This window comes from Spermophilus citellus (genome assembly GCF_964194105.1).
Source record: "Spermophilus citellus genome assembly, chromosome: 18".
NCBI lineage: Eukaryota > Metazoa > Chordata > Mammalia > Rodentia > Sciuridae > Spermophilus > Spermophilus citellus.
This window is the reverse complement of record NC_138200.1, coordinates 17,960,539-18,016,585: the sequence shown is the minus strand read 5'-3', so window position 1 is coordinate 18,016,585 and position 56,047 is coordinate 17,960,539. Positions and strand designations below refer to the sequence as shown.

The window sequence follows — 56,047 nt, the reverse complement described above, 5'->3', positions numbered from 1 at the left end:
AGTCCTTAGCCACTGGCAGAGACTGGAGCAGTTCAATGGCAATGATTTTTAAACAGAGGCATAAGGAAAGGCAGAGTCAGCTGAGAAACACTCCTTTCACCCAGAATCTCCTTGCCTTGTGCAGTTAGCTGTGGATTACTCCAAGGTAGATGTCCAATTGCTCATAGGCTTCCTGGTCCCTGAGTCCTTAACACCATCAACACAGAGACATTCCTTGGTGGGAGAGTCAAAGGCCCTTAGAAAGAAGTGCCAGGAGCTGGGACCCTGAGATCCTCCTATTCAGGTCAGGTGGCAGCACATAGTAATAACAAGTTCTGGACTCAGACCTGGATTCTGAGCCAATCTCTGCCACTTATCTGTCATGTGACACTGAGCATCCAATGGGACCATTCTGATTTTCCATGCCATCCCTGTAAAATAAAGATCATCAAACCTACTTCCTAAGATTATTGTTCATTCATTTCTTCCTCCAATCTATTGACATAAATTTATTGAGTTCTTACCGTGTTCCAGCTCTTTCAGGAGCTGGGGACATAATGGGGAAACAACAATTCCTGACTTCATGGCGCTGTGAGTTTAGCAGGCTAAAGAAAATATTAATTCTTAGTGATAGAAACAAGTGAAAAAATATAAAAATGACAAGTTTTTTTTTTTTTAAAGTAGATCGTATCAGTCAGAATGTGCTCAGTTATGTCGTGGTAACAAATATCCCCCAATGTCTTAGTGGTTTGCAATAACAAAAGTTTCTTTCTCACTTATGTGCTGTGTCTATTGTGGCTTAGTTGGAGCTCTGCTCCCTGTCTCTTCAGTTCCTCAGTCTAGGCTGACAGAAATACCTCCATCTCAAGCTTTCTGAGTTCTTCACAGACAGAAAGAGAATCCTGGAGGATTTTACTCTGGCAATTAAATGTGGTAATAGCTTCTGTCCATCGCTCATTGACTGGAACTAGTTGCATGGCCCTCTGCACAGTAAGTCCAGAAAGAATCCTTCTCTCCAAAGCTTTGAAGGTGGAGATCCAGGAGATTCCCAGAGCTGCACTGATGGTTCAGAAAGTGTGTATGGTGGGAAGGTTTCCATGATGGTGCAGGAGCTGAGCCCGGAGGATGAGAACTAACTGAGAGGAGGGAAAGGGAGGGTTTTCTCGATGGAGGGCACAGAACAACAAGGAGGTAATGTGTAGGAGCAGCTTAGAGGAGCCAGTCTGACTGGAGCCAGAAGGGAATGGTGGCAGAGAGGTGGTAGGGAAAAGGGAGGAATGAGCAGCTAACTGCCCATCTGTACATGTCCTGTAGACCACAAGGAGAGGTGGTTCTGACTCAAGGAGCAATGAATGGCCATTACCAGGGTTTTAGGCAAATGTAGGGTCTTCTTAGATTTGCTTAAGAATTCAGGGAGAACATGGCCAGACACCCACATAAAGGCCAAGAGGGTGTGTCTGGAGCTATATGGAACCTCTGAAATTCTCTAATAGGACTGCAGATTCAAAGCTGTATTTTTACCTAAATATAAGTGAAGAGGTAGATCCCAGTGATCCTCTTATCTGAGCAAAGAAGCAGTGAGTATATATGAGGTTAGAAATTCAGAGAAGTTGCCAGGTGTGGTGGTACATGCCTAAATCCCAGCAACTTGGAAGGCTGAAGCAAGAGGATTGCAAGTTGGAGGCCAGCCTCAGCAACTCAGAGAGATGCTCAACAACTTACTGGGGACTTACCTCAAAATAAAAAGGACTGGGATGTGGCTCAATGATAAAGTGCCTCTGGGTTCAATTCCCAACCAATATCAAAAAAAAAAAAAAAAAAGAAAGAAAAGAAAAAAAAGAAAAGGAATCCAGAGAAACCCATTGATTATTATTATTTTGGCCAGAAAATACTATTTTGGACAGTAAGTAAATTTTTTTTTGGACAGGAAATTTTTAAGAGAAGTAAATTTAAATATTAACCTCAGGTAAATAAATTATTAGTGTGTACAAGGAGTCAGAATTACAGATGCTTTTTGGGGCTAGGTCTGTGGCTCAGTGGTGGAGTGCTTGCCTCGTTTATGTGAGGCACTGGGTTCGATGATCCTCAGCACCACGTTAAAAAAAAAAAAAAAATATATATATATATATATATATATATATATATAAAGTTATTGTGTGCAGCTACAACTAAGATTTTTTTAAAAAGAAGAATTACAGATGCTTTTTGGCAGTTCAAAGTTTCTTTCAGAGGACACAGCCTCAATTTCTGAAAGCTGACCTGTGGCATTAATTGGTCACATGCCCAACAACTTGCCTTCTCTTCCTAAAGGGATCTAAAGGGATCCTAAAGTGATTAAATTTCCTGGCTTTCTTTGCAAATAAATGGGGAATCATATGACTGAGTTCTAGCCAATGTGATATAGAGGAAACACTTGACCCTTCTAGGCCTAGTGGTATCCTTGATACCTGATTTTCTGTACTGTCTGCTCATTCTGTAGTGATCTGGGAAACCAACACTTTAGATGAAAGCCTGCATCCCTGAGTCACCTAACTCAACTGGAAGAAAGTCATTGAAGCTGCATCTGATTATAATGTGAGCAGGAAACAGACCTTTGTGTTGATTCTGGAGCCTACTTATTAATGCGGCAGAACTTATCCTATACTGACTAACCCAGAATCGTGCAAACTTCTTTAATACAGTAACATCCGCCAGGACAATTTCATGATGTGAAAAATGTCTGTATTCAGGTTGCCTTGTGGAGTTGTGCAAGTCAAGCACTGTGCAAAGTATCCAGCCAAGGGACGAGTAGGAATCCAGTCCATGCTCTATTCACCAAGCCAATAAGTACCCTCATATAGGGCTGTGTCCATGTGGAAAGAGCCTTTATAAAATTTACACTAAGAAAATACATAGGCTGTTGGCAGCCTTGCCTGCATTTCTGCGACTTCAAAAGAAAAAAGGGATATTTTCCCCTTCTCATCCCCTCCTCAGCAGGTCAGAGGAGCTAGATAGCAAGGCCATGTACAGTAGCCCCACCTTATCCATGGGAGATGTATTCCACAGCCCCACTGGTGCCTGGATCATGGATAACACTGAACCCTATAGATACCTTCTTTCCCCTATACGTCAGTACCTATGATTAATTTACAAATTATGCATAATAAAAGATTAACAATAACTCATAATAAAATAGAACCTTTATTATTATACTGTAATAAAAGTTATTTATTGATAATACATTTATTAATCACTTGTGGGATTTTCTATTTAATATTCACAGGTCACAATTGACCACAGGTAACTGAGAACATGAGTGACTGATACCATAGAAAGTAACACAGCACAAGGAGGACTACTCTCCCAGAATGACATTTATTAGCAATTTTTTTTTCAAAAAAGTAAGCCTGAGAAATTTTTTTTAAAAAAATGACGATACAGAAGGGAAAGGGCAGAATGGATGGTTAAAAATGGAATAGCCGGGCTCAGTGGCATGCACCTCAAGTCCCAGCTACTTGGGGGGTTGAGGTGGGAGGACTGTTTGAGCCCAGCATTTTGAGACCAGCCTCGAAACAAAGTAAGACCCAGCTCAGAAAACAAAGAATGGAGTGTGGGGCACACTGTGTCTTATGCTGTGCTCTGCAGTGAGGCAGAGGGTGGCCAGGGCAGGCCTGACCACTTGGTGGTGACTGTTTCTCATGGTCTTATTGGTCACCTGCAAAGTGGCTGCTACTTCTCATCCCACCCTGTCAGAATCACCACTTTAAATGGACATTCAATCATGTCCCTCCACTGCTCAAAACTCTCCCGGGGCTCCCATCTCATTTCTAATAAAGACCTGCTGGGCATGATGGCGCACACCTTCAATCCCCGTGGCTTGGTAGGCTGAGGCAGGAGGATTGCAAGTTTGAGACCAGCCACATAAATTTAGCAAAGCCCTAAGCAACTTAGCTAGATCTTGTCACAAAATAAAAAATACAAAGGGCTGAGGATGTGATATGACTGAGTAATTAATTACTCCTGGGTTCAATCCCTGGTACCAAAAGAAACCCTGACTCTGGCCCACAAGGTCCTACAGGATCTGGCCCCTGGATATTTCCTGGATATCCTTCTCCATCATGGCTGCCTGCATATCCTAGTCAGCTTCATTGGAGCAGCAAACATGCCCCCCACCCCCAACCTGATATATACTATCTCTACAGAGTTCCCAGGCTGCAGCTTCTTGCCACATGGGCTTCCTCAACATAGCTGCTATGTTAGTCAGTTTTGTGTTACTATAACAAAATACCTGAAACAATCATCTTTTAGGGAGGAAAGGTTTACTCTGTCTCAGTTTCAGAAGCTTCATCCCATGATCGGTTAATCCAGTTGCTTTGGGGCCTGTGGGGAGGCAGCACCTCATGGTGGGAACACGTGGTGAAGAAAGCTGCCCATTTCATGGTGTCGGGAGAACAGAAGAGAGAGACAAGGAGGGGCAGGGTCCCAATATCCCATTCAAGGCCATGCCCCAAAGACCTAACTTTCTCCCATTAGGCTCCACCTTCCAAAGGTTCTACCACCCCCAATAGAGCCACAGGCTGGGGACAAAGTCTTTAACACATGGGCCTTTGGGAAACACTTATCCAAACCACAGCAGCTGCTTATGTCATCAAAGCAGCAAGACTCTGTGCTCCCGGCTGCTGAGGCAGGTCTTCTAGGACCCAACTTCCTCAGGAATGGCCGTCTAACACCGTCAGCACATGCTGTGGTCAGAAGCAGGGTCACAGATCTGGTCCACACAAGGGGCAGAGGATGCACAAAGATGTGGGTACCTGGAGGTGGAAAGTCACGGTCACCTCAGGGGCTGCCCGTCACAGTACAGCGCTGACGGCCTCGGCTGTGGGTCACGAGACCTTCAGTGCTGTGTAGACCAGTGTGGGCACAGGCTGCTGGTTGGCGCCTGCTCTTCCCCTTCCGGCTGCTGCCCAGTGGGGGCTACTGTAGGTACAGGACATGGGCTGGGGGTTTCCTAGGAGCCAGCAAGGAGCCAATATTTCCTTTCAGTGTCCCCTTCCCAAACTCACTGCGTGACCTCAGCAGGTGGCTGCGCCTCCCGCACCTGGATGTTCTCAGCTGCAGGGCTCTAGTGGCAGCAGCCTCGTGGGTGGCTGTGGGGACATGATGTTGATGAAGGGTGCAAGTTTTAACCACGCCTCCTGAGGGCCAAAAAGGTTGATTCTCATCATCATCGTATCCTTGGCCTCTGCCTCCCAGGGAGTCCCGTGAATGCTCAGGGGCCTTCCCCTCGTCCTGCAGGAACCTGAGAGTCTCTGGGTACCAGGCCTAGCATTCTGGTGCCTGGTGGGGGGTGCTCTGCCCTGTCCTCCAGGACCCCAGGGCTGCCCTGGGAGAGTCTCAGGTCTGTCCTGTCATTGCTCCACAGTGAGGTTTAGAACCATGAATTTTTTTTTAAATATTTATTTAGTTAGTTAGTTAGTTCTCGGCGGACACAACATCTTTGTTGGTATGTGGTGCTGAGGATTGAACCCGGGCCGCACGCATGCCAGGCGAGCGCGCTACCGCTTGAGCCACATCCCCAGCCCTAGAGCCATGAATTTTTAAAAGGCGTCCTGTTTCCCCTCTCGCTCGGCACCCTGCTCGACAGTGTGAGCGTTTCTGGGCTCAGCCAGGCCTGGTGGCTCCCATGCAGAGCCAGGCCTGGCACCTTGACCCATTGGTGGTCCTGAGGGGGCTTCCTCCACTGCAAAAGCCCGGCAACATGAAGGGTGTTCATGTCCTCCACTTTGCACCCTGGGCCCAGACTTGGGGCACGGTGGCTTGAAGGCTGGGACAATGAACAAGCAGGAGGGGCCGGGGCAGGCCGGGAGGACCTGGAGACGGCCCATTTGCACGCACCGTGTTGTCCTTGGTGAGTGGATTGAGAGGAGGCCGCGACTGACCACACCTGAGACTCCCCCAAGACCAGCCGGGTGCCATCCCTCACACTGCAGCAGGGCAGGGCCTGCTGTTGCCCGGGGCTGTTGTGGCCCACAGGGCATCTCAGCGGGGGACGGGGGTGGGCACGGGGTGGGACAGCGAAGGCCATAAAGGAACAGAAAGCCGGGTCCCCTTGGGCAAGCAGGCTCGCTTTATTTCACCAGCAGGACGGAGTTCTTCCTCTTGTCCCAGGCAGGACGGAAGACCCTGAAGAGTAGCCCGGCCAGGGCCAGGACAAAGACCATGAGCAGCATCAGCTTCAGCCCCTTGAGGACAGAGTTGGCCTCCTTGGGCGGGACCAGGACCTTGCCCACCTTCCACTGCTGTTCCTCCTCCTTGTTCTGCTCCTCCAAGGCCTCGGGACCCATCACGGGGCTGAACTGGGCCATGAACTCCTGGTGGACGTAGCACTTGTACGTGGCCGGCTGGAAGATCTGCAGCTGCCTGCCGCCGGTGGAGGTGTCCAGGACGGTGTTCATGTCCTGGCTGACCAGTTGGCCCCGCCAAGTCAGGGGGATGCCGTTGACTTCCCACATGATGGGCCTGCGGGGAGGACAAGGTCAGTGCCACGCCCCGAGAGGAAAGGCGCTGCCTCTACAGGGAGGTGGCTGGGCGGTGAACAGGGGAGGGCGGGGCTGTCTTGGGAGCCCCAGAGCGCCACCCCTTCCTGGCTGGGTGACCTGAGCCACAGCCTCCTTCCTCCTCTAACCATGGAAACACAATCAAGCATCACACCTTTCATGGAGTTATTTGGAGACATCAGCAAGACCACTCCCTAACTGGTCCCCTGTGTCCCCTCACCTACCTGACTTCACCTCCTCCCCTCCCCCGAGTCATCTGCCCATCCCACAACATGCCCAGGGCGTCCAAAGAACAGACGGTGTCCCAGATGTCCCTCAGACATGCTGGGTGCCCTCTGCCTCAGGACCTCTGGCCCAGCTGTTCCCTCTGCCTGGAACGCTGTTCCTTGCTCGATCCACATGGTTCCTTTGCCTCCTTTTGGTCTTGGATGCAATGGCATTGTCTCAGAGAGGCCTTCCCTGACCCATTTCCAATTTCCATGTCCTCCTCTCCCTTTGACTCTTAACATCATCTAAAATATTGTGTTTTATTTCTTCTGAAATAAAAACACAGTGGTTGCTGCCAGAGGGCGAGGGCGTGGGTATGTCTGCTCAGTACCGGGTCCCAGGCCCTGAGGGCCGTGCTTGGCACATCAGGGAACAGGCCCCCAGCAAGGCTGGTGCAGCTGTGGTGGAAAGACAGAGTAGACCAGGCGACAATATCCCAGTCTCCTCATGAGGTCAAGACCCAGCGGTGAGCCCTGGACTGTCACTGGCCCTCTTAAACATCACAATGACATCCTGGGGCTGGGGTCAGCCAGGCCTCAGATGCTGACCACTCCTTCCCCCACCAGATTGATACCCTCCCCAGGATATCAATTGCCGAGATAATTAGGTAAAAACGAGGTCATGCTGGGGTAGGGTGGAGTCCTCCTGGAAGAGGAGGCTGGACAGGGAGGTCAGACCTACAGGAAGAAGGCCGAGCGGCAACGACGGCCAGATGCAAGGACTGGAGCAACACGGGGACAAGCGTCAGGATCTCTGGCTACCACCAACCGCCGGGAAGAGGCAGGGAAGGACTGAGGAGGAGCCCGGCCCCACAGACACCTGGGCTCAGACTCCCAGCCTCTGGGAGGGCGTGAGAATAAACATCTGTTGTCGTAAGCCACCCAGTTCAGGGTACTTTGTGCATCACGAATGTGACCCCAGCCTACGGATGAGGAAACTGAGGCTCCGAGGGAAGCCCTGGGCCCAAAGTCACCAAAGTCTGGAAAATGGCAGAATTGGGTTGGGAACTCAAGGTCGGCGGAATCCAGAGCCCAAGATCAAAATCTCACCAGAAAGGCCGTCCCCTCCGTCCACTCGGTGCCTTAGAAACAAGGGCCTGTGGTGGTCTCTCTGTGCCGTCCCTCCCTTCTTATCTCATTCCCTGGGCCTGGGACCTGGGAACTCCTCAGGTGACACGGAGTAGGTCTCCCAGAGAGGGAGAGGGCTCCGCACTCCGTTCCTGCCTTCGTGAACTGGGCCGGTCTCAGGAAAGAGGCCGTGGCTTTTATACTTAGAGGAGGAGAGAGGGGGACAACAGGGTCCCAGAGCGAGGGGGAGGAATGGAAGTCACAAGTGGACCATACAAGAGGACCCAGTGCAGGTGCTGAGGCCAGATCCCACAGAGCTCGTGTCTGCCCAGGCCCGAGATGCAGATCAGGCTCCACCTGACCGTGGCCCCGGGCCATCAGGAGCTGCCCGCCCTGGGTGTCTGCAGAGGGTAGGAGGACCCCCAAGGCCAATCCTCATTAAAAAATGACCTCCTTGGTGTCCCCACCTCCTGAGGCAGGAGGGTGGAGTGGGAGAGGACATTGTCCCGGGGTGGCCACCGATGCTGCCACCCGATGATGGGGGAGGGGTGGGAAGCGGGGATGGGAAGAGGAGGAGGCGCGCAGATTTCCCAGGGTCTCAGGGCAGGAAGGCCAGGACATGAGAGTAAGCTCTGGGAAACGGGCACTGGAGGACAACTGGGGGCCACTGTCCTGTCCTCTAGGGCCTTGCTGGCCCTTCTAGATGGCTCAGGGCCTCTCAGAAGCAACCCACCCCCATGCCCAGGTTCTTGGGCAGCCCATTGCTCTGCCAGGGCTCCTCCCAGCCCACTCTGGCCACCTGGGCTGTGTCCCCTGGGCTCAAGCCTGAGGACCCCTGAGCTGGCCAGGCCGGCCTGCACAGAACCCCTCCCTCCCTGCACAGAGGAACCACAAAGACTGCCCGGCTGGAGGAGCCCGGCTGGAGGAGCCCGGCTGGGGGCCAGGACAGAGCTGGTGACCAGGTCCTATCACCTGTAGATGGATCCCAAGGAGCAGGTGAGCCACAGAGCTTCCGACTCCTTGCTGAAACTGAAACTGTCAAAGACCGTGTACTCATGGCGGTAGGAGCGTTGAGGGTCGCAGGGCACGAAACAGGTCTCCACCTGCATCTCGGGCCGCAAGCGGTTGGACTTCAACTTGGCCTGTCCCAGAAAGATCCCACAGGGGACGGGCTCCTCCTGGGGCTCCTGGATGTAGCAGTAGCCCAAGCGCTTGCGCTCCCCGGGCACGTCGCAGCGGTTACAGTCCTGCCAGGGCTCCCAGTGCGTGAAGACCCTCTCCTGACGACCCAGTTCCAGGGACGCGTTGTGCAGGGGATCTTGGTCCAGGCTTTTGTGTGTGATGTGCAGGGAGCTGACATCCTGAAAATCAATCTCGTACTGTGTCTCTTGGGTGCCATTCTGGTTCCAGCAGCTGTAGAGGCCGGTCTGGGAGGGCAGTGGGTCTCTAATGAGAAGGTGACCTACGGGCGTCGTGACCATATTGGAAACACTGGTGTTGGTGGTGGTCCAGCCACTCCTGGTCTGCAGGAAAAAGTAGTACCAGTGTGCCCCAGCAGAGCTGCATTGCAGGAGTACGTCGTTGCCGGACAGCAGGGCCTTCTGGCATTGCTTGCCATGGGGACAGCTGACAAATTTGTAGATCCCCCGCACCGGGACAGCAAAGCTGAGCAGCAGCCACAGGGTACTCAGCATGGTGGACTGAGGCTGTGGCAGCGGGCTGAGCCCCACTCTGGTCATTGTGAGGTCACTCACAAACTCAGACCTCAGCCCTGAGCAGCAAGATGAATGGCAATCTACCGCAGGGGGCTGTGAGGTCACCATCCCCTTTTGATTTGTGTCCAGTTGACAACCCCATTTAATTTCTGTTCTCAATCTTCTGTTTTGCTGAGTCAGGAAGAAACTTAATTGATCTCTTCAGGGTTTTCCCTACCACCTACCTCCTCTTGGCTCTCCCAAGAGGTGAATTTACATTGCCAGGGATGGTCAAGAATTTTAGAGTGTCACACGCGAACACTCAACACATTTTTCCTGAATAGGTACTAAGTTCCAATTACGCTTCTTAGCACTTGGGACCCAGCAGTGAACAGATCCTACCTGATTAATGTTCTGAATTCCAACACTTCTCCCACCAACCCTATCTCTCTAGACATGCTGCCCCCCTTCAGTTTCTAAACATGTTATTTAATCCGAGGGGCTCCTGCCTCAGGACCTTTGCACATACTAGCTCCTGCCTCTTTCCCCAGATAGCTGCATAATTCAATTCATATTAAACAAACATTTTTATAAGTTGTTCCCTTTTCAAATCTTTTCCTCAACTCCTTTTCAGACCTGAAAATTAAAATTATTGTGTGGGCTTGATTTTCTGCCATTCACTCATCTTACAGATGTTCACTAAATGTCTATGGTGTGCCAGCCACTACTCACTCTAACCATAGCAGTGAGCAGGTTAGACAGAGCCTCTCCCTTTCTTAAGCTCATATTCTAGTGGAAAAAAAGATAGGCAATAAACACAATGTCACATATAATTAATTCCACTACTCATTGCAGTTATGAAATGTAGTTGCCAACAAAACTGAATAAGGGAATATTAAATAATCGCTCCAAAGAGAAATATGGGTTAAGTTCCTCTGAGCCCCTGGTCATGACATTTTTGTCAACCAATCAATATGTGTAACCTTGTTTTTGTGTGCATTTTTGTTTAAAGGCAATAATCACTTAATACATATTGTCGATTTGTTGACATTGAACTCTGGTAGCACTAAGACTCCTGAGCAAAGTTTATCAAACGTGTGTGTTTTTTTTTCTTTTTCCCTTTTTTTGGTACTGAGAATTGAACCCAGAGTTGTTCTACCATTACGTTAGATCCCCACCCATTTTTATTTTTTTTAATTTTGAGACAAGGTCTTGTTAAGTTGCCCAGGCTGGCCCCAACCACGTGAGCCTCCTGTCTCAGCCTCAGAGTTGCTGGGATTACAGATGTGCACCACCATGCCTGGGACACATGTTTTCTTAAACACACGTATCACAGCCTTCTTGCACTTAGGAACACTAGACTACACTCCGGCACTCTGTTGGGGAGCCACTTCGAACAGCAAAATTACCAGAAAAGCACAAAATGGTGAAAATCATGGACTAAATAGATCACCAAAAGGTTGCTTCTGAACAGCACACAAACTGGAATGAGAAGGGCGAGTGTCACCTTGTTTGACCTTGGGCTGGGTATATTAAATGCTTTGTGTGACTCAGAGTTCTCGCCACCCTGCACATGACTGCAGATGACCATGGACACACTATGCGCATGGATTTCAAAGTTACAAATAAAATCCGGTGAATAGGAGGCAAATTTGCAAATACACAATCTGCAAATAACGAGAACTGACTATAACCATGACTGCTCAAAAAGAAAGCTGGCAGGGAAAGGAATAGGAATTGAAAGAATAGTGTGCGGGAGAGCTGTTTTAAGCAGAATAGCCAGGCACTTTCTGAGGATGTGAGGTTTCCCAAACAACTGGATGGAATAAGACAAGGAGCCTCGTGGCTTCCTGGTGAGTGTATCCAAAGAGCATGGGAACCAGAGTGGACAAGGGAGAAGTGGACAAGGGAGGAGTGGACAAGGGAGAGGTGGTGAGGTCAGGGGTTCATCTAGGTCTTTGCTAAGGTCTCTTCTTGTCTCCTTATGGTTTCCAGTCACACCCCTGCCCCCTGCAGGGCCACGACTACAAGCAATAGTTGAAGAGATATGAACTAAAAACATTCCAAAAGTTGACGAAAGGCATTAAACCACAAATCCAAGATCTTTGACTCTCACACAGGATGAACTTAAATGAAACATACCTAGGTACACTGTAGTAAAAGCACTGCTGAAAAACAAAGAGAAAAATCTTTTAAATACCAGAGGAGAAAAAGATGATTATTTTCAAAGCAACAAATATAAGATTTTGATTGAGTTTTAAATAGAATAACCGAAGCTAAAAACGATGGAATGATTCATCGAGTCACTAAAAGAAGTGCCAACCTAGAATTCTATGCCACAGTAATGATATTCTTCAAAGATGGAGGCAGAGTAAATATTTTTCAGGTGAAAGCTGAGAAAAGTCAACACAACAGAGCACATGTGAGTTAATACTCAAGAGGATTCTCCAGGCAACAGAAAAATGATCCCAAATGGAAGCAAAGTAACGCAAGAATGAAAATCACCAGAAGAGCAAAGAAGTAGATAAAGGGAGTGATTTTTTTAAATGAGTTAACTTCTTTTTGTAGCTTTATTTTATTCATTTATTTTTTATGTGGTGCTGAGGATCAAACCCAGGGCCTCACACATGCTAGGCAAGCGCTCCACCTCTGGGCCACAACCCCAGCCCAAAATGGAGTGTTTTTAAAACAATTTCTTGCCAAGTGTGGTGGTGCACGCCTGTAATCCCAGCAGCTAAGGAGGCTGAGGCAGGAGGATCTTGAGTTCAAAGCCAGCCTCAGCAAATTAGCAAGGCCCCAAGCAACTCAGTGAGACCCCGTCTCTAAGTAAAATACGAAAAAAAAAAAAAAAAAAGGCTGGGGACGTGGCTCTGTGGTTAAGTGCCCCTGAGTTCAATCCCTGGTACCAAAAAAAAAAAAAAAAAAAAAAAAAATGTTGTAGAATTTAAAACATGTAAAATAAAAAAATAGAATGAGAGCACCACACAGAAGGGGAAAAGAGTTATAAAGTTTCTGGGAAAAGGTACAAGTGCAAGTTTATATTTTATTTTAATGAGTTTGGATGAGTGCTATAATTTCTAGAGTAAATAATAAGATAAGGCATGTCTGATAAGCTAAAAGAGGAGGAAATGAATAATAATAACAAATATTTTTCATATCTAAAGAAAAGGGAAAAAAGAATAGACAAAAACAAGCAGAAAACAAATAGGAGATGGTAGATTCAAACCCAAGCCTGTCTGTAATTACATTAACTGCAAATGACTGAATATTCCAACTCAAAGCAAAGATTTCCATAGTTAATAGCAAAACAAGTCTAAATATACACTGCTTAAAATAGATTTCTTTTAAAAAATTTTCTTGGTGGTGCTGCAGATAGACCTCAGGGCCTTACACAAAACAGGCAACTGAGCCACATCCCCAACTCTGGGTTTATTTTAAATAAAGGAATGTGGAAGAGTTGAAAGTGAAAACATGGTGAAATATCACGTGAAAACTAACCCCCAAACCCCTAGATAAATCAATAACAGAAAGTAAACAAGGGAACCTACAGTATTAATAGTCAATGAGAAATTTTATAAAATGGTCCATCCAATAGGTAGCTATTAACAATCCTAAGTTTGTAAGACTAGAAATATATAAAGCAAAACCATGACAGTTTAAGTGAAGAATTAGACAAATCCGCAATCACAGTTGGAAATTTTAACATACATTTCTCAGTAACTGAGAGAACATGCTAATAAAAATTCAGTAGAGATGCAGAAGACTTGAGCCACATGATAAACAAATGACCTAATTCATGCATATGGAAAACTGCACTCAGCAACTGCACAACATACATTCTTTTCATATGCATGCAAAACATGTGCCTAAGAAAACCATATTCTAGGCCATAAAGTAAGTCTCGATAAATGTTTAAAATTGGATCATATTTTTTGTCTGTGGAATTAAATTGGACCTAAATAACAAAAAAGAAAACAAGAACTTCTACAGATATCTACAAATTATGCAATATAATGTCTGAATAACCAGTGGGCCGAGAGAAATCATAACTGAAGATAGAAAGTAATTTTTTTAAAATATTTTTTTTAAAGAGTGAGGGAGAGAGAGAGAGAGAATTTTAATATTTATTCTTTAGTTATCGGCAGACACAACATCTTTGTTTGTATGTGGTGCTGAGGATCGAACCCGGGCCGCACGCATGCCAGGCGAGCGCGCTACCACTTGAGCCACATCCCCAGCCCAGAAAGTAATTTTTAACTGACTAATGATAAAAATATAACCTGTCAAAACTTTTGGGATGCAGGGAAGTTGTGCCTAAGTGAAATTTATGGCCTAAATACAAGTTTAATGGAAAAGGATGAAAAGTAGTAATCTCAGGAAGCACCTTAGGTAAAGAACAATGTTTAACCCAACAAACACAGAAAAGGAAATAATAAACCAGAAACCAAAGAAATAGAAAATGAAAGCACCATAAAGGAAAACAAACAAAGCACATTTGGTTCTTTGAAAAGATGGATGAGGTTTTTAAAGCCCTAGAACAAGACTGATCGAGAAAAAAGGGAAAAGGCGTATCTCAGTGATGAAAAGAGAGTTACTACACACCCTATGGATATAAAAAATAATGACAAAATATAATAACTTTTAGCCAAAACTTATGAAAATTTAGACTAAATGGGTAAATTCATGAAAAAAAAAATCAACAACTTAGCATAAGGAAAAAAAATGAATAGACCTATATTTGCAATGAAAGAGACCAAATCTACACTTAAAAGCCTGTGCACAGAAGCTCCTCTAAGCCCAGGAAGCCTTACCAGTGAGTTCATCTGAATACTTCTGAGACATTAAGACATGATATCACCTGAGCATGGTGGTGGTGCACACCTGGATTTCCAGCTACTCAAGAGGCTAAGGCAGGAAGATTGCAAGTTTGGGGTCAGCTTCCACAATTTAATGAGCTCCTGTTTCAAAATAAAAACTAAAAAGAGTAGGTTTGTACCCCAAGTGGGAGAGCACCCCTGGGTTCAACTCCTAGTACCAGAAAAAAAATGACATTAATATTATAAAACATTTCCAAAAATAGAAAAAGATGGAATGCTTAGGACTTCTATGAGGCCCACGTCACCTTGATACCAAAACCAAAGGACATCACAAGAAAAGAAATCTTTAGGAAAATCTCTTTCATGAACACAGACACAATATCCTAAAAAAATAGCAAATATTAATTTTATCCAATGATAAAAATAAAAGCAAAAAAGAAAAAGAAAGAAAGAAAGAAGAACATCATGACCAAATTGGATTTATCCCTGTAAGGAAAGTTTGAGTTTACATGTGAACAACAATTCCTTGAACAGCAATCAATGAATTCACCACATTGACATAATAAAGAAAAACATTATCATTATTATCTCAAGTAGATGCAGAAAATGCATTTGATAAGATTCAACAACCATCTATGGCTCAAAACTCCGGGCAAACTAGGAATAGAGGCAAATTTTTGTTAATTTAATAAAGTGTTTCTATGAAAACCCAGAGAAAACTGTATTCCATACAAAAATATTAAGAATAAGATAAGTACATCCACTATAGACTTCTCCATGTGATATTTTACTAAAAGCAAGTGAATTTAACAAAATACAAGGTCATATACAAATATCAACTATAATGTAAATACAAGTAATATAGAACTAGAAGATGAAATTTTCAGAATATAATTTGATAGTATGAAAAACTAGGAATAAACATAATAAAATATATGTCAGTCATCTACATTAATAATTGCAGATTTTTGAGATATATTAAATGGGATTATTTACCATATTCAAGGATGGGAAGATAATATTTAATATTGTAAAACAATGATTTCCCCCAAATTTATTTAGGTTCAAAACAGTCCCATTTTTTTTTTAAATAGGATTGGGGGGGGATGAAAACTACATACTGATTCCAAAATTTTTATACCAAGGACCAAGAGTAACCAAGAGAATCTTGCAGAACAATATTGGAAAATGTTCACTGGCTAATATCATGACTTATTAAAAAAGTACAATCATTAAGATAATTGAACAGATGGCCTTGGTACAACGATGGACAAATCATGCTCATCAGGGTCAAGTCAGGAGACAGAAGCCATTCAAGTGTCTATGTGGGCAAGAGCAAGGGCCCGAGTGTGTTGGTCTCTAGGTTTTATATTTGAATGGCAGGTGCCCGTGTGGGCAAAGATGAGGTATTTTTAAACTGTCACACTGTGCCAAGATCACTCGCCCAGGGCCCAGCTCAGAGGCAGCATTTGGGAATTCTTGCCCAGTGAACATCTGAGTCAGCCATTGGGCAGACCCCTTCCTGCCCGGACTGACCCTGAAAGCTTATGGGCTGGAAGAAAAAAGCCTGGTTTTCTACAGGAGGGCAAACCCAGTGGGCACAGGAAACAAAGCTTGGGCGAGGGCCTAAGGTAGGGCTGCCGTCCTGGTCCTGTCACCTGTAGATGGAAGCCAAAGGGCAGGTGAGCCACATGTGGTTGGTCAACTTGCCCAGCTGGTAAATGTCATAGACGAAGAATGGCTGTTTGATTTCCTTGCTGGGGTCACAGGGAACAAGGCATCTTTCCACCTGCATCTCGGGCCGCAAGCGACTGTATGGCACCTTCTCATCCCTCAGGTAGAGCCAGCAGGGCATGGGTTTTTCCAGGGGCTCCTCAACATAGCAGTACCCCAGGCGCTTGCGTTCGCCTGGCTCCCCACAGCGGTTACAGTCCTGCCAGGGCTCCCAGTGGGTGAAAATAAGTACCTGGCCACCTAGGTTCAGAGTTTCATTCTGCAGGGGCTTTTGGCCCAGGTCTTTGTGTGTGATATGCAGGGTGGTGGCATCCTGGAAATCAATCTCATATTCTACTAGGAGGGTGTTGGCACTGTCCTCACAGCGAAAGAGGCCTGCCTGCCAGGGCTGAGGCTTGGTCAATTGCAGGCTGCCCCCAGGCAGTTTCTTTATATTAGGCCACGAGTGAAGCAAGAAGAGATTCTCCCCAAGAATGGAAGAAAAATACCAGAGTGCCTCCTTATGGTCACAATGCAGGACAATATCATTGCCTGAGAGTAGTGCCTGCTGGCACAGACTCTTGTAGGAGCATCTGATTAACGTCTGGGCCCACAGAATGGGGAAAGAAAGACCAAGCAGACACAGGGAGGCCCACATGGTGGACCAGCTACAGGCAGAGTCTGGGTGCCACACTGGGCCTAGTGAGGTCACCCACAGAACTCAGGCATAATGCTTGGGCAGCGGAATGAACCTGGGCTCAAGGGGCTCCCGGAGTGCCATGTCATGTCCGCTCATGCCATCCAGGGGCTGACTAAAGGATGTAGCGTCAAAAACTCAGATGTCCCCAGGAGCTGTAGAGGAAATGAAATGAGTGAGCCTAAGTCAGAAATGAGTGGACTAAAAAGGCAAATGATTCAATATACAATGATAAAATGGGAGAAAAGGCCTTCATGTCCACCAAGATGGAGAAGGAGGGGGGCACACAGAAATCACTGTTCTGTACCATTCCTAAACCCAGGGAGAAGACCTTCTAAGGGCCTCCAGATCATAGATGGGGAGGATTTCTTATTAGCCTCCAACTAGCTCCCTGATAGAGTCAGACACTTCTGAACCATGTTCTCTGAGGTTCATACCTCTATCCTCCAGGGACAGATCTCCCTCCCCATCATCCTCCTTGGATATGTCTGAAGTAGCGTTGGAAGACATGCCTCCTTGAGACATCATCCGTTTCTCAGTCTACTTTCTGTTCCCCAAAGTTTGATACCTAAGGATTCTTACAAACCTCTAAGCAACTCCCCCCTCTCTCTTTCCTTCTTCTCCCTCTCCCCCCCCTCCCTCTTATTTCTAGGTATCTTAACGCGTTTCAGACTTCATCAGAGCCATATCCTTCATCTCTGTTTCTATGAGGTATTTGTCCACCTGGAAGGATTTCCTGATAGTATCTTAATTTATTCCCAGATTTGGAACTCAGGGGCACTCGACCACTGAGCCACATCTACAGCCCTTATTTATTTATTTTAAGTTGTTCATAGACTTTTATTTTATGCATATGTGGTGCTGAGGATCAAACCAAGTGCCTCACACATGTGAGGCAAGTGTACCACTGAGCCACAACCCCAGACCCCCAGCCCTGTTTTGTATCTTATTTAGAGACAGGGTCTCACTGAGTTGCTTAGCGCCTCTCTGTTGCTAAGACTGGCTTTGAACTTCAGATCCTCCTGCTTCAGCCTCCCAAGCCACAGGGATTACAGGCTTGTGCCACCACACCTGGATATTCCCAGATTTTAACAATGGTTAGTGATGATTCAACCATAATCTTTTATTCTTGCCAAAAGCTGAGTTCTAATTGGACTTTCAAAGGATTTCTCAATTTTCAGCCACCTTTGGCCAATATCCACTCCTAATATCCTGTATTCCAACTGCTTCCCCTAAAGCTGCAAGTTCATTAAATACATTACCTGTATTACCAAGTATCTCAGGCAACAGTCTCTGGGTCCTAATAATTTCCCTTGAACCCAAAATGTCTAAGTCAATGCCATCTATTTTTAGTTCTGAGTACAGTAGCCCCCTACTCCTGGCACTCATTTTGGTATCAATGAAGAGAGGCTATTTGCTACTATAATAAACTTCCCCCAAATCTGAGTGACTTTCAAATAGCAAAGGTTGGCTTCTCAGTTATGTTCCATGTCCACTGTGGACAATGGTTCCAGCTCCAAGCTTCACCTCTCTATGCCACACACATTCACTTACTACCCAAATAATTACTGATGACCCACCTTGCACCAGGTACCAAGGATCCAGCTTAAGTCCCTGACCTCCTGATGCTTACAGTCTAGTGGGGATGTATTCGTCGGGTTAGGTTAGATTATCCTATGTAACAAAAGAATTCTGGAATCTTCGTGGCCTAACACAATTCTTTTTTCACACTCCATGTCCCAGTGTTGGTGAGTGGAGCACTCTATTCCACAAGGTCCCTAAAGATACCACTGGGAACACCACTAGTTACTATGGCAGAAGAAGGGAGCAAACTGAGTCACATACTGGCAATTAACTGCTTTGGCCTGGGAGGCGTCCACCTTAGTTTTGTCAACAGGCCACTAACTAGAATTAACCACCTAGTCCCACCTGACCACGGAGGGGCTGAGAAATGTAGGAATGCACATGGGATAGTTGTTGAGTGATGCTGTCTTTACATTGAGAGAAGATTAGATGACAAATAAAGAATGACTAACAAAACATCAGATGATAGTAAATGCAGGAAAACAGAAAGTGGGGACAGAGAAATTAGAGATAGAGCCTGTTAAGGTATGTATGCACCCCCCCACCCCAAATGCATATGTCGACGCCCTAACTCACACTCTCACAGAATGTGACTATATTTGGAAATAGGATATAAGCAAAAATAACCAACAAGGTTTCAGCACCATTATGAAAACACAAAGAACCAGGATGGAAGCAGACCTCAAGCGGATCAGCAAGCTTTCTTTTATTTTGCAGCAGGCACGCTGGGGGCGGGGGGAGGGGTGTCATTTTCTGTGTAGGAAAATAGCCACCGGTTACAGAAGGAGTCTGAATTTTACAGTTTACAATGAGGATGGTTGAATTATTGGAAACTGAGGCAGAATGTCGATTTGGGAAGGTCAGTGAAAAAGTTGTAAAAAGCCCCAAACTCATTGTCACTGGGAAAAGCTCAGAACTCGGTGTTCCCTGCTTCTCTTCTTCCTCTGGACCCACTGTTACCCAGAGCTTGGCTATTTGCTCTTCCCCTTCCAGGACTCGTTGGCAACGGGACAGGGTGAAAGTCCAGGGCCCAGTGTTTCAGTGCCACCCTCCCTGCAGGTCCCACTGTGGTTGGGAAGGGGTGAATGTTTGCTGGTGGTGGAGATGGGAGGACAACAGGGGAGGGATCAAAGTCTGCTTTCTTTCCCTTGGGGCCCATTGTTACTGGGAAAGGACTTACTGGGAGAGGATTCATGGTTGCCTTCCTGGTCCCTCTTCCTCGGGGTCAGACAGTTTGGGGGAGTTGTCATTTCCCTGTCCTGGGGGTGGTCATATCCTTCAGAGGGAATTTAAAAATGCAATTGAACTAAAATAAGATTGCTAGGGTGGGCTCTAGTCCAATGCGATTGACATCCTTATAAGAGGAAAAAAATTAGGACACAGAGAACACAGATAGAGGAAGACTATGTGAAGACGGAGTAAAAAGCCAGAGAGAATCCTCAGAATGAGACCAAACCTTCCAACATCTTGATCTTGGTCTTTTAGCTTCCAGCACTGTGAAGACATAAATTTCTGTTGTTTAAGTCACCTGGCCTATGGTGTTTAATCCCTCAAAAACTAGTAGAGAGACTATTGTAAAGGGGGTAGGGAGAGAAGGTCTCTCTAAAGAAGTGATATTTGAGCAGTTCTCCATAAAATTAGCCATGAATATTCCAGGGGAAGGAAGTCTGGATTAATCACACAGCACATGCAAAGTCCTTCAGGTGGGCACAGGTTTGACATGGGTCAGTATCCTAAGACTCGATGAAGCACACCTGTAAACAAAGTTGGGTTTATTTGACTCACTGCAGGGAGGGAAGACACCATGGGAAATGATACAGTGTCTCAGAAAGATGAGCTAGAGGAGACGTGGAATGTGAACTCTGTTATGTGACTTTTGAGAAAAGTCTGAAGATGCGAGGAGTTGCTGGGATGGGGAGCTGCCAGGAAGTATGACTAATTCTATCTTCTTCAGGAGATAAGAAAAATGGAGCACAGCTTAACTTAAAATGGGTGAAGAAGCAGTCGTCACACATCATCTGGGATGGGGGATTTTTGATATCTTGTGGTTTGGACAATGTTCCTGCTTTGTCTGTGTTCAGACATGATAAAGACCATTATGGCCAGTCTTAGCAACTCAGCAGGGTTCTGAACAAATTGAGCAACTTAAGGAGACCCTGTCTCAAAATAAAAAATTAAAAATTAAAAGGGCTGGCGATGTGGCTCAGTGGTTAAGCACTCCTGGGTTCAATCCCTGGTATCAAAAAGAGGAGGAGGAGGAGGAGGAGGAGGAGGGGGGGGGAGGGGGAGGGGGAGGGGGAAGAGGAGGAGGAGGAGGGGGAAGAGGAGGAGGAGGAGGAGGAGGAGGAGGAGGAGAAGAAAGGAATTCTAAAATCAAAAAAACTTATTCTCTAACAATCAGGAGAAATTAAGACATCCTCACATCCACAAAAGCTGAAGGAATCTAGTACCACTAGACTTGTCCTATTTAAAAATGCTAACAGGATGTTACTGTTTATCATCCAAAAGATAATAAGCAGTAACCTGAAGCCATATGAAGAAGTAAAGATCTCTCGGAAAGTAAATACATGTGCAGTTATAAAAACGAATTTTATTCTAATTTTGGTCTGTGATTTCAGTTTTTATTGCTTACATGATATAAAAGAAAATGTATAAAATAATTATTAACCTTTGTTATCAGAAAAACTCAGGCCACTCCAAGTCCTCTGAGAAAGAGCCACCGGAAGGCTTTGAGCGGAGGCAGGTGATCGACTTAAGTTTTACAGGAACTTGCCTGGGTCCCGAACCCACCAGCCTTCTGCAACCTCCAGTAGTTGTGGGGGAAGCGCCTGAGTCGTGTTTCCCAGGATGCGCTCCCCACTTGACGCCACGGGGAGGCAGCAGAGTCGCGCCTAGCGCTGCCCCGGTGGCTGGCAGAGCAGCACCCCGCCCGGGCGCAGGTGGCCAGTCCCAAGGAATTCCTGGGCGGAAACGGGTCCCCGGCCTCGCGCTCTGCTCGGCCCCTTTAAGAGCCCGAGTTTCCGGAGGTCTGACCTAGGGCGAGGGATGCCCGGGGGCTGAACCACCGGTGGAAGGTAGGGGGGAGGCGGGAAAAACTTCCCAAGTGGAATTCTAACTTTTTCAAGGGTTGAGTCCCATCGGGCGTCCCTAGAGGGTCCGAGCTCCCCTTCTGGGGACTTCATTTGATTCTTGAGGTCATCTAACTGGGAGGTGTATGAAGCCCGCAGCGCCTCCCCGCACCGGGGCGGGCCGAACCCCACTGGCTGGAAACCCGGGCGCTGCCGGCGCGCGTCTCCCGGGCGGGATCCGCTGAGGCTCGCCCCTCCCCGCAGGGCGCACCTAGGCGGGTCCATCGCCGGCCCAGGAGAGGGGTGTGCGCAGGCAGGGAACAGGTGCGCGGCAGGGCCCGCCCCTCCTAACAGGTGGCTCTCTCCGACCAGGTCTCTGTTCTCGTGGACCTCGTCCGCTCGGCTTGCTGGGGGCAGGACAGGGCTGCACGAGGCCCGCAGTCTGCGGGCGCCCTCCTGGCGGGCCGGTCACTTGGTTTCGGCCCTGGGGGCAGAGCGCACCTGGGTCAGCCCACTTCCGGGGAGGGAGGCCGAGGAGCCCCTCCCCGCCGCCCACCCTGAACCCGGCCGGGGCTCCCACCCTGTGTACCTGGGCCGATCCATTCCCAGGGGCGCGCCGGGGGTGGAGCGGCTCGGAGACGCGCCGTGGGTCTACCCAGTTTCTCCCCGAAAGCTGAAGGCGTGCGCTTCATCCACGTTATTTTTGTTGGTCGAACTCCTAGAGCGCGGCGGGAGAGACTTGGAATAGAGACAAGGAGCGGAAGTGGAAAGGGGAGGAGCGCGCACCCCTCCCGGCCTCGGTGCTCGCCGCGCCCCCTACCCTCCCGGTACTTGGGAGGGGACGCGCGGGGCCGACGCGCCCAGACGGCCGCGATGGCGCGGGTGGCCTGTCGGCATTCCTGGGCGCCCTGCACCCACCGGGCCGCGGTGGGCTTCTTGTGGCTCTTTTTCGGTACCTGGTGCACAGGTAAGGGACGTGGGGCCTCAGGTGCTGGAGAACCGCGGGAGGGCACCACACAGAGGGGGGTGGATTCAGTTCTCCGCGGCCCGGGAGGTGGGAGGACAAGGGCGAGGCCGGGGGGTGGGTGCGAAGGCGCAAAAGCTCAGGACCTCCAGATCCGCCGGGTTGGGGGAGACCTCTGCTGTGCCCGAGTGAGGGAATTCCCCACCCTCTCACCGAGCGCTCCCCACGCCCTGGTCAGAGACAGCAGGAAGTGAAACTCCCGGGATCGTGTGCCCTGGAGCGGCTGGGAGACGGGGACCCTTTGTGGGGTAGCGATGAAGGACCGCTCGATCACGGGAAAGGCTGAAATAGGGTCTTGGGTTTCCCTGGAGAAGGGTTGGGGTAACGGGGAAATGTTAGATTGAGGAGTGAATCAGACGTTTCCTAAAAGAAGGGATCAAGAAGTAGTGCCCAGGTTTCGAGTGGGCGTGGGATGGGGACTTCCCACCACCCCCGGCCCCACCCACCTCGCGCGGGTTCCCTGGTATCTGTGCGTAAGAGACTGGCAAGATGGACTTATGGACCCGAAACCATCTTCCGCAGGCCAGTCCTGAACGGGATTAGTTGTTCGCCCTGGTGGGGGACAGGGGGCTTTGTCTTTCAGCAAGCATATTTAAGTGTGTGTTTGGGATGACTTTGGGTAGGGTCAGGTGGGATGTTGACAGAAATGTTGTGGGGGCTTTAGCCACTCCAGAGAACGCAGGTCAAACTTTTCCAAAATTCACAAAACCCCGGTAACTTGGAATCCTTGGGAAAGTTCTTCTTGAGCTGAGGTTTTGAGCCCTGGCGCGCCTTGCGGTGGCTATTTGGTCTTGCCCCTACAGGCCACAGAGGGAATGGGCAAGGGAACAGAGGGTAGACTGGGGTGATTCAGAGGCCACAGTCTGGAAGGATGGACAGAACATTCCAGTAAAATGGCCATTGACCTCATATCTGCCACTTTTCAACCCCAAGGGTCTATAAAATGGGCATGACTGTCAGAGCTACCTCACCAGGCCTGGGAATTAAAGAACAATATGTGCCAGGTGCTCTGGACAGCCACACACTTGTGGCAGATGATGTTGGTGGCAAGTGATATGACTCATTCCTGTTGAAGTTCTTTCCTGAGCTTACAATGATCCCTACTGACTCTCCTCTTGCCCTCAGCCCCTGCTAGTGGCATCCAGGTGACTGTGTCTGACCCATACCACGTAGTGATACTGTTCCAGCCTGTGACCCTGCCCTGCACCTATCAGATGAGCTCGACCCTCCCAGAGCCCATCGTAATCTGGAAGTACAAGTCCTTTTGCCGGGACCGCATTGCTGATGCCTTCTCCCCAGCCAGTGTGGACAACCAGATCAATGCCCAGTTGGCAGCAGGCAATCCCGGCTACAATCCCTACGTGGAGTGCCAGGACAGTGTGCGCACAGTCAGGGTTGTGGCCACCAAGCAGGGCAATGCTGTGACCCTGGGAGACTACTACCAAGGCCGGAGGATCACCATCACAGGAAGTATGTGGGGCCAGGGGGCTGGGAGGTTGGCTTGGGTGGGTGGTGGGGCAGGGTTCCTGGTGCCCAGCCTGGAGTCCTCACCTGGAAGCTGGCAATAGAACCTGAAAGGACCCACAAAGGGAGGAATCCTTCCATCCATCTATTCCTTATCTCTACAACACAGATTTAGTGAGCACCTGCTGTATAGCAGGTGCTGTTCTAGGCTCTGGGAACACGGCAGTAAACAAAACCATCCAATCATTTCCCTCATTGGCTCATATTGCATCAAGGGAAAAAAAACACAACATACACTGTCAAATGCTTGCACAGTAAAAAAATGCCGTAGTGAAGAGAGAGGCAGGGGTGTGTTCTATAATAGGACCAATAATACCAGCAATAAGAAGTAAAATTTAAAGAAGTAACCATTGTAAAGGGCCTGCTATGTGCAAGGCTCTAATCCAGGTTTCCATGGACTAACTCATTTACAGAAATTGAATGAATTGAGTCTATTATTGTCATTTTACGAGGCCCAGAAAGAAAAAGTAACTTCCACAGCTGATCACTGAGCTGCTAAGAGCTGAGTTCCCACTCAGCCACTTTGGGCCAAGTCTCTAAGCTCCTAAGCTCTGGGCAGGGATTCAGCAGGGGGCCTCACAGAGGAGGTGAGGGGAGTAAACGACACTGGCAGGCAACTTAATGGAGAAAGCCTGTGCCTTCCCAGGCACGGCACATGCATTCTCCCATTGAGTGGTCTCTAGTGCAGTTCACACTCAGGACCGAGGTGCAGATGGGTTAAGGAACCTGTTCAGGTGCACAGGTAGTAAAGAGCTGGTGCTGGGATTCCAATCAGGCAGCCCTGAGGGCCCTTGTTCTTAGCCACATTGCTGCCTCCTGACAGCCAGTGCCTGTTGGGATTAGTGAGGGGGAAGGTCGTTCGCGCATTCAGTATTTATCAAGCATCTCCTACATGCCAGGTGCTGTTGTGCGTACTGGGGGTGGAGTGGGGTTCAGAATGGCCAAGGTCCCTTCCCTGTGACCTTGGGAGAGAACATTCTAGTGGGGTGAGACTGGTAACAAATAAACAGATTAAGAAAGAGCAAGGGAATTTCAGATTGTGCCAAGTGCCACGAGAACACAGCAGCGGGGGACGTGCTGTAGGGAACGGCTTGGAGGTGCCTGCCTTACAGCCTGTTCCAGTGAGATTTGAGGAGGTGCTGGGACCAGGCCCTAAAGAATCCAGAAGGCAGAGAGGAAGGGCCGAGCAGCAGTGAGCCAGGGATGAAGACTCGTGCACATAACTGTGTGTCCTCAATCCTAGGCATGGGACAGAATAGGAACGAGAGAAGGGTGGATCCCTTTGCAGACCCCAAGTGACCAGGCCGTGGAACACTCTCCTTCTCCCACTGTGTCAGACACAGGTGATAGGCAGGGTTCCAGGGACTGAGCCCGGTGTTTCAGGGGAGGGACAGGCTTGCTCTGAATTTGCATGGCAGGTCAGCCCTAAGCATCCTGCCATTTTTGAGGTTGGAGGGCTTCTTGAGGGTTCACTCTATATGGACACCCTCTCCAACCCGGGGGCCTCTCCAGCATGGATCAGACATACATGTCTAGCCCCTATCAGGACAAACCAAATACCGAGCCTGCCCTCGAGGGCCAGCTGGAACCACATCTCCTCTGCTGTGCACAGGAATGGCCTCAGCTCCATCAGGGGGAGGGGGAGGGGAGACCCTTTGGGCTCCAGAGGCCTCAAAGGCCTGGGCCTTCCAGACTCCCTAACCCTGAGCCAGTGTTTGATATGGGCCATGACATGTCATATGTCTGTCCTTTGAGGAAATCCAGTAGCCATGAGACCTTTCTCCACTTCAGCTTTGAGGACAGGGAGAAATGGACTTCTGTGGTGCTCCTTGGGTCACCAGCCTTCTTGGTTTTTAAGGCAAAAGCAGTTCTGGGCAAACCAGAAGGTGCCTCTCCACTTGGAGTGGATCTGCTTCTCTTCCAGTCTTCCCTGCTCTGGGCAATGTGGGGTGCTAGTGTTGGAGGCCCTGTTCTACCTCTTCAAGCTGCTTGGGGCCATGTGAGTCCCCTCTCAGCCCCACTAGAGCAGAGACCTTGGACTTCTGAAATCATGAGGGCCACCTCTGTGGTAGGTAGTTAAAGAACCTGAGGCCAGAGTCATAGAGGAGATCCAGCTTCTGTCCCCACTAGAGACCAGAATCTTTTCTTTGCACCTAGAATAATTAAGACAGTGCCCAGCCCCTGTGATCTCAGGGCCAGCCCTTGACCAGGAACAGGGTGCGCCTGCAGGAAGGAAGTGGGCCCAGGCCTGCCTTAGGATCAACCAGAAGAGGCCGGAAAGTCCTATTTGCTTGAGTTTTGAAACATGCAGGCCAAACAAAACACACCGAGACCCACAGGTCCGGTCCTGGAGACCCCAGGTTTCAACTTCTGGTCTATATAATTGTTTGCCGTGGTGGGGGGTTCCTGTCCGCCTCTTTGGCTTTGGGCTGGGCCCAGCTCTTGAGCAGTGTTGTTGGAGGGATGTGGTCAGGATCTCATTAGCAACTCTGCCTTAGGCTCATGGGGGACAGGAACAGGGTAGAGATGATCCAGCCAGGAGAGCCCCCATAGCTTCATGGCCACATTCTTCCCAGCCAAGCACCTCCCCTTGGCCTGACCTAATGCTCCCCTTCATGGTGGCTCTTTGAGAGCATTAACTGTGGGTGCCCTAGTCCACAGCACTACCACCTGCTGATGTACCTCAGAGATACAGGTGGAAAACGGTGGGCCCAGAGGTCACTGCAGAGGAGTCTGGTGTGTTTAGGAGAGTCTAATTCAGAGTTTTTGAGGATTCGATGAAAGGCTGGATCTATATAAAGAAACTCAGCACATAGTCAAAGCTCTATAAAGAATGGCCATGTGCTCCGGAGGTCACCTCTGGCCTTCCCTGGTTTCCTTATTCAAAACTGCACACCCCACCTGCATGCCTGGAACTTTCTCTCTGCCTTCCCTGGCTCATTTGCTCCAAACTCTTTATCACTACAGAATATGCAATATGGTGAAGTTTTGTTTTGTTTTGTTTTTAATTTGTCTCTCTTTCTCAGTTAGAATCTAAGCTCCATAAGGGCAAGTTCTCCATATAAGTGATTCTTATTCTTGCAGACATCAAAGTATTTTTGTTTTTATGGCAAGCAAACTGAGAGGAACTTTAAAAATATTTCAAATCACAATGATAAACTCATTATTAAAATAACATATCTTTTTAAATATTTTTATTTATCAATGGACCTTTATTACATGTGGTACTAAGAATCAAACCCAGTGCCTCGTGCATGCTAGGGAAGCACTCTGCCACTGAGCCACCCTCCAGTCCCCAAATAACATATCTTTATGACAAAGTAACTACATTTTCCAAAAGCAAGTCTTTTATAATGAGAAGAGTGGCGTTTTCTATTTTTGCAAGTCTTGTTGAATAGAAGAAGCTGGATCCTCAACCCTGCTTCAGTCTATTGTGATATTGCTCAAATGTCACCTACACTCTGAAAAGGCCACAGCCCACTCATAAGAAATGAAAGGGAGGGGAGCAAGTAATGTCCAAGTATTATGAAAATAACTTTGACCTCACTGATCCCCTAAAAAGGTCTTGAGGAACCAGGAACCATGGTGCACAGATCATTTTGAGAACCATTGTTTGGTAGTATACCAGGTGCCTCAAATAGTGCCTGAAAAACAAGATGCATTCAGTGGTTATTTGTTAAATGTTGAATGGATGAATCAAGTTCTATTTGACTATAGCCATGTGCCCAGAATACTGGAACAGGCAGCGGAAACCAAGGAAGGTCAGCATGAGGAGAGAAGGGGGACATTTCTGCACCTTGGCCAGCCCCTGTGTCTGGCCAGCAGTGACCAAGACAGACTTGGTTCTGTGTGCAGTGCACATTCTTGCAGGGGCAGAGGTGGGCAGGCAGCACCTGGGTGATGGAGGTCAGCAGTTGGGCAGGAGAGCCATGGAGGTTGGGATGGCCAGGGAAGAACACTCCTCCCTGTTGAGACTTGAGTAATGGGAAGGAACCAGCCTGAGAGGGTCTGCAGGGACAGGTGTGGGAGGTGGACCAGTAGAGGGCAAGCTGAGGCAGCTCTGAGCCCAGCATGTTGGGGACAACATGGAGGCCAGCCTGTGCAGAGCCCAGTGAGCAAAGGAGATGGCATGGATGAGGTTGGCATGGAAGCCACTGGCCAGAACATGCTGAGGACACATGGTGGTCCAGGGAGGCTTTTGGAAGGATGTGGACAGTGTTGAAAGGCAGGTCTTTCTGAGGACGTGAGGCCTACCTTCTGAGGAAGAGGCTCCAGTTCTGTTCTTCCCTCAGCACTTAATGGCTGTTGTCTCACTAGGTGCTGGGTGCTGAGGATTGGGGCACCCACAGTTACTGCTCTTGGCACTATCGTGGAGAAAGACATTGGGTCCACGGGGCCAGGTGATAGGCAAGGCAATGGGAGCCAGAGTGGCTGGAAAGAAAGTGGCCCTGAACTGGGGCTGTCCTGGCTGGATTACCTGACTCTAGCCTGTTCCTGTCCCCCATGGGCCCGAGGCAGAGTTGCCAAGCTGGTGCCACCCTGTTCCACACTGGTGTTGGCTGAAGGGATTTAACTAATGAGAGCCTGAGGAGTCCAGAGGAAACCGGATGTGCTGAAAGACTTTCATTAGTGGCATAATTAATAGGCTCCTGGCCTGAGGCTGCTTCAGACTGAGCTTCCCCAAGCCTTGGGCCTGGCCTAGAATGCGGGGACAGGCGGGGAGGTTGTGGGGGTGGACAGGGAACTGGGAGAGTCGGGGAGGGTGTGGGGGTGGACAGGGAACTGGGAGAGTCGGCTCTGTCTCCCACACAGCACCCTGCTCTTCCTCCTGCCTGGGCATCTCCTATCTCGAATCTGGCCTAGTTAGCTCTGCCTCCTCCCTCTGGACCCATCCCCCAGTTTGCACCAGGCCTCAGGCTGTTTGTGTTAGGAGATCACACCTCGATTTGGAGAGGTCCTAGGGAGGATGGTTCTGAGCTGAAAAGCACTGACCCTGCCGTGAACCTGACCCTGCTCTGCCATCAATGAGCTGTGCCACTTCCGGTGGATCAGGTCATTCTCACACCACCCCAGCTTTTTTTTTTTTTTTTTAATTATTTTTTGTTGTAGTTGGACACAATAACTTTATTTTATTTATTTATTTTGATGTGGTGCTGAGGATCAAGCTCAGCGCCTCACACACGTGCTAGGAAACTATAACCCCAGCCCCCCACCAGGCTTCTTGAAGTGACCCATGTTCCGTATTCAGAACAGTGCACGAGGAGCACCGAGCCCTGCCCCCTTGCTCCCTCCCCGCTGTGCCCATGGGATGGGGGGCTCTGCTCCTGTCAGGGTTAGACATCCCCTCTCATGAGGGGCCCTCACACCATCTCTTCCCGTCTCAGATGCTGACCTCACCTTTGAGCAGACGTCTTGGGGGGACAGTGGTGTGTATTATTGCTCCGTGGTGTCGGCCCAGGATCTCCAGGGGAACAACGAGGCCTATGCAGAGCTCATTGTCCTTGGTGAGTGGGGCTGCTCTCTGAGGTCCTTGGAAGGGGGAGGGGGGAGCAGGCCCTTCTGTCCTGTCCCTTCTGTGTCCTTACTCTGCCCTCCAGCCCACTCACTGGGCTCTTTACCTGCTTTGCTCTCCCCTCATGCCACCGCCAGTCACTTGAGCTTCTCTGTGCCCTGCACCCCAGGAAGGGTCCCTTCCCCTGCAGCCTTCCAAGTCAGCCAGAGCCGAACTAAGAATGGAGAGAACCGGGGGCTCTACCTCTTCCCAGTCTCCCTTTTTGAAAACAGACATGCTCAGATGTGGTTGACAAGGAGGGAGGAGGATGACTGTGTGTGTCGTATGGGGGGGCAGGGGGGGTTCAGGACCTCACCCCAGAACCACAGTCCCAGGATGCTCCCATCCCTTGTGTGAAAGGGCTTAGTTTACAAAGAACCTTCCTCTAATTCTCCTGTGTACTTTAAGTCATCTCTTGGTTACTTTTAATACTTGATACAATGTAATGGGCCAGGAGTTGTTACACTGTATTGCTTAGGCAATGGTAACATAGAAAAAAGTCCTGTCCATGTTCAGTAAGGATTTTTTTTTTTTCCAGTCCTCCCTGGTCAGGGAGGGCCGACAGTGACATAGACAGTGTAATTGAGAGGCTGGACCCACCTGTTCTCTCCTCATAGGGTCCTAGGGCACTTTGGAGTCCCTTGACAGACACAGCATCTTTGTCTTTTGACTGCTAGGAAGTATGCAAGTTTGTATGTAAAATGAGGGTGGCACCAGATGCCAGGGGCATGGTGGGATGTCCACCAGCAGCTCCCACGTGGCTGGGTGGTCTCGGCCATGTGGAGCAGGTGCTGCCATGGGCCGGGTGCTCTGTTAGAAGCAACGCGCAGCACAGTAGCGTGTGCTAGTGTGAGCGGTGCCGTGAGCTGAAGGGTGTCGTCTCCTCACGTGTGTGACAGAGCAGGCACGCCAGGGGGACGTGGGTCAGGATGCTCTTGCACCTGCAATCCCGCCATCCGGGAAGTTCTGGAAACGTACATCGTGGCAGCAGCGATTCTCTGAGTTTAACCCCAGGGCCTGTTCACCCTGGAACATTCTGAGGCCTCAGAGTCATCGTTCTGGGTCTTTGAGGCTATGTCTATAGTTGCTTAGTGTGTTAGAAACTGAAGCTGGCTACTTTTTAAAGCATAAGATACACAAGTGCACAAGCCATAGCTATCAAGGCAATGACGTCATTGTGTCACAGAGGCTCTGGAAAGCCCCACATGAGAGAAGGAGGGCAAAGAAGGCAAGTAATGCCTTGGTGTCCTGAAAAGGGTCTGGGCTTAGAACCAGACTCACATGCTTCTGCACCTCACGGGGGTGTGTGATGCCACGTGGGAACCCCACGAGAGCTCTGTGGTGAGGGACCGCGTGTGTGGGCTCCCACCATGTGCTGCTCGCAGGACACAGGCCCCCATGGCACCTGAGGGAAGGCACCAACTGGGTCAGGAAACATGCACATGTCCTGGTGGGTCACAGGACCAGGATCCCATGTGACTTCTATGGGCCACAGAAGCTTCTGCCTTTGTGGGCCCCTTCCTCCATTTAAACAAAACAAAACACACAAAGACATTCCATTTTCATATAATTAGTATTATACATTTTTTTTCTCCAGATTAAAAAAAAAAAAAAAGCATGTTTCTGGGTCCTAGGGTGCTGGGCCTGTTCTGCTTGACACCACGGGATCCTTGCTGTTGCCTGTTGGAACCCTTGGATGGGAAAGATAGAGTGACCAGACTAAGGTCAAACCTTCGGGACCCGTGGCGTGTGTTGGAACCTGCTGGGGCTGACAGCAAGTGGATTATGTGAAGGTGGCCTTCACACCACCAGCACCCACATGTGAGCAGGGGTGGAGGGCAGGCACCACACGCCAAGTCTCTTCTAGGCCACCAGCCTCGCCCCCGCCTGCTTGCTGCAGGACACACCTTCTACTGAGCAGCCTGGAATGGGGCACTTTTTAGGGACAGGACTGCCTGGGCTGGCTCTGGCCAGCATAATCTCCTGTTCTCTTTTGTCCCTCCAGGCAGGACCTCAGGGGTGACTGAACTCTTACCTGATTTTCAGGCGGGGCCCATGGAAGGTATGGGGTGGAGTCCTCAGTGGGGCTTCTCTCTGTCATTCTCCTCCCCCCTAATCACTCTCGCTGTGAACCCCACTAACTCTGTTTGACCTTGTGGCATCTAGTGGCCTGGCTCTGGGCTTGGAGGTGGGCTGGGCTGGCTGAGGAGGGACCTGGGGGTGTAGGCAGGGGCTCCTGTGACTGGCGCCAGCTGTGTTCTTCAGGGGTTGGGTCTGGGCTATGGCTCTCTCCCCTCCTAGAGGCTACACTCCATCTTGCTTTGGCCAGGTTACTCTTGTTTTCTGCCTTGTCCATTTGAAGCCCGAGGGATCCCTAATTTGGGGATTGGCCCTGGTTGTAGAGGGTTCGGCATCCCTCTGTACTGTGTCCCCAACTCTGGCACAGAAAATCCAATGAGGGCTGCAGGTCCCCGGGCCCAGGTTGGCTCTGTGCTGCCCCTGCAGAGCCTCTCTGCCCCTGTTGGTTTTTCCCGGCTCAGGGCCTCCTCTGGTCTCCCTGCAGACTGGCTCTTCGTGGTCGTGGTGTGCCTGGCTGCCTTCCTTGTCTTTCTCCTCCTGGGCATTTGCTGGTGTCAGTGCTGCCCACATACCTGCTGCTGTTACGTCAGGTGCCCCTGCTGCCCGGAGAAGTGCTGCTGCCCCGAGGCCCGTAAGTGCTCCTCAAGCCACCTTCATGCAGCCTCCCTGCTGGGCAGGTGCTGCCTACCCAGGACAGCGCCCTAATCTGGAGGTGAGGAGGTCAGCACTAGGGAGACAGGACGCCAAGGAGGACCTGCTGTTTTAGATTATCACTTACTTACTTCAGCTTATATTTTTCATTTATTGAGAGTTTTCGGTTTTTTAATATAATTTATGAACATGGTAAAAAAAAGTCCAACAATATAAGATTATTCACAGGGAAGCAAGGATTGCTTTAAAAACAAAATCTCAAGTGTAAAAGTTAAGAAAACAAGGTTTACCACACCATGTAATTTCAGCACATTTTAAAAAACACATTCACATGAACACTATACATTTTACATGAAGCCTGCGTTTAGGGGCACTCCTGATGTATCAGAGTGGGGTACCTGTGGAAGTTCAGAAATAGAAGTAGGACCAGAGATGAAGTGGGCGGAGGACACAAGCAAAGAGAAAGAAAGTGAGTCTCCCTCCCACCTCTGCCTGTTTCCCTCCTCAGGGCACCAGCTGTTACCAGTTCCTTAGTCCTTCAGGAGGGCGAGTAGATAGACCACTACTTCTGCACACAACCCAACGAGTATTAACGGGAAAACAGGCAGTTACGAGCCTGAGTAGGTGGATGTTTGAGGTTGGCCTGATAATGTCTAATGGGCTGGCCCAGTGCGTGCCTTGCCCTTCTCCTCTGTAAAATGGGGCTCATGGCAGAGCTCACTAGGCAGGGTGAGTCAGGGATGTAGTGAACTCAGTTCACAGCCTTCAGCACGGGGCTGGACCTCTATAGTGTTTGGAGCCTACCAGCTGTTGGACGTGGGTTTAGCCTACATTAGCAATGCCTTCAGGCTAGGGTACAGCTCAGGGCCCCCCATACACTGTGACCTCTGACCTGCACCATTCCCTTCTCTTTGAGCTTGAAGGGAAGACTGGGAAAGTGCCCAGGAAGCTGCAGCTCTGTCCATGCCAGTTGGTACCATGGTGGGCAATCCGGCTCCTCAAAGTCTCGCTTCCATCACTTAGTTGAGAGCTTTGGCTCAGGTGGTGGGTGTTAGTCCATTTTACAGATTCAGAAAAGAACTTTAAAGGGCTGCCACCAAGTTTTCAGTTAGCCCACTGAGGCTGAGGTCAACGTGCACAGGCCTGTCCCCAGGCACACCTCCTCCACCTACCGCCTATCCCTATTACTTCAGCTCTAGCCCCAGCCACAGCCCCCTGCAGATCCATCAGGAAGCAGCTCCCACTGCGAATTATAATACAGCAAATCAGTCACCTGAGCTGATGTAGGGTTTTGTCCTAGGTGGAGCTCGGCACTTATTCTTCTGCTTTGGAACCAAATCAGACTAGTAGGGCGTCTCCCAGGGCCTGTGGAATACCAAGGAGGAAGTGACTTGCCTAGAGCCCAGTGACTTGGCCACAGAGCAGTCATAGGACCCCACCTCCTGCTGTGGGAGGGAGGAAGCAAGGATTTGCCCTTGAGCTGTCAAGCCTAGAGCCAGGCTGGCTGGCCCTCTGGGTGAGAGTGGGCGGGGCCAGGAGTTGGAAACCCTAGAGGAGCTATTTTGCTCCTGGCTGAGGCGGCCCAGTTAACTCCTGGGGCCCTTGTGGCCTGTCTCAGACCAACTTCCTTTCCTTGCCATCTGGCTCTGGAAGATGACCCAGCAGGCATGACAGCAGAGTGGGCATGGGATATCTCCCGGGCAACTCCCTGTTCCAGAGTAGGGACTCTGCCACCCAAAGGGAAACTTGGTTTCAGCCCGTGGGATAGTGTAGGCCCAAGAGGTGGCTTTGCTCACTGTCGCCTGTAAGCACACAGTGCAGCCAGAGCTTTAGGGAAGGTAGCTGGAGAATTGGAATTTCACATAAATCTTTTGACAAATGTTGGCAAACCACAAGGTCAAACAAAATGTATTGGCCTGCCAGATTGGGGACTGTGGACTGCCAGTGTGCCACACGCCCCCTATTCTGAAAGCTCCATGAAGAATCACAAGAGGTGACAACCTAAGTATAGCTGATGTTCCCTGGCCTCGGGGTACTGTAATAATGCGGTGGGGGAGGCAGGCGCACAGCCCTTAGAACCCCTCACACAGCAGCGTGGCTCCTGGCCGCCTTCTCATGCCAACTGTGCCCTCCCAGTGTATGCAGCTGGCAAAGCAGCCACATCAGGCGTCCCAAGCATCTACGCCCCAAGCACCTATGCCCACCTCTCCCCAACCAAGACTCCACCTCCACCGCCAGCCATGATTCCCATGGGCCCTGTCTACAATGGATACCCTGGAGGGTACGCTGGAGACTTTGACAGGAATAGTTCAGGTGAGGGCTGATCTGAGTTGGGCTGGACTGGGCACTGGACACAAAGGGGGCTGGGAGGAAGAGTGGGTGGGAGGTACTGGGAAGGCAAGGCTGGGGGGGAGCGGGGGGGGGGGCAGCCACTGACCACCAATCTCTTTCAGTTGGCCACAGCTCCCAGGTACCCCTGCTTCGGGACACAGACAGCAACATGACCTCTGGTGAGAACCTGTCATTCCCAAGTTGGATATGCCTGGAGAGGGAAGCTGGATGGGTCAGCATCCATCTTCCCAAATCGATCACCTTCTCCTATCCCTAGAAGTCCGCAGTGGGTACAGGATCCAGGCCAGCCAGCAGGATGACTCCATGAGAGTCCTGTACTACATGGAGAAAGAGCTGGCCAACTTCGACCCCTCTCGACCTGGACCTGGCCCCCCCAATGGTCGTGTAGAACGGGGTGAGGAGACCTGGGGTCTGAGGGCTCCCTGAGGGGGATGGGGAAGCATGGCTCCTTGATACCTGCCCCAAGGAGACTGTAAACACCTTGAGCATAGTTCCTCCTTCCCTATCATGTCCCCTAGGGAATTTTTGAGCCAAGGGGTGACAACTGCTAGCCCTGGCCCCATCCAGCATCAGTGACATTCCCCATTTCCTACAGCTATGAGTGAAGTCACCTCCCTCCATGAAGATGACTGGAGATCCCGGCCTTCCCGGGGTCCTGCCCTCACCCCAATCCGGGATGAGGAGTGGGGTCGCCACTCCCCCCGGAGTCCCAGGAGATGGGAGCAGGAGCCCCCCGCAGAGCGGCCAGGGGGTGGCTGGGGGGGCAGGCGGCCCCGGGCCCACTCCATGGATGCTCTGGATGATCTAACCCGGCCGGGTTCTGCTGAATCTGGGAGGAGGTCTCCCCCAAGTAGTGGGAGGAGAGGACGTGCCTATGCACCCCCACGAAGCCGTAGCCGTGATGACCTCTATGACCCAGATGACTCGAGGGACTTTCCACATTCGCGGGATCCTCACTACGATGACTTCAGATCTAGGGACCGCCCTCAGGGGGACCCCAGATCCCGCCAGCACCGATCCCGAGACTCCCGGGATGAAGGCTCTAGGTCGGGGGACCCGCATTATGATGGGCGTCTACTAGAAGAGGCCTTAAGGAAAAAGGGGCCAGGGGAGAGGAGGAAACATTACAGGGAGGAAGAGGAAGAAGAGGAGGCCTACTACCCTCCACCGCCTCCCCCGTACTCGGAGACGGACTCCCAGGCCTCACGGGAGCGGAGGCTAAAGAAGGTGAGCGAATGGTCCTCCCCGAGGTTAGACCCTGCTCAGGCCCCTCTTCTCAGTCCCTGCCCAATTTACACTCTTCTTTCTCCTTTGCAGAACTTGGCCCTGAGTCGGGAAAGTTTAGTCGTCTGACCTCATGTTTTGTATGTAGTTTTTGTACTTTTTTTTTTTTAATTTGAGGGAGTATTGATGAAGATCTTGTAAATCTAATAAAATTGATAATCATAAAAGTGATGTCTCGAGAAGCATTTGTTCTGCTGCACGAGGTGGGGGACCTGGGCAGCTACTGTGTGTCTGAAAATGCCATGTCCCATTTCTCCGGGAGCTGGAGTCCTGGGTCAGAAGGAAGAGACCCAAGTCAGCCTTCTACCTCTGCCCTGGCCAGGAGTACGTGCCCCACGCCGCCTCCGCCCGGCCCCTGCGTGCGCGCCGCGGCCCCGCCCAGACGTGCGCATGCGCCTCGCGCCTCCGCCTTCTCGCTTAGAAGCCGGGAGCGCGCGCGCGCCCCTCTCCCCTTCCACCCTGTTAGCCGCCCCCCCCCCCCCGACCTACTTTGCTGTCTTCAAACCCTGGCAGCTTCCCTGGCCCCCTGGCGACCACAGTCCCACCTCCGGGTCCCCCGGCGTTCCATCTGGGCCCGCGTTCCATCCAGCGGCGGGCCCCGGGCGGCTGCGGAAGGCTGTGGCGGCGACCTCGCGCCCCGCCGAGACCCGGGCCCGCGCGCGCCCGCCTGCCATCGGAGACAGACAGCGCGCGCGCTCCCCGGGGGCTGCCCTCCCCCCGCGCGCGTCAAGCCCCGGGCTCGCGCCGCCGCCGCCGCCGCCGCCGCGCGCGCGCAGCTCAAGTAAAGGAGGAAAAAAAAGGGGGAAAAAATAGAAAGCGGCGGTGGCTGCAGCAGCGATCCGCCGCCGAACGGGTCCAGGCCGGGAGGCGGGCGCGCGAACCGGCGATCTAGGGGAGAGGCGGCGGCCATCCAGAGCGGGCCTTGTTAAAATAAGTCGCGGCGGCGGCGGCGGCGGCGGCTGCTCAGAGAAGGAGGCCCGAGGGCCGCGTGCAGCGGGCGGGGGGCGGCTGCGCTGAGTCCCGGAGCCTCGGGCAGCCCGGAGTCGGCGGGCGGGCGGAGGCGGCGGCGGCAGGAGGAGGCGGCGGCTGCAGGAGCGACGACGGCGGCGGCGGCGGCGGCATCTCCTCCTCACATGACCCCACTGTTTGTCCCCGTGATCAGCGCGAGCGGCTCCCGTGTCTCCTCCGTCCCCTCCTGCCGCGCGGCGTGAGCGCCGGGCTCTGGGCCCCCCCGGCCGCCCGCCCCCTCCCCTCCCTCCCTCCCCCCTCCCCCCCCCCGGGCCGCGCGCCCCCCCCGCCCCCACCCCCCCCATGGACATGCTGGACCCGGGTCTGGATCCCGCTGCCTCGGCCACCGCTGCTGCCGCTGCCAGGTAAGAGCGCCCTGCAGACTGGTGCCCTCGCGCGCCCGGGTCCCGGCCCTTCGGCCTGCCGGCCGGGCCGCCATGATCCGGAGCGGCCGCCGGGCCCGGCTCAAAATGGAGGCCGCGAGGGAGGGGGCGCCCGGTGCCTAGCGCCCCCGGCCCCCCACCCTGGCGGCGTCCGGCCCCATGCGGTGCCGGGCGGTGTGGGGCCCTGCCCCCGGGCGAAGGGGCGCGGGCACCCCTGACCCTGACCCCTCTTCCTCCTGTCCCTGCCGCAGCCACGACAAGGGACCCGAGGCCGAGGAGGGCGTCGAGCTGCAAGAAGGTGAGTGCTTGCGGGTCCACTGGGGCTGCGGCCCACGCCCGGAGAGGGGCTGGGGGCGCTCTGACCCCAGGCGACCGCTGATCATTGCTCTCTACACTCTGACCGCAGGCGGGGACGGTCCTGGGGCGGAGGAGCAAACGGCGGTGGCCATCGCCAGCGTCCAGCAGGCGGCGTTCGGTGACCACAACATCCAGTACCAGTTCCGCACAGAGAATAATGGAGGACAGGTGAGGCAGCGGGCCGGGAGCCCGGCGGGCCAGTGGTGGGCTGAGCAGAGGGCGGGCGCGCGGGCGGGCTGAGAGGCTCTGACCTGGCCCCAGCCCCGGCCCCAGCGCCGGTCTCGTCGCTCTGCCGCCCCCTGCAGGTGACATACCGCGTAGTCCAGGTGACTGATGGTCAGCTGGATGGCCAGGGAGACACAGCTGGCGCCGTCAGCGTCGTGTCCACGGCTGCCTTTGCGGGGGGGCAGCAGGCTGTGACCCAGGTGGGCGTGGACGGGGCAGCCCAGCGCCCTGGCCCCGCCGCTGCCTCTGTGCCCCCAGGTCCCGCAGCACCCTTCCCACTGGTAGGTGCCCAACAACTTCTGGGAATATGGAGAGGGATGCTAACTATCCTGGAAGCTCCAGGGGGTGGGGCAGGTGAGGTGGCACACATGCCACCTTTAGGCTGTCGGATGATGTGGGGTCAGGTGCCTTTTGGGCAGAGGGAATCCTTAAATCTCTTGGAGTTTTGTCTGTTTTTCCTGTAAAATGGGGATGATGTCTGTAAGTGAAAATCCTCTTGGAGTAAAAAAGGAACAGGTTCAGCAAGTGAAGGCTGAGTCAAGGTGCTTGGCTGTCACACTGTCACAGACACAGGACAAAATAGTACGCTCAGAGGGCTTCCTCCTCCCCACAGAAAATGCACCAAAAATCAAGTACAGTAACAAGTGGGACAGAGATAGCTAAGGGTGGCCTCTGTGTCCTCCTACTTCCCAGGCTGTAATCCAGAATCCCTTCAGCAATGGTGGCAGCCCAGCAGCGGAGGCTGTCAGTGGAGAGGCCCGGTTTGCCTATTTCCCCGCATCCAGTGTGGGAGATACCACTGCTGTGTCCGTGCAAACCACTGACCAGAGCTTGCAGGCCGGAGGTAAGGAGAGGAAGTGGCAAGGGTGGAAGGCAGGGGAAGCAACAGGCCTATCAGGGAGGGAAGTCCCCAACCAGTTCCAACTCTGCCCCATCTTGGTGCTAACCCCTGCTTCCCCTGCAGGCCAGTTCTATGTCATGATGACACCCCAGGATGTGCTGCAGACAGGAACACAGAGGACGATCGCACCCCGGACACACCCCTATTCCCCGTAGGTGCAGGAGTCTCAGTCCCAGGGATGCTGGGAGGTCTGGTATTGAGACCAGAAGAAGGGAGGGTTTTCTGGTCTCTGAGTTGGGCAGGTCAGCACACAACAGGCACCAGGTGCATTTTTAGTCTGTTTCTACGTCTGAAGGGCAAATAGAGAAAGACCATGCTCTTGCTTTCTGCACATGAGTTTACCATACAAAGATAATTGCAGAGTCTGACTTTTCAAATAAATGCTTAGGTAAATGAGCCTGAGATAATAGGTGCCCATTTTTTTTCTCTTCTAGAAAAATTGACGGAACCAGAACACCACGGGATGAGAGAAGACGAGCTCAGCACAACGAAGGTAAGGACAGATGAGGCTCCTGGGTTGGCCCAGGCTGCAGCCTCCCAGGCACAGCCAGTCCTGGGTTTGGCATTACAGACACAGAGGCAGCTGAAGCCCGTCACCAGACTCGTTCCTAGTGTTTGACAGGTGCTTGTTGAATGCTGGAACAATCAAAATGGAGGGGCAAGAGAGGAGAGCATGGGCTCAAAAACAGAGAGGCAATTGGTATTGGCCAGCTGTTTATGTGGTACCCGGCTCCTGGTTTTGCATTGGTGGTCAGCATGTAAAATGGCAGATTTTACATTCACATAGAGATTTCTTGAGAAATTGTGTTGATCTGGCTGCCCTGAACCAACCTGGCAGCTGTTGTGTCCTTGCGCGACATTTCCATGCCCATCTGCCCTCCAGCAATAGCTCTGGTCCCCTGGGCGCACACTCAGGGGTGAGCTGTAGGAGGCTGTGCCTCTGGCTGGCTGAGCCCAGATCCTCCTGCCCTTCCTAGAAACAGCACATCCCATCCTGAACTCTTGTCCCTTGGTGCTGTTCTTGGGTCTTTCTGCCTTAATCGTCATCACTGCAGATACAGCAGCCTATAGGTGCCAAGGGAGCACTGATAACCCAAACAGACATCACTGGATAAATATTTACTGATCCTGCATCCCTGGCGTGGCAGCACAGGCCCTGTGCCAGATCTAGAGCCTGGCCTGAACATGGAGGCTCAGAAGAGGGAGGACCTGTGGCTGAGGCTTTGAAGTGCAGTGATGTGAGGAAACCAGGAAGACTTTGTGAGCAGACTGGGGGGCGGGGGGGGGTTATATTGCTTCAGGGGTGCTGGTTCAGTTGTAGTAGAGGTTCCATGTGGTGGCCTGGGGAGCAGAGCCTCGAGGGTTGAGGAAGGCCTTGGGTGCTGGGCAAGGAAGGCCATGGGTCCTGAACCATTTGCTGTGGGGTGGGGTTGCTCCCCGCGCGTTTCTGTTCTGAGCTGCTGGCTGGGTTCAGGCACTGGGCCGACAGGTGCGTACTCTGGCAGCCCAGAGTTCAGGCCCACAGGTGCAGCGGATGATAGAGTAGACGAGGTCTTGACTCTCACAGTGCGCACTGGGACGGTAGAAACAAGTCACACGAAGCTGCAATGTGGCTTTAGGTGGCATGGTGGACACTTGCAGAAGATAAAGCTGGGTGAGGAGGGTGACAGGAATGATGGCTGTGTGCTCTGATGGCCTCTCACGGGGTAACATTTGTGCAGAGGCATGAATGGACCTTAGGGAATTTGGGGATCTGGGAGGAGTCCCAGACAGCAGGGAGCATGGAAAAGGCTCAGGCCCTGCGCTGCAGCCCAGCTTGTGTGTAAGAAGAGAACTCATGGAAGGAAGGAGGAAGGGGTGCTGTCCGGGCCAGATTCCTCTGGGCCTTATGAGAGGCTTCCCGGGTAGCTGTCCCTACCCCTGAGTGGGGTTCTGGTGTGACAGGAAGCCAGTAGAAAGTTCCCGAGTGGGGACTGATGGTAAGAGTGGCAGAAACCAGAAGTTTTGAAAATAGGAGGTGACCAGGGTGTCCACCTGAGACAGCCAGGTGTGGAGAGAAGACTCCCATTGCTGAAGAGTCAGGGCCTTGGCTGAGATCAGGTTGCTTTAAAGGGACAGGGTGAGTTGGAGCTTGGTTTGGGTTGATTTGAGGGGCTGAGGTTTGAGGGCCCTGCAGTGGGCTACCAGAGCAGCCATGGTTCCAGCCTCCTGGCCTCAGGCTAGCGTTGAACATCTCTGCCTGTGTTGTCCTTTGGAAAATGGCACTAATACGCTCACTCTGGGGCTCCCAGTGGAGATCAGAGAGCTGAGGTTGGGAGGCCCCACCACTGTTGCATGGGAAGCTGGAAGTACACATCCCTGTCGCGCCCTCCAGCCCCCCCACCCTCTTCCACCTCTCCCACCCTCCTCCACCTCTCCCACCCTCCTCCACCTCTCCTACCCTTCTCCACCTCTCCCACCCTCCTCCACCTCTCCCACCCTCTTCCACCTCTCCCACCCTCCTCCACCTCTCCCCGCAGTTCATCAGCCTCCAAGCAGTTTCCAGTAGTCCTCATCCTCCAGAAAGCAGTTTTCCTCCTAAACTTGCCCTCCCGCTCCTACACTCCATAACACTGGACCCACCATCTGCCCATCCTCCTTTTCCCTTGGCTGTCTGGCCCTACAGATGGGCTCTATTGAAGGTCACCCAGGATGACCTCATTGCCAAATACGCTGGCTTCCTTTCCCATCTGAGCTCCAAGCATCTGACCATGCTCCACCCCCTTTCCAGGAATGTCCCCTTCTCTTCTACCCTCTCTGATTCTTCTGCAGTTCCACGACTAAAACATGCAGGGTCACTCCAGGGGAAGTGGGCTGCACGAAATAATCACACAGAGACAGAGAAATACCTTTTTATTTGGGTTCTGTGATGGCTCCTCTCACCTTAAGGGTCCGTGGGAAGAGTGAGAGGAGCTGAGCTGAACCCTTTTAATGGGGAGAAGCCATTCAAATGAGGCAAGGGGTCAGGTTTCAGTGGTTGAGTCTAGCTTGGTGATGTCTGCTGTCAGCAGATTGACATGTAGGGAGGCCACGCCCATCTCATGAGCTGTGTGGAGACCTTGGCAGAGCAAGCGAAAAGGCCACAACGAGGCCCCCCAAAAAGAGGGGCAGCGTTGGTTCAGTTCACCCTGTGCGCTCAATGCCCATAGTTCACACACACACAGCCCGCGGCTGGCTTGCCACAGCGCCACATTCTCATTGCTCAGGGCTAAGGGGTGCTCGGTTCCCATGTGACAGCTCCCAACATTCCAGTCTTTGCTTCTTCTTCTCCATCTGTTCCTCAAAGCAAAGTCCCCCAACTTTTCTTGGAAGGTTTATTAACAAACTCTCCAGGACCCTCCCTGCAAGTTCCAAATGACTAGATCAGAGGGGAATCTATTTCTGATGCATGTTCCAGGTACTTCTTCACATCAGGCAAGTTTGGAGAATGGCTTTGGTGGCTGGTGTTTCTTAAGGTCTCTTCCATCTGCCTCACAAGTTTGACTCATGAGGTCCAGGGATGGCCCCTCAGAAGCTCTGGTTGGTCAGTGTCCCTAATACTCTGACCCCAGTTATAAGTACCTGCCATTCTCTTCTCCAAGAGTCTATGGCTCACAGCAGGCTGAGCACTGCCTCTGTGTCCGCCCAGGGTTTTGCCCACCACCTGGATGCTGGTGCTGTGCAAAGCTGTGCTGACTCCATTCTTCTCCCTTGGCCTCTAGACCCCTGTTTGGAAGTGCCACTCAAAATCTCCATCGCTCCTATCTGAGATGCCTCAAGATCAACTTTGTCCAAAAGAGAACTCTGTCTCCCCTCCCCAGAGCTTCCCCTGCAGCACTTCCTTGTCCGCAGCACAAGGCAGTCCTGTCAGTCACCCAAACCCGAAACCCGAGGCCAGAGTAGCTTGCCTCTCTTGCCCTGCATCCACGACTTCAAGGCTCTGTGTAAATCAGCTTCTCCTCCTCCTCCCCACCTTGGCCGCTCTGCAGGGGCCTCTCCCAGGAGGACACCTGCAGGGGCCTGAGGGAGTGCCTTATGTTTGGTGTGTCACAGAGGGGGACAGGGGACCCCAAATGAACTGGGGTGCATGGGTCAGCCTGTGGCCAGAAATCCAAATCTTTATATGAAATCTGACTTAAATACCAGATTGAATTGCTTTTTGTATTTCTTAGTTTTCACTATTAATATTCCGAATTCCTTTCATCTATTTACTTTCAACTTCAATTTGCAGGGTTTTGTTTTTTGTGTTTGTGTTTCTTTTCTGACTCCCTCACTTTAAAATATGATTTTAAGCCTTTCTTTGTTTCCTAATGCAAGCACTTATAGTTGTATATTTCCCTCTAACACTGCTTTTTATTTATTTATTTTTATGTGGTGCTGAGGATCGAACCCAGGGCCTCACTCATGTGAGCAAGTGCTCTACCGCTGAGCCCCAGCCCCAGCCCTCTAACACTGCTTTAGATAGGTTGTGTCTTTATTATCCTTGAGTTCAAAATATTTTCCAATTTTCCTTCTGATTACTTCTTTGACCCTTGGGTCATTTATAAGTGTGTTGCTTAACTTCCAAATATTTGTGGGTTTTCTGGATATCTTTTTTGTTAATTGATGTTTAATTTAGTTCTCTTGTGGTCAGAGAGCATACTTTATGTGGTGCCAAATTCTTTGAACTTTCTGAGACCGTAGGGCCCAATGTGTGGTCTAGCTGGGTGAAAGTGCCGTGTGCACTTGACTGGCCGTGTGTCTGTGGCTGTGGGCAAAGGTTCTCTGTGTCAAGGAGGCCAGTTTGGCTGAGTGTGGGACTTTTCTCTCCTGGTGTTATTTTTTTGTTTTGTTTTGTTGACTTTTTCTTGCAGTTGTTGAGGAATGTTGACTTCTCAGACTAGATTTGTGAGTTTGTCCATTTCTCTCTTCAGTCCTGGTAGGTTGTGCTGCTCGACTGTGTTTTAAGTGTTGCGTGGGTGTAACAGAAGTTCTCCCATGGAGTGAATGTGACCCTAGCCTCCTCCATTCAAAAGTGCTCTGATGTCTTCCCAAGCCACAGGCTTGATCCCGTCACCACTGCTTGAGGTGACAAGCCCTGGGCCTGAGGGTCTAGAGCTCTGGAGGAAGAGCTGAGGTCCAGCCCCACCAGCAGAGCACGCAAGACTTGACCACCTGTGGCACCTCTTCTCGCTTCCCCTACCCACCCACATTGTGTTTTCATGTCACCATTTCTGGGCTCTTGCCACCTATCACCTGATGCCCCTCCTCACGGGAGCCAGCTCAGATGTTCTCAAGTCTCTGAAGATTCATCCCAGCCTCAGTCCCAGGCAGAAAATTCTGCCCCACCCAGCTTTCCCGGGCACTGTGTAGTCATCAGCTGTGGGGTCACTGTGGCCCCGCAGCGGTGCTGAGTGTCAGCAAAACAGGACCAGGAGTTGATTCCACCCTAGATCCCAGCCTCGTGGAGGGTCCCGCAGGCCACCATGAAGGCAGCAGGTTTTTTCAGAAGTAAATGTAAACTACAGAGGCCACCCCCGCCCCTATCCCTGCCCCTGCTGGCCTGGAATGACAGTGCCGAGAGATGAGTCTGCAGCCCGGGCTGGCTCGGAAGGCTGAGGTGGAGGGAGAGGAAGCTGAGAGGCAGCTGCTGTTGAGAGCTTTGGGAAGAGCGCACTGTGGAGGGACGTGGTGGTGGTGCTGCCAGGCCTGGGGTGGACTCCGCTTTGCTGCTCCTTTTGGCCACAGAGTCCCCATAGGTGCGGCCACCCTCCGTGGCAGACCCTACTCACCATGACGGTGGTGGGAAGCGAAGCTGCACCAGAGCCCAGTGCAGAGTGAGAGAGTGAGCTCGGCTCCGCAGCAAGTGCAGCCCCGGGCACCGGGCATCGTTCTCAGCATGGTATTGGGCAGTTTCCAGAGGAAGAGAGGACAGCGAGGAGAAGTAGGGCTGGGAGGAGAGACCGGAGGGGAGAAGAGTCGTCCTTGGAGGGTGATGTCACCCAGGCCAATGCAGGAGGCTTTTGGAGGCAGGAAAGGCTGGTTAGCAGGAGTGGACGAACCCAGAGAAGACAGTGGCTCTGCGCTCACGGGCCATGAGCAGCCCTCGAGGGGTGGCAAGGCTGGGTGGAGGTGCTGAACTCCGGGGGAGTGAAAAGGGTGCCCTCACTCACGCCTCCCTTCTCCCCCTGCCAGTTTCCCGTCACCACTCTCCGACCCTTAGAAAGTGTCCCCTTACCCACTTTTTAAGCTCCCCACTCCACAGACTCCACAGACTTCTTGAGCCTTCCTGGACAGAGGGTGGGGCTGGGGTGAGGGCAGCTGGGAGTGCCTGGGGCTTCTGTGTCCCCAGGGGGTGTGGTCCTGAACCGGGCTGCTAATGAAGGCTTGAGGCAGTCTGGCCTCTGGGAGCCTGAGAGGATCTGGGGTCCAGTGCACCTGGCTCCTGGGGAGAGCAGGTTAGGGACTGAGTTTGGCCAAAGGAAGAGCACACGGCCTGCCTGCAGGGGTGACTGCCACCCAGCTCAGCTGCTTCGGAGTGACACTGTAGAGATTATAGAATAAAATCTCAAACCCGGACTTTCCAGGTGAAGTTCTCTATTAGTTCACCATTTGGCCTTCAGGGTATAGGGTTCCTGCTCATGTTCCATCGTGCTCCTCAAGAGCAAATGACCTTGGGGAGCCCTTGAGAGCCAGTCTGGGGAGCTGGAAGTTGTTGCCAGGACTCTGGAGAAAGACTTTAAATAGGGGCAAGATGAGATTAGACTTTGATTTTTAAAGATGAGAGGGAAAGCCAGATGGTGGTGGCGCACACCTGTAATCCCAGTGGCTTGGGAGGCCAAGGCAGGGGGGTTGCGAGTTCAAAGCCAGCTCCGCAACTTAGTGAGGCCCTAAGGAACTCAGCGAGACCCTGTCTCTAAATAAAATATAAAATGGGGCTGGGGATGTAGTTCAGTGGTTAAGAAGTGTCCCTGGGTTCAATCCTTGGTACCAAGAAAAAAAAAAAAGTGGGAAAACAAGATCATGGGACCCAGAGTTTCTGAAACGATGTAGAGAATCAAACGTAGGGGTTGTGGGCACAGGAGTGTTATAGGATCCTGTGTCAATTTTGCCTCCCAAGAACATGAGCCCACTGTGCCCAGACTCCATCTTTTAAAAGAAGCCCAAGATGCCCATCATGAGTGAAATTTTTAAATTTTTAAATGTTGACTCAGATTCTGTCAGTACGCTGGGCAGGCCAACAAAATGGCCATCGTCCCTGGCTTCTGGTTTCTGTCAGGGTGTGAGGTGTGCCCGAGGTGTGAGGCACGTGGGGGTCAGGGTTTGATCCTTCCTCCTTGTGAAGCAGCAAAGCCATCTTGGGGGAGGCCTGTCAGGGTTCTTGTCTCTGCACTTCCTGGCTATAGGCTTAGGCAGGGCCCTTGCTGTTCCTTGGTGTGCTTAGCACCGACAGTCTGTGCTGCCAGGCACACCGGAAGTGCTGTCCTTGTAGCCGGGACTGTTGCTGTTTTTCCTTCAGTGGAGCGGAGGCGGAGGGACAAGATCAACAACTGGATCGTCCAACTTTCAAAAATCATTCCAGACTGTAATGCAGACAACAGCAAGACCGGAGCGGTGAGTGCCCGCCGCCCTCGGTGGCCCAGTTTCCCAGGCCTCTTCCAGGAAGTCTGGCTGGCAGTGGGCACAGAATTGTCCTGGGATGGGATGGTGGGCAGTGCTCCCTCTGATGCTCTTGCCCACTGCTGCCCCAGAGTAAAGGGGGGATCCTGTCGAAGGCCTGCGATTACATCCGGGAGCTACGCCAGACCAACCAGCGCATGCAGGAGACCTTCAAGGAGGCCGAGCGGCTGCAGATGGACAATGAGCTCCTGCGGCAACAGGTGAGAGCCAGGCTGGGGCCAGACTGGGGCCAGACAGGGGCCTCAGGAGCCAGCCCCGGCTCACTCCCTTGTCCCCTGTCATGTCTGCAGATCGAGGAGTTGAAGAATGAGAATGCCCTGCTTCGAGCCCAGCTGCAGCAGCACAACCTGGAGATGGTGGGCGAGAGCACCCGGCAGTGACGTGACGCCCGCCCCCAGTGTGCAGCCGCTGGCCTCTGCTGCCCCCTCCCCCAGCCCTTAGCACAGAGAGGGACAGACGCCCCTCCCCCAGCTGCGTTTTTTATAGTAGATTTTTAACAAAAATGGGGAGAAATAATGCATTTCTGTGGATACATTGCCCACCGCTCTCCTCAACTTGGAACGATACCCCTCCCCGTCTGTCTGTCGGTCGGTCTCCCTTCCCCTGGCCCTCACCATGCCTGGCACTTCTAGTGGTCTCACCTGGAGGCTAAAGGGAGGACAGAGGCCCTGCCGCTTCCCGCTGCTTCCTTGGTTTCTAGAGGTGCTGAGACAGGGTGCTTATGGGAAGGAGGGAGCTTTGGGGGGGCCATCCCTGGGACCTGGACCTAAGCAGGGAGGCCATGTCCCACCCCACCTCTTGTTTCTGGATCCCTGCTCCCTCTGGGTGTGTGTATGTGTGTGTGGGCGCGTGTGTGTGCGTGTTTGTGTGTGTGTGTGTGTGTGTGTAATTTTCTTTATGGAAAAATGGACAAAAAAAAAATAGAGAGAGAGAGGTATTTAACTGCAATAAACTGGCCCACGTGGCCCCCGCCTTGTCTGTCTGTGTCTGTGCGTTTCAGGTGTGGGGAGGGCTGGCGTCTGTACAGAGCTCCCTGAGGCCAGGGCCTCAGCTGCTGTAGTCATGGCTGTGTGCCAGTCCTTGCCATTCCATACCAATGGGTACCCAGTCTGTGTGTTGGAGACCCAGGGGACATGGATGTGGGGTCAGGGGAGCTGGGGTCAAGGACATGCTGCATGTTGAAGAAGAGGCTGGGGTCCCTTGTGTCAGCAATTCCTGACAACGGGCCTGGCTCCCAGCCTTGCCCTTGCCGAAGCCCTCCCCTCCGCACCAGCCAATGATGGGGCCTGGCCTTGAGCCCCCCACCCCCAGGGAGGGCAGATGGCCAGGAAGCCAGGCTTGGCCCGTCAGCCTGTCGCCTTGCACGGTGGCTCTGGCGCCTGTGCTGTGACCCCTGGCCCTGGCTGGTGATGAAACCTGGCCTGAGCTGTGACGCAGCCATGCTGCTAGGGCTGGGGACGCTGCTGTCGCGGGGTGAGCTTCCCATCGTTCATGGCCTCCTGTGGCCCCTGTTCATGCCCTCCCCAAATCCAGGCCTGCTGCAGGTCACCGTGCTGAGCTCTCCAAGTGCCTCCAACTGGCCTCTCCCCTCTGAGAGCCCTTTTCCTGATCATCCCCCTTTGAAGTCGTCCTTGAGAGTGGGTGGCAGGAGGAGCTACCTAGCAGAGTGACGGAGGGGCTGTGGCAGGGAGCAGCCCTCACTCCCCCAGCACCTGTCTATTTTTGTGGTTTCAAATGGGTCCTGACAGCCTGGCCAGAAGTGTCACTCCTTGACAACATCATTCCCAAGTCTCCAGTGGATTGCGATGGCATAAGTCAAAATGGCCAACAGCCTGTCTCCAGAGTTGAGATCGGTGGGTCTCCTGAGCCACATGCATCGTGAGGTGGCTAGATGGGAATGAAGGCACCACACAGCCCTGGTCATTCCCCACCTAGGAGCAGCCTGGGAACAAGCTCAAAAGCAATACAAAACAAAACCTTGCTGGTTTCAAGGTGCAGGTGTGACACCATGAAATACAGTGTTGGGATGGGTGGGCACCGGCTGCCCCTGTTGAGCCAGGTCTAGTGCTACTGAGCCCTGCCAGGTTTGAGCCCTAGAGTCAGAGATGCCAGGACCTGGGGGTCAGTGTTGAGAAGGCAACCAAGGCCCCCAGATATGGAGCAGAGTCCAGGTTGGGGAAGTCGGGGGCTACCTAGGTGGCACTGGCTGACACAAGTGAGTTGATACAAATGCTGGCATAGAAGATGCAGCCAGCAGATGCCAGCTGTTGCCACGACTGCCATCTTTCATGCTCAAAAGTTCACTCAGTCATTTTCCAGCGACTAGGCCCACGTCTCAAGGTTCTGACACTTGGGAAGCAGCACAGAGCATGTTGGGGACTCCTGTGGGCCGAGTTCCCCAGGCACCTGGTTCTCCGGTGTCCCTCCCAGAGCCTGTGTGAAGAGAACACTAAGGAACGGGACGCTCTCCCCGCAAATGCCGGGCCCTTCTGAGGGGCCCATGAGCAATAGAGAGGTGTGAATGAGGATGCCAGGGAGGGGCGGGACAGGAGCCAGGGGCACCCCTTCCATTCACAAGTCTGGAGACACAGCTGAGGACCACCTGAGAATCTGACACCAGAAGATGGTCCTGGGAGACAAGGTCGAGGTTTCTACTCACAAACCAGGTCAACTTCCGGGACAAAAAGTGGAATTTTTCTTTCTTTCCCTGAGATCAACAGGGTGACGTTATATTGGGGAAAAAGGTACTCCGGGTGACTGGCTAGACGCCTGTGTCTGTGGCCCCGTCTGCCCCGCCCCCTGAACACACCTCTGCTGGCTGAGGGTGACACAACCCTGTTCCCTGTCACTCTGTTCCCGCTTATCTCTCCCGCCTTTTCGGCGCCACCACCTTCTTGGAAATGAGTTAGGGCAAAGGGGTGGGGGCTCGGACCACCGCCTCCAGCAAGCCCCATAAAAGCCACTGTAATTGCACCCCAGTCACCACAGCAAGTCCTAGACCCAAGAGCAGGTCAGACAGACAGACAGCACAATGGCACTGAACACCCAGATCCGGGCTACCTGCCTCCTGCTCCTCCTCCTCGCCACCCTGGCCACTGCCTCCAGCCTTCAGCAACAGGTAAGAGCCCCTGGGGCCAGGACGGGGATGGAGTGTCAGCCCCTGGGAAGGGGCTGCTGAAGGCAGCCGGAGGACCCCTAGCACTGAGCAAAGCTCAGGACAACTCAGAGGGACTGGCAGTTGCTGAAAGAACAAGGATGGAGTGGCAAGTTCAGGGGACCCTGATGTAATGACACAAGTATCATTGAGGGCCTCCTCTGTCAAATCTTATTGTATACAATGGGGATAAAACAATGCGCAAGGCAGAGACAACATCTTTGCTCTTATGGAGTTTATGTCTTGGTCAGGTCATTAGTTAATAAGCAATTAAAACAAATAAATAATTCTGTTTAATAAATACTATTCACAAATGATGTAAAGGACAGTGGTAGTGTGACCACAGGGCAGGGGGACGAGAGGTGGAGGCAGGGGCCCATAGTCAAGCAAGAGTGTTCTGTGAGAAAATTCCAGTCAGCCTGTGCTTTGGACGGTAGCAGGTGAGCAGGAGCATGGAGCTCCTGAAGATGGGAGGAGATGGTGCCAGGAGACAAGGTCGGGTGGGCAGGACACAGATCGGGCCAGCCTCGTGGGCAGCTGCGCGGACACTGACTTTTCCTCTGAGTGCTTGGGAAGGGCTGTAGGCTTTTTCAATTAGGAAAGCCACATTCTGATGGTAAGAGTCTGAGTGAAAGTCACTGGATTTTAAGGGGCCCGGTGCAGGAAGACCTGGCTGATGCTGGCCAAGGGAAGGTGTGATTGCAGAGTGATTGCAGAGAGTGAAGGTGACATATCTGGGATGCTTTTAGGAAGGCAGGGAAGAAAGCAGAAAGGCAAGATTCCCTCCTCCGAGCCAGCTGAATGATGAGGTCACCAAGCACCTGGGGAGGAACAGGTTGGTGGGAGCAAGTCCAAGATCTCTGTTGGACTCTGCCATCCTCAATGCCCCCTTCTCTTTCACAGACAGGGCAACTCACGAGGCAGCCCGCAGAGCACCATCCCCAGTACACAGCTGTGACCGAAGCCCACTTGACGGTAAGAGTGGTTGAACTCCCTACCCTATCCCCTCTCCTGCCTAGGCCACGCTGCGGCCGGCCGCTCACTCTCCCTTCCTTCCCACAGCCCGTGAGCCAGAGGCTAAGGAGGCGAGACACCCACTTTCCCATCTGCATTTTCTGCTGCAATTGCTGTACAAATTCCGGGTGTGGAATTTGCTGCAGGACCTAGAGTCTTCCTGTTCTGAGCCCCTGGGCCTCCCTCCCTCCCTTATTTATTCCTGTTGCCTTCCAACCATCGTCTTGGAATAAAATGCCTGGTTCTTTTATTTTTCAAACTGGAGTGTCTGCTGTCCTTTCTCGCAGCCCGTGCATTGCAAGGGCCAATGTTAGATTGGTGTGTTACGGGAGCTTGCCAGAAAGTTGGTGAAGTAAATTTGTTTTCTGTTCTCTCCCTTCTTTCCCCACTTCAAAAGACCTGGAATTTATGTTGCAACAGCAAGAAATGAAAAGTTAAACAAAGTTGCCTCTCCTCAGAATCTTGGTGTGTATCAATTGAAAACTCTGGAGCCCTCTACACTAAGCTCCATCTCCAGCCCTATTTATTTTTATTTTATTATTTTATTTTTATTTTGAGACAGGGTCTCTGTAGGTTGCCTAGGCTGTCTTTGAATTTGGGAACCTCCATCTCAGCCTCCTTAGTATCTGGGGTTATAGATGAGCACCACTGTATCCAGCTCTTTGGAGTCTTCCTAAAACAGGGGTCATAAACTCTATTGCCTAATAAAACGTCTCATAGTAAGATTCAGGGACTCCTTCCAGGGCTCCATGAGGTGGAAACTACTAAGACGTTATTTGCCATTTTTCACTCTCCAAAGTGTACAGTGTTGTGTTTGCAAGGCTCTGTGACATGATGACATCATTGCTGATAGCTGACGGCTTGTGTGCTTGTATATCTCGAGCTCCAAAATCTATCAACTACAATTTCTATTACATTAAGCAACTACAGCTTTAATGTACAAAAACTTAAAACAAAATCTCTCTGAGATTCTTAAAACTTTTTTTAGAAGAGTTCAAAGATCCTGATACTGGGCTGGGGATGTGGCTCAAGCAGTAGCGCGCTCGCCTGGGTTCGATCCTCAGCACCACATACCAACAAAGATGTTGTGTCCGCCGAGAACTAAAAAATAAATATTAAAAATTCTCTCTCTCTCTCTCTCTCTCTCTCTCTCTCTCTCTCTCTCTCTCTCTCCTCTCACTCTTTAAAAAAAAAAAAAAAAGATCCTGATACCAAAACATTTGAGAATCACTGACCATCGGGGATCAGAAAGGTACAGTAAGTGAGTGAGGAATGTTGGATTTGCTTTACGGGAGCATCTTAGGCTGTGTTCTCTCAATATGACACACTTTTCATGTGAAGCACATAGGAATACTGTTCACCTTTACAGTAATGAATTTCCCTGAGTCAGTCTCATTCTTATTGACCTAATTTTGGTAGAAAGAGATTATATCCCTCCCTCATAAGATTACAACAGCTCTTGCAGGACGATAAAGTGCCTTGGCCCTTTGATAGGAAGGGTATTGACAGGAAGGAAGGCGGCCTGGGGCCCCCTTAAGGGGACCTTCAAAAGATGGCAACAAGACCCAAAAGCAGGCCAAAGTGAGAGAACTTCTGATTTCATCCAGAGGAGATGGATATTCTTATTTTTTAAATGAAATGTTCTGATTTTTTAAATATTGACAACTGGTGCGAGGGGGCAAAATTGTGACGTATGCAGTTGAGGGGAGAAATAAAGAATGTCCACACATTTCTGCCCTTTTCAATGCTTTATTCACTCAAATCACTCAATACCATTTCACTCTATAGGTTCTTAATCAAGAAAATGACAGTCCTTAATGCTGGGCACTGCCATAGACATAATCAGTTCACGGCAAACAATTCTAGATTAATTAATACACAGCAAACAATTCTCAGTTAATTCTAAGCACAGCAGACACACTGGATCATGACAGGCTAGTGACACACCTTCCCTCTGCGTGCTCAGTTCAAAAGTCTCAAGCCTCAGGCTTTCCGTCCAGCAGATGCACACTCACTCAGACCGCAGTGACCAGGTCCGGACCCAGGCAGGCTTCTCCTGGGTGGAGTGGACGACCGGTTGAGGAGAGGGCCGGAGGGAGAAGTTGCGGCTCTCTCCAGGGTCCAGACGAGGCGGTAGAGTTTGAGGGCGGTGAGGATCACACAGAGGATCAGGAACGATGACAAGTGATGGGATGTCAGGTCCTCATCAGGCTCTCCAGCTCCAGTGCATCCTTGTTTCTGCTGGCTGAATCCCTGTTCATCAGCTCTATTACTTATACTAAATTTGAGGGCTTTTGACCCCCCTTTCAATCCTTATCAGCTACCACCAGATTTCTCCATGACGTCATTTACCCTGGGGTCAGAAACATCTGGTCTGGTGGTCTCCACCCTGATCTTCTGGCCTCTCCCTCTTATCAGGGGAGGACAGCCTGCCAGGGGCTTCACTGTTTATCAGGGTGGGGGGAAGTGACCTGTCTGAGGCCACACTGGAGGGCTCTGTGGGTGTGCCTGGGGAGACTGCAGGTTTCAAACTGGAGTTTTTAAAATGGAGTTGCTTAGGCTCAGGCCTAGGGCCATCCTCACAACAACTGATTAAAAGAACCTTTTTCTTTTTTTTTAAATCAACACTCTGTAAGCCAAACTAAACCCAACCGGGAGCAGGGCAGCCCTGTATATTACCAACTTTTTTGCCTTCTGCCTTAGAAGCCATCAGAGGCTGGACAGGGGGAAGATGAAGGGATGGAGGACCCCAGAGGGCCAAGGTCATCACTCCTATTTCTTGTAACCTTGTCATTTCTGCTTCACTAACTTCTCAGGTAAGCGTAACCCAACAGACACTAAAACCACAAGCCCTGATCCAGTTGAAAGCAGAATAGAGCATGTGCAGTACCATGAACAGCGGACATTCCGCCTGCGTGCTCAGTTCAAAAGTCTCAAGCAGCACGCCTTCTGTCCCACCCACCCTAATTAGAATGCCCAAATCTCCAAGCCCCACCCCCTCAGAAAATGGGAGCATCCAATAAGCTCCTCCCCATGGCCTGACCCCCATCCTGCCCCTCAAGCCTCCCCTTCCCCTCCTGCTAAGGTCAAGGCTATAACCTATGAGTACCCCAGGAGAGTGGAAATGTCAAATAACACCCCCTCTCCTGGACAGTCCCATATCCCATATCTGCCAACAACTTGTCCTTGGAGAACTTGGGTCCTTCTGGTGGCCATATTGTCCAGGTCCCGGAGTTGCTCAACTCAGCTTCCTGAAGGAAGCCCGAAGGGCAGCGGGAGGAGCCTGCAGTCTTTCAGTCTCCTCAGAGCCACAGCCCGATGCCAGGTCTTCGCCCTTCTGCAAATGGCGTATGGGGAGGAGTATGGAGAGGCTGGAAACTGTCACAGACCTCCTAAGTGTAAAGGGTTTAGTACTCTTTTATGAGTATTGGTACTGAGAGAGTGAAGCCCTCCCCCACCTCTCTGATAAATACCTGGGAGGTGGGAAACCTGACTTTGCTAATTAAACTGAATGACACCCGCCCCCCTCCACACCCACCTCCCATACAGCTCCCTGCTCTTCTCTCACTTCCTGAGGCCGGTCTCCTGGGGTTCTATGGAGGTGAGAGGGTCTGAAGCAGAGGTATTCAATCCTCAGGGTGCCTCAGAGGGAATCTCCAGGGCCTAATAAAATGCAGGTTCCCCTGAGTTCCTCGTTCAACAGGTGAAGCTAGAGCCCGAGAACTTGTATTTCTCACAAGGTCACCCAGGCAGTGTCAGGGCCGCTGGCCCTAAGGCCACAACTTGAGGACCTTTGATGTGAAACTGTCAGGCTTGACTAAAAGACTAGTAAGTGCCTGTGGGTTGGATGAAGTCCCAGCCCCCCCTCCAGAGAACATTAGGGGAGGACAGTGACTGAGAGCCACACTCTACATGGAGATGAGTTTTCCTTGTTCTGCGTGACATTTTAGATAAAATTGCACTAATAACTACAAATTAGAGCACTTAAAAAATTATACTCTTATATGCTGAACCGTGCCCTCTCCCCCCAAATCATATGTTGAAGTCTTAAACCCTGGGCATCTCAGAATGTGACCTCAGTGGAAAGTAGTCTTGACTGAGGTAATCAAGTTAAAATGAAATCATTATGGTGGGTCCTGACCCAATCATCCTGGTTGAAAGGGAAAATTTGGACAGATATAGGTAGAACACCATGTGAACATGAAGACAGACATCTACAAACCAAGGAGAGAGACCCGGAACAGATCGTTCCCTTGTGACCCTCACAAGGAACTATCCTGCTGGGCGTGGTAGCACATGCTTGTAATCCTAGTGGCTGGGGAGGATCTCGAGTTCAAAGCCAGCCTCAACAACTTATCGAGGCCTTAAACATCTCAGTGAGACCCTGTCTCTAAATAAAATATTAAAAAGTCAGTGGTTAAACACCCCTGGGTTCAATCCCCAGTACCAAACCAAAAAACTATATTCGTATATCTAGGAACCATCCTGGCTAACCTTGATTTTGGAATTCAAGTATCCAAAACTGTGAGACAATACACTCTTTTTTAAAAAAAACCACTCAGTTTGTGGTGTTTTGTTACAGCAGCCCTAGCAAACTAATACACCTGCTTTCTTTCAAAACATCAGCTGATTTACCAGTTGGATCTGCCTGGCAGCTGGCCCCTTTGGAGAGGACACCTGCTCTCTGGTTCCATGGCCCCCTCCCCCAGCCTGTCACTCACTCTCATACCACCTGCCTCACTCCTGCACTGCTGAGGGCAATGGCAGATCTTGGCAATAATTAGCAGGATCCTGTGTGATACCCATGCCTGTGCGTCCTTTCCCTAGAAGCAGCCTTTATTTCATGCCCAGAGAGTCCCCAACTGCAACCCCAGAGGGTTGGTGTAGATGGATGGTGGTGACACATGAGTACCCCAGCATCTCTGTGTCCTCCCCTAAAGCCCAGGGACCAGGCCCTTCTCTTCTCCAGGACCCAGGCGTTCAAGCCCCACCCCACTTTCAATGGGCCATTGTCCCAGACTGGGAAAGGCACGGGCAGAGTCTGACATCATGAAGCCTGAGGTGGGGGTGGGACTCCCCCTCCCCCAGCCTTCCCTGACTCCTCGCTCTGCTCTGGGTCTGAGGGATTTCCCCGCCCCTCACCCTCACCCCCACCCCGGGTTCTCCCGTGGGAGAGAGGACCCTCCCCGCACCTCCCCAGAGCTCTGGCCACCACAGAGCAGCTGACCTACTTGTATCAAACCTCCGCTGCTCTTAATCAGACCACCTCCTTCCTGTGCGCCTGCCCGCCTTGTAAAGGTCACCACCCAGGGCAGGGCCCCGGGGGGCCTCAGGACCACTGTGGAACCTGCACACAGAGGGACTTCATGCCCAGTCCTCCTCGCACCACACACTGTTCTGAGGACACAGGGTGCAGAAGGCCACTGAGATCCTGCCCTGGG

At 51.6% G+C, this 56,047-nt stretch overlaps 7 protein-coding genes and 1 long non-coding RNA gene across 19 annotated transcripts in view; 4 read left to right on the top strand and 4 right to left on the bottom strand.

The window, feature by feature from the left end:
• Nucleotides 1-6,086: 6,086 nt before the first annotated feature.
• Nucleotides 6,087-9,543, bottom strand: LOC308637868 (protein FAM187B-like; the record flags this gene model as incomplete). Its single annotated transcript, XM_081274717.1, has 2 exons — nt 6,087-6,477; nt 8,822-9,543. 2 exons carry the CDS (start codon nt 9,541-9,543, stop codon nt 6,087-6,089), a joined length of 1,113 nt encoding a protein of 370 aa, XP_081130843.1.
• A 6,471-nt stretch (nt 9,544-16,014) lies between these two features.
• On the bottom strand, nt 16,015-16,731 carry LOC308637867 (protein FAM187B-like; the record flags this gene model as incomplete). Its single annotated transcript, XM_081274716.1, has 1 exon — nt 16,015-16,731. The coding sequence occupies one exon, from the start codon at nt 16,729-16,731 to the stop codon at nt 16,015-16,017; it is 717 nt and encodes a 238-aa protein (XP_081130842.1).
• Nucleotides 16,732-21,442: 4,711 nt separating this feature from the next.
• LSR (lipolysis stimulated lipoprotein receptor) lies at nt 21,443-36,035 on the top strand (the record flags this gene model as incomplete). Of its 6 annotated transcripts, none has more annotated exons than XM_081274780.1 (10): nt 21,443-21,746; nt 22,145-22,389; nt 23,572-23,916; nt 29,355-29,474; nt 31,527-31,583; nt 32,085-32,231; nt 34,388-34,564; nt 34,705-34,761; nt 34,860-34,997; nt 35,199-35,956. In XM_081274780.1, exons 2-10 carry the CDS (start codon nt 22,296-22,298, stop codon nt 35,954-35,956), a joined length of 1,893 nt encoding a protein of 630 aa, XP_081130906.1. In that variant the 5' UTR covers nt 21,443-21,746; nt 22,145-22,295. The 6 variants fall into 6 exon arrangements, with proteins under 6 accessions (XP_081130906.1, XP_081130905.1, XP_081130908.1 ...); XM_081274779.1 differs by having other exon boundaries at nt 21,443-21,776; XM_081274782.1 differs by lacking the exon at nt 21,443-21,746 and having other exon boundaries at nt 22,044-22,389; nt 35,199-35,830; nt 35,921-36,035.
• LOC308637920 lies at nt 31,059-34,847 on the bottom strand. Of its 2 annotated transcripts, XR_014019697.1 has the most exons (4): nt 34,689-34,847; nt 33,525-33,616; nt 32,173-32,327; nt 31,059-31,212 (listed from the first exon to the last, which is right to left on the bottom strand). It is a non-coding gene; the product is annotated as an uncharacterized lncRNA (long non-coding RNA). The 2 variants fall into 2 exon arrangements; XR_014019698.1 differs by lacking the exons at nt 31,059-31,212; nt 32,173-32,327 and adding an exon at nt 32,338-32,649 and having other exon boundaries at nt 33,144-33,616.
• On the bottom strand, nt 35,553-37,200 carry LOC308637919 (uncharacterized protein; the record flags this gene model as incomplete). 2 transcript variants are annotated; one of them, XR_014019696.1, is made up of 2 exons in its annotated part: nt 35,553-35,691; nt 36,377-36,542. XR_014019696.1 is itself a non-coding variant. In XM_081274796.1 (2 exons), the coding sequence occupies 2 exons, from the start codon at nt 37,198-37,200 to the stop codon at nt 36,031-36,033; spliced, it is 951 nt and encodes a 316-aa protein (XP_081130922.1). In that variant the 3' UTR covers nt 35,976-36,030. The 2 variants fall into 2 exon arrangements, 1 of the variants encoding a protein (XP_081130922.1); XM_081274796.1 differs by lacking the exon at nt 35,553-35,691 and adding an exon at nt 35,976-36,157 and having other exon boundaries at nt 36,377-37,200.
• USF2 (upstream transcription factor 2, c-fos interacting) lies at nt 37,165-47,416 on the top strand. 5 transcript variants are annotated; one of them, XM_081274785.1, is made up of 10 exons: nt 37,165-37,260; nt 37,530-37,576; nt 37,685-37,803; nt 37,941-38,141; nt 38,554-38,704; nt 38,825-38,912; nt 39,196-39,254; nt 46,278-46,372; nt 46,510-46,638; nt 46,729-47,416. In XM_081274785.1, the coding sequence occupies exons 1-10, from the start codon at nt 37,199-37,201 to the stop codon at nt 46,816-46,818; spliced, it is 1,041 nt and encodes a 346-aa protein (XP_081130911.1). In that variant the 5' UTR covers nt 37,165-37,198; the 3' UTR covers nt 46,819-47,416. The 5 variants fall into 5 exon arrangements, with proteins under 5 accessions (XP_081130911.1, XP_081130914.1, XP_081130912.1 ...); XM_081274788.1 differs by lacking the exon at nt 37,941-38,141; XM_081274784.1 differs by lacking the exon at nt 37,165-37,260 and having other exon boundaries at nt 37,369-37,576.
• Nucleotides 47,417-49,469: 2,053 nt separating this feature from the next.
• Nucleotides 49,470-50,759, top strand: HAMP (hepcidin antimicrobial peptide; the record flags this gene model as incomplete). The annotated part of the gene is made up of 3 exons (XM_081275118.1): nt 49,470-49,556; nt 50,496-50,567; nt 50,655-50,759. 3 exons carry the CDS (start codon nt 49,470-49,472, stop codon nt 50,757-50,759), a joined length of 264 nt encoding a protein of 87 aa, XP_081131244.1.
• Nucleotides 50,760-55,914: 5,155 nt separating this feature from the next.
• The window catches only part of MAG (myelin associated glycoprotein), a 14,566-nt gene continuing 14,433 nt past the window's right edge, over nt 55,915-56,047 (top strand). The window contains exon 1 of the mRNA XM_081275089.1: nt 55,915-56,047. This exon is cut by the window's right edge and continues 101 nt beyond it. The gene's annotated coding sequence lies outside the window, so the exon portion shown is untranslated.

Bases quoted from the DNA above. Each gene is read 5' to 3' on its own strand.
- USF2 (XM_081274784.1), top strand. From the start codon at position 37,438: ATGCGGTGCCGGGCGGTGTGGGGCCCTGCCCCCGGGCGAAGGGGCGCG. The intron at 37,804-37,940 runs GTGAGGCAGCGG...CGCCCCCTGCAG, and splicing joins CAGAGAATAATGGAGGACAG to GTGACATACCGCGTAGTCCA. The intron at 39,255-46,277 runs GTAAGGACAGAT...TTTTTCCTTCAG, and splicing joins ACGAGCTCAGCACAACGAAG to TGGAGCGGAGGCGGAGGGAC.